Genomic DNA, 72,089 nt, shown 5'->3' with positions numbered 1-72,089 from the left:
ACACAAACTTTCACACTAGTATTCAATGCACTTCGTTTGAAGCATTGTATGGCTATACACCTCCTCATTTGGCTATTGGCCCTATGCTAGACACCACAGTCCCTGCCGTGGAAGATGTAATCATGAAAAAGCAGCAACTTCAACAACTCCTCCTGGACAATTTGTTGAAAGCTCAAGAGAGAATGAAAATGTATGCAGATCAGAGAAGAACAGAAAGAGAGTTCCAGGTGGGTGATTTAGTGTTCCTCAAACTCCAACCCTACAGGCAGACTTCATTTGCTGTTGTTGAGAGGGTAGGACAGGTGGCCTACAAACTGGCTCTTCCAATCGAGTCCAAGGTCCATCCTGCTTTTCACGTATCACTTCTTAAGAAGAAAATTGGCAATAGAGTGGTGGTGCAGACCACTTTGCCTACTACTGGTGAAGATGGCCAATTTCTTGTTAAGCCTCTCCAAATATTGCAAAGGCAGATGGTTCGTACAGGTAGTGTGGCAGGAGTAAAGGTCTTAGTTCAATGGTCGAATCTTCCACCTGAAGAAGCAACTTGGGAGGACTATGCAGATTTGAAAGCCAAGTTTCCGGACTTCGACACCCATCCTTGAGGTCAAGGATGTTTTCCATGGGGCAAGGTGTAACAACTTCAGCTAACTTTCCAATAGCAGTTAGTAGTGGAAGGAGTATTAGTTAATATAGGAGATGCGGAAGGAGTGAATTGCAAATAATAAAGGGCCTGGATTAAAAGTAGATAAATGAAGTTCAACGTCTGAGATTAGTCGAGAGGTTATCATATACACGTTGAGGGAAAGAGTGGAGACGTGAAAAGAAACTGGTATCCTACAATTCTCAACTTCTTCTTTGCCTCTTCTCTCTTCTTTTCAACTCCGTTCTAATCCAGTCTTCTTCTTCTTTCGTTTCAGATTTAGATCAAGGAACTTCATCTAGGCTATATTTATTTAGTTCTGTAATTTAGCTCAGTGTATTGTTAGATTGTTAGTTTCAATTTCAGATAATCGAAAATTGTTCCACAAACATTGACTGTGTTCTAGTTTAGTTACTTTTCTATTGAATTTCGAGTTAAATTCATAACAGTCTTCCATCGTATCTGAAGCTATCCCACCAACCCTTGACTCTGTCTATGAAGCCCTAAATTCCTAACAACCAAGTTTCAAACTGAAAGTAACTTTTCTTTCTGTCCCAAGATCCCCCCTTCGAGCAATAAGAGTGTGATCAGAGATAATCCACTGCAGAGGTGTCTGTTACAAACTGTTGAAGGCTTGAAGTAACCATCCCATTCTCCAGAAATTAAAATTCTATCAATTCTTGAAGAAGCTTCCTAATTGTCCCCTTTGAACCAAGTGTAATAATTGCAGGTCTATAGGACTCATGTCTTTAATTAAGTCTTAGAATTCTTTGTTTCCCCTTGTTCTTCTAGTGCATTTCCTTTTTTCAGAACTGAAACTGCACACATTAAAATCCCCACAAGCTGCCCATAGCCCTTCCATTAGCCCCTGACAAACCCTATTTCCTCCCAAATAAGTGTCCTTCAATATAACAATTCTGGTGATTATGTCCTTGTCGGAGGACTCTCCAATGTCCCATGAGCTTTACATGGATGGTCGATCGAAGCTTTGGAGAAGAGAGTCGTTAGTTGTCTTATTGAAGTCGTAAGTTTGACAAACACTTGCTGAGGTGCTATGTTAGTTTGTCAAACACTTCACGTGCTTCCTTGGGCCCATGTGTTGTAGTTGTATTGAATGAGACCCCATGTGTTTTTTGTCTCTCAAATCCCTATTTTGGTGGGATTCCTGTGAAAACAGACTTACACCACAGTCAGTCCCCTTCTTTGTCTTCTGGTTAAACACATGGATTGGGTAATATCCAGCTCCGTCTTCTCTAGCCACACCACATTCCATAACCACTAACATTTTTGCCCACTTTAACTGGTTTCTAATCCCCGTGTCCTCTTCTGTGGCTACCCAAATCCCACATATTTGGCCAATTTTATAGAAAACCTGTGAGATCAGAGGTTAATGAGAACCCCAACTTCTCTGACCCATGCATCTTCACAATCATGGAGTTTGATGGAGTCCGAAGCCAAAAGGGCAAAAAAAATTGAGCGAAATTTCCAAATTAAAAGGGCAACAAAAGTAAGGTTCAAAACAAAAGGGCAACATTGAGACAGAAGTGGGATGCCATTAAATTTATGGAGTAAGGCACAGCTTGACATGCACCTTACAAGGCGCAAGCCGACATGATACTTGTAAGTCGCATGCCGGCTTGCGCCTTGTAAGGGGCATGTCAAACTGCACCTTACTTCTTAACATGAGTAAAAAGTTATGGTTGTTTGAGTGAAACTTCCCCATTTAAGGCATTCCATCCGTTTTAGGAAAGGGTATTTTGGTCTTTTCCTTTCCCCCCACTTCTCTTAGCATGTTCTCTTGACCCAAATTAAGGGTTTAATCGGATTCTAAATTCTCCCATTCATGTTCAAAACACTTAGGGGTCGTTTGATAGTGTGTATTAGGAAAATTAATGCATGTATTAACCTTGTGTATTACTAGTACCTTGTTTGGTACTCTATTTCAACCTATGTGTAACTAATGCTTGCATTAGCTATACACTCTTTTGTGTAGTAAGTGTGCATTGCTAATGCCATGGATTTCTAGGTATTATTAGCAATGCAATGATTTTAATGCATGCATTAACATAATAAAAGAACCTATTACCCCTCAAAACCTTCTTTACATCTTTTCCACCATAAAATTGGAGGATATCTATGTAAATAAATTTTTTTAATGCAATAAATACTATTTTAATGCATCAAACCAAATAATGCATTAAAATAATCTATGTATAATTAATGCAAGCATAACTAATATATGCATTACTAATGCAAGCATTAGTAATACACTTTATTTAGCATTATTCTTAGACACTCTACCAAACGATCCCTTACGGTTTAGTCCAAGACTAATAATAATAAAATGAATGACAAATACATGACCAAAGAAATTGGAAAAAAATTATGATAAAGTGAAATATCAATTGTTTAGTGTCACTTCTTCATAAGAGGCTCATTGACATGGAAAAGTTTGTCTTAGAACTTCGATGACGACACTAAAGCACACATAAAGCGAGACGAAGCGCTCAACATGTTTTGAGCCTCGCTTTAGGGCTTAAAGCGTGCCTTTGGTAACACTGGACTTGAGAGGATGCTCATAAAATCTTCCATGCTCATTCTGTTTTCTTGCACTAAAATGTTCAACATCTCTTTATGTGGTTTCCATCTCCTAGATGCTTATGTGAGTGTGAAGCAAATCCACTCCATCCAGCTCCAAATGTCCATTTTGTAATGTCAAATGATTTGAAACCAACATTGAAGTAGGTCCTATTCTTATCCTTGATGGCAGGACATATATTCTCTTCAATACTGGTTTGGAAGAAAAGAAGAAGTGGGGGGGGGTGGGGGTGGACAACTAAATTAGAAAGAATTAGCTAGTGGAGAGAAAGAAAGAGCTGGATGATTCCGGCAAGCTGCCACCAGAATGGAGTCAGAAAAAGAGTGTTTTTGGGGGAAAATTTAGTATTTTCTTTTTTTTTATCAGAGTCCAATATGTCCAAGGAAAATCAAGTTCATGCTAAAACAGATGATGTCATAAATCACAAACAATGCAAAAATTTCAGGATCCTTCTAATGGAAGATGAGACATCCGACCTTAAAGTAAATTTTGTATTTTGAAACCTGGACACCCAGTGCTCAAATCAACGTTAACATTTCAGTGCGCTCGCAATACATAGAGAAACACATCCCAGTTCTCATTTACAGAAATTAAAAGAAAACTCAAGCATGCAATGGGAAATGATCGTCATGGGATCTCTTCTGAAGCTGAAAAAACCATCAGACGATTTCCATCTTAGCAACTGACCACCTCAATCCCTTGCGACTCCATTTACTCTATTGAGTGTTCTTTGTAATTTCCCCCTCCATTAATTGATGGGTTTCTCCCCTGTTGTAATAAATGCACCTGCTGAATTTATCTTTCTACAAGTAAATTCCTCCACCATTAATGCCAGATTCCCCCACCCATCATTGAAGTGATCTTCTGGTATAATGATGACTGATCTAGTCTGGCCCTTAACTGAAATAACTCATAGAAATGGACCATGCTGATTGTTCTTTAAGGAACAGTAAGTATTGGTTGAAAAATCTCTGCCTCTCCATGATTTGAAGCTTTTTCCTCCGATTGTAGAAGCTTCTTTCAATCTCCTACATAGACAAATCAAAGCCCCTTTGCTTAGTATCTTCCTTCTCATTGAGTGTTTGGTGCTCACCATGTTTCCGAAGCTAAGATGGTTTCTGTAATGTCATAAGATTAGCCTCCTGATAGAGCCTGTTCTCTGTAGCATAGTGGATTAGGTGACGGGAGAGAGGAAAACTTGATGGAAAAAATGAAGATTCCAATAGTATAGTGTCACCATAGAGGATAGAAAAGAAAGAAATGAGACTCCGATGGCAGAATACCACCGGAGGGAAGATCTCAGAAGCCCAGAAGGAGCCTCCTAAGTTTATCTTGGGAAGAGTGCTGAGCTTTTTGCAGAGAGGTCACTTTTGTTAATTTCCAAAACCAAAAATATCTACAGGATCAGTCATCTACTGTCAGTTTATGTACACCAATACTTGGGTTGCACCTGATAGCTGATGGTGTTAACTAGTGAGTAGTTCGGTTTTCAAGGCAAATGGGTTTCTCTTCATGTTAGAGAGTAGAGTACTCTGGCCTTTTATGAAGAAGCACACTAGTGTTAAAGTTGGAAATGGTCACAAGACTTCCTTTAGGATGGACAATTGGTTGAGATCAGATAGCTTAATGTGTTTGTTCCTTGATTTAGCTGTGATGGCAGTACAACATGAGGTGAGTGTGGTGACACATGGACACAACAAGGCTGGAACATTCATTTCAGGAGGAACTTCAATGACTGGGAAATTGATTCAGTCATTGAGTTCTTCAGAATGTTGGAGGAATTTAAAGGTACTAGTGAAGAAAAAGACAGACCTTCGTGGAAGTTAGATAGCAAAGGTAGATTCAAGGTGAACTTTGCTTACAAGTTTTTGAACCAAAGAAATCTACAGAGACAACATTGGCTATGGAAGCATATATGAAAGATCAAAATCCCCTTCAAAGTTGTCTGTTTTACTTGGTTATTGGCAAGAGAGGCTGTTTTGACACAAAAGAACCTCAAGAAGAGAAAATTATCTTTGTGTTCTAGATGTTACCTTTGTGGTGAATAGGTTGAGACAGTTAGCCATCTGTTTCTACAGTGCAGGACAACTACACAGTTGTGGAGAATTTTTGTTAGCCTTAGGGGTATTAGTTGGGTTATGCCTAACAAAATAACTCATTTGCTACATAGTTGGGAGAAAGCAGGAGGAGCTGCTGACAAAGACAGATGGAGGATTGTCCCGACTTGTATCTGGTGGACAATATGGAAGGAAAGAAATTCAAGATGTTTTGAGAGCAAAAATTGTGATCTACAGATGATCAAACTAAATTCCATTAGACTTTTTTGTTTCTGGTGTAAAAAAATATACTTAAGGGGACACTGACTCAATTATAGACATCCTAGGATCTTGTTAGAACTTGAGTCAACTATGTCTTTTTGATTTTGCTGTAAATAAGGTTTCAGTGCAACCCATGTACTAACTTGTTAATAACACAAATGTTACCTTCTCAAAAAAAAATTTGCCAAATTCCCCCGAGAATGAAGAGAGGGGATGAGATAGTCAAGTCAAAAGGTGTTGAATTAGTAACACTGACTGAGACATCTGACTTTCCCTTGCCAGGAATGTCTAATATCTACATTGAGGTAAAGGAGCACCCCGTGGAGATACTGGACAATGAAAATGAGAAAACAGAGGTGAGTAGTAGACAGTTGCCTAAATCTTTGGCGATGATACATTCATTCCCGAGTACAACAGTTCACCTAGCAGCAGCCAGAGTAAAACAACAAGGATGGTGTGCTACCATCCCAAATGAGGGAGCCTCTTACAGATGAACCACCTATACATGGATATAATGATGACAGACTTTAGCATGTACAAGAAAGACCATGTTATACGGGTCTAAGTCCATCCAGACAAGACTTAGAGATAGAATCTAGTTGTTCTGACAAGCATCTTAATGAGAGCACTAAGTCTTCCAACACAAATCTAGATGTTCCATGTCAAAATGGGAACACACTTGGCTGAAAATGCGGCTTCAACTGGTCATTCACTATTTTGGCTGTAACCCTGGGGTGTCACTTGGTAAACATAACAGTCGACCTTTTCCAAAAGGGATGGCTGGCCATGATAAATGAAATATGGGAGGGAGTAAAATGGTATCTTTTTTATATTTAGCTCCTTATTCTTTGGATCAGACATGTAGAATGTATTTTGTGTGGTCTGTGTATTGTACCTGCATGATTTGATTTTCTTGTTTTTTTTCATGTGAAAATTGATTGTTGAAGCTTTGGGCATTCAACATTAATCTTTCTTTTTTATCCCTCTTCTAATTCGTTTTTTGGTTAGAATTTTATCTTGCAATATAAATTAAAATTACGTCAAAGTAGAAAAGAAAGTATAATATGTTGACATGGTTGTTTGTATAAAGAAGTTGTACTGACATATTTTATAATTTATGTGCTTCAGGGTCTGCGCAAGTATTCTTTTGAGCATTATTCCACTGTACGTCCGGAATATGTCATGGCAACTTTAGATAGGCACCCAGATGATACTTTATAAGAGTTTTCAGAAGGTTTGTTCTCCATTTGTATTGACAAATGATCTGATGGTAAGCTTTTCAGTACTTCTCTCACTTCAGAAAGCATATCTTTAGGTTCTTTGATATTTGGTAAGTTATGGTTAGGTTCCATTTATTCCATCCAGAGATACTGGAGGGACTTGGCCTAACTACTTTTACAAAAATGGTTATACCATAAGCTGGCAAAAAAAAATCATAAGTAACATGTTATAACCACAGACTCGAAAGAAATTTATTAAATAACAGAGAAATTTACGTTGTTGTATTTGGTCCTAAGCTTTGCATCTACCAATTTTCGATATGTGGAAAGGGGGCTTTTAGCACTCGTAGGCATTTTTAGTGTTAATGTCAGTAACTATTGTTAGAGGTCCCCCTACTTAGCTCATTGATGGCACACGCCATTTTAAACTTAGAAGGTGAAACTGCTATAATCTCTACACCATAGGGATTCAATAGTTGCATAATAGATGTTCTCTTGGCAAACTCAGCTAGTAAAAGTCGTTTCCAACCATCTCCTATTCCTTCTTTCTCTAAATTATTATAAATCATCTAATTAATTAATAATAAATAGTAAAGAATTTTTTTTAACAACTTTATATTAGCTTAAATGAAATTGGCTAATAAATTGTATGACGATAAAAACTAATCAGAACATCATTACCTTCCACTTAAATGAGTATATAATTTAATACATACATTGTATGAAGTATTATTTATTATTCCATTGTTATTATTATGTCGTGTATTAACTATCATATATATATATATAATATAATATGTTACTCATGTTTTTATTTCTGTACCCTTTTTGCATGTAATTTTCCTATTATGTTTGTATTTTTACAGTTTAATTTGTTTCATGTTTTGTTTTCCTATTCGTTTGAAATGAATGGCAGTTTCAAAATCTTCCGTCGATATATATATATATATATATATATATAATATGTTACTCATGTTTTTATTTCTGTACCCTTTTTGCATGTAATTTTCCTATTATATTTATATTTTTACAGTTTAATTGGTTTCATGTTTTGTTTTCCTATTCGTTTGAAATGAATGGCAGTTTCAAAATCTTCCATCGACTTTGGTGCTCTATTTTTGCGCCATATGCATGAAATTTAAGATTTAACAAGAAAAGAAAAAAAAATCAAATTTAGGTAGAACAAAATGTCTATAAGATTGTTGTATTAGAGCATCTCGTGTTTCCAACACACGAGACTTTAGAAATATCATATATCATGGCCCAAGCTCTCTAGTTCCCAGAACTTGTTCATACATACATATATACATACTACTTCTTTTGGTAGATTTTTGTTCAATATTTTGTAGGTATCAAAATATCATGGATGTTTGTTGCAATAATTCTTATGTTGCAAAAATTCTTGAGCCTTGATTTTCTGTGATTGAGGAATTCATATTTGATTTGTCTTTGAATTAGCTTTTTTGTCAAGGAATCAACTTTATTAAAGAAAGACATTGGAACAAATAAGGGGCATGACCTTCTATTTACCTTTTAATTTTAATTTTAAAAGGAAAGAAAAGATGTTGAAGGTTACACTAAGTTTTCGCTAATGTTGTTTCTTTTGTTTCAGGGTGTTTATTCTACTTTAGATGGTGAATGGCCACATGTTAATGGTGCAAGACAGATAATTTCGCATGTTTTACTCATCGTAGGATACGGTTTCGAAAACGGCGAGTTGTTCTTTATCATAAAGAACTCTTGGGGTTGCTTGGGGCGTCACATGTTGCGGCCTGTCTTTTGAATGAGTTTCGATTCCCAGTTACTTTTTGAACAATTCCCCTTGACAAATTAGGAACGGTAGTTATATTTGTAAAGAAATAATTCCCCCGATAATGAACATGTTACTCGAAAATCAAACATTGAAGTTATATTTGTAAAGAAACAATTCCCCCAACAATGATCAGGTTACTCGGAAATAGTTACATTTATAAAGACTTTATCTCCGATCATGCAACTGGCTTGTAGATGTGTTTTATTTTCACGATATTACAATTTATGATCTCTTCAAGAATTGGTTCTTTACTATTTTGTCCAATGTTTTTTCATTGGTATAGTATAGTGGATGTATGGTATGAGAACAAATGAATATTTGAGGCTAGGATATTTTCTTTAGTACTTCTACAAAAAATAATTATGTAATATTTTATTCTTATATATACTAGTTTTGGTTACGTACGTTGCACGTATGTTGCTATTAGTTGGTATCAAAATTTTCTATACAATTTTAACTGATATGATAGATGATAAAATAGATATTAAAGTATATAAAAATACAAGTTTCTAAGGATAATGAATATTATCTTATATTTTAATCTCCTTACACTTGCATTCAAAATGGATTTAATATTTGCAAAGTTGAAATATAAATTAAGGTAATTTTGATACTATTTATAATAGTTAATTTTATATTAAACATGCATACATGTTACTCTATGATGTATAAGAATACAATATTTCTTTAAAATATATTTTTTTATAGAACATTCCACACAATTTTTATATTAGATTTAAGATATATTTGTCTGCCTATAATAATTAACATGTTTGTCCACCTGAAAAAGATAATGCAAAAGAAAAAAAAACTCCTAATTGTTTTTAAATGCAAACCAATTTAATTAGTATTATATGTGGTATTAAGTGGTTATTTGACCTTTTGTCTTAGAGATATTGCTACGTGGAATTTACATCAACATTTATGGAGTGAAGAATTTATTAAGTCATTAAGGCAGTAAATATTTATAAAAATGGTGAAAAAAATGTAAAAATATGATATTATGAAAATGTAACTTTCCATTTAAGGTCTTTCCACTTGTAATATGATACATGATTTATCATATAATGATTAATTAAATGATTTCTAATATTATAATTTAGTGTAGGGGCAAAATGGTAATTCAATTTTGCATTTTAAAGCTTTCTATTTTTTATAATACTAGTCTCTAGACACGTGCATTGCACGTGTGTTTGGGTCGGGACATTTCGATTAATTAACTAATTAATTGAAACGTTTTGGCCATTTTATTTTATTTAATTAATTAAATAAATAATTAAAGCAAACTTTAGTTAAAAGACATTTCTCCCTCATCGGTGGTGGAAAGAAAAATAGAAGAGTTTAAATAGATAAACACTTCTATTAATTGTTAAAAGGGTTGGAAAGAGGGAACCCCCTCGCGCCGTCGTCGCTCGGCTTTGGCTTCGTCTTCAGAAAATGATCGAGAGATTATTTTTGGACAAAGTTTTTCTTAATCATTTATTTAATTAATTAAATAAAATTAAATGGCCAAAACATTTCACTTAATTAGTTAATTAACCGAAACGTCTTGATCTGACTCGGATTCGCGTGACCCGTTTTATTTAAATTACTTTCTCATTTTATTTGAATTTTACGCCGTTGGAGATGACTGTTCTAAAAGACTTCCAGGAACAACCATGACCGTTTGAAAGGTTGCAAACTTTCTGAAATGGTCGTGTGGTTTCTGAAAGGTTGCAACCTTTCGGAACCATTTCCTGTTGTCTATAAATACATGTTATTCTTCAGATTTTTTACCTACGAAAAATTCTAATTTCTTCTTCTTCTTCTGCACAAAGTTTCTTCGTGTACTTTACTGCCGTTGAGTGGCTCGCTGACACCAGCATTTTGGGTATCAATACACTGGTGATTGAGATTATTCTATCCTGGGAGGACATATTCCAAATCAAACCTCGGATACTAGAGGGGAATAATTTCCTTAAGGGGACACTGTGCATTTAGTGGACTTGATCTTCTTCCTATTCTGTTTTTCCAGATTTTGGTATGTTTTACAGATTTTAGTCTGTGAATTAATTTATGGTCTTCTGTTATTATGTTCTTCGCTGGTTTATTAAACTTTGGTAACTTCGCATTTCTGTAAAGTTTGCAGGAATCAGTAAGATTATTTAAACACAGATTACTAACAATCTTAAGGAAATTATTTTATTTGTTAATCTGTGTTTCTGTTGGAGACAAAAACCTTTGTGGTTTTATACTCCTATTATGTTTGCAATTTAAGTTATTGCTTACTAAGTCTGTATCGATTTTTGTTTATCAGAAATGGCAAACAACAATGTTATAGTGGCTGTTGCTGCACCAATCCGAATTACTGTACCACCAGCAGAGAAATCAAAAAATTCTCTGGTGCGAATTTCAAAGGATGACAACAACGGGTATTTTTCTAGCTTACCACTGTTGGTCTGCAGTGCCTGCTACTGATATGTCAGACAGAAAAAAGTTCATGATTATTGAAGCATGGACACAGGCAGACTTCCTATGTAAGGGCTATATTCTGAGTGTTTTAGAGGATGACTTTTATAATGTCTATAGTGCAATGACAACTTTGAAAGAATTGTGGAATGCACTTGATAGGAAATATAAGATAGAAGATGCATGCTGGAAAAGTTTGTGGTCGCAATGTTTTTAGACTAAAAAATGTCAGATAGTAAAACTGTTGGATCATAAGTGCAGGAACTTTAACTTATTTTCCATGATATGATTGCTGAGGATATGGTTTAAATGAAGTTTTTCAAGTGGCTGTAATGATCGAGAAGTTGCCTCCTTCGTGGAACGACTTCAAGAATTATCTAAAGCACAAACGTAAGGAAATGAAGCTTGAAGATCTTGTGATTCGGCTCAAGATTGAGGAAGATAACAAGACCACTGAAAAGAAGTCTCGTAAGAGTTCGACAATAATTGGAGTTAATATTGCTGAAGAAGCTCCTGCCAAAGGCAAGAAGATAAAAAAGTCCAACGGACAGAAGTCAAAACAGACCAAGAAGAAATTCAAGGGCAACTGTTACAACTGTGGTAAGGCTAGTCACAAGTCTTCTGACTGTCGTGCTCCAAGAAAGGACAAAGACAAAGACAAAGACAAAGACAAAGACAAAAGTCAAGCAAACATCATGGAAAAGATGGAAGATGCAAATGACCTCTGTGCAATGATCTCTGAGTGCAACTTAGTTGGAAATCCCAAGGAGTGATTTCTCGACTCAGGTGCCACTCGACATATTTGCTCTACGAAAGAAGCCTTTGCAACGTACACTTCTGCTGAGTTCGATAAAGATTTGTTCATGGGGAACACAGCAACAATAAGGATTGCAGGAACTGGAAAAGATATGTTGAAAATGACATCCGAGAAGGTGTTGACTTTGAACAACGTTCTGTATGTTCCTACTATTAGGAAGAATTTAGTTTCTGCTGCACTGCTCGTTAAGAACGGGTTTAAGTGTGTCCTAGTTAGTGACAAAGCTGTAATAAGTAAGAATGAGATGTTCTTAGGAAAGGGCTACCTCACTGAGGGCCTCTTCAAACTGAATGTAATGGTTGTTGACAGTACTAATAAGAATTCTGCTTCTGTTTACTTATTGGAGTCAAATGATTTATGGCATGCTCGTTTGGGACATGTAAATTACAAAGCTTTGCGAAAATTGGTTACTTTAGAAGTATTGCCTGATTTCAAATGCGATAAATCAAAATGCGAAATTTGTGTAGAAAGTAAGTTTGTTAAACATCCTTATAAGTCTGTTGAAAGAAATTCAAAACCTTTAGAATTAATTCACACAGATATATGCGATATGAAGTCGACACCATCTCGTGGTGGGAAAAAGTAATTTATAACTTTTATTGACGATTGCACTCGATTTTGTTATGTATATTTGCTTAATAGTAAGGATGAAGCAATTGATGCATTTAAGCAATACAAAAATGAAGTGGAGAATCAATTGAATCTAAAGATAAAAATGGTTCGGAGTGATAGGGGTGGAGAATACGAATCTCCTTTTGCAGAGATATGTTTGGAATATGGCATTATTCATCAAACTACTGCACTCTATACACCACAATCAAATGGTTTGACGGAACGGAAGAATATAACATTAAAGGAAATGATGAATGTCTTGATAATTAGTTCTGGTTCACCGTGAAACCTTTGGGGGAAGCTATCCTTACGGCTAATAAGATACTCAATAGGGTACCCCATAGCAAAACGCAATCAATTCCATATGAGTTGTGGAAAGGAAGGAAACCCAACTTAAAATATTTCAAAGTGTGAGGGTGTCTAGCCAACGTAGAGGTTCATTTACCCAAGAGGGTGAAAATTGGACCCAAAACAGTGGATTGTGTATTTATTGGATATATTGTGAACAATAAGGCTTGCTGGTTTTTGGTTCACAAATTTGATAATCCTGAAATTCATGTTAATACGATAATTGAGTCAGATAACCCTGAGTTCTTTGAACACATTTATCCGTATAAAACTGAATATGAGTCAACTAGTGAAAGACCTAAACGACCATGTTGACACCCAATTTTGGCCTAACATTTTCAAAATTCGTAACTTTTAAGTTTTATTTATTTAATAGGTCAAAATAATTTTTTTATAATTTTAAATAAATTTGTCGATAACTATCCTTATTTATCAAAATTTAGGATTTTTTATCAGTTAATTTTAAAATTGTATTTTTTTACATGTCATTAGTTACGTTCATTTTATATATATATATATATATATATATATTTATTTTATTTGTTACATCTCTTAATATTCATTTTGATATTTTGCACAGCCTAGAAATTCATTCAAATAAGGATAAAATTTGCATACACATATATTTTATCAACCAACAATTTTGGGCCACAATCTCAAGCCCATAATTTGAGCCCATTGTATAACAATTTTCTATTTAAGTTTTGATTAGGTCAAAAATGAAGGTGTTGGAAAATATTTTAGAAGGAGGAACTTTTTCTAAAGGGAAGAACCCTAATCTTTCTCTCCTCCTATATGCTCTCATAGCCGCCAGCTAAGTCCATCTTCCTCATTTTTTTTCTCATTTTTCGGTGAGTTTCACCATCAGAAAATAAAAACCACCATTAGCTTCTCCTTCTCCGATTAAGCTCATCGTTAGAGTAGCCAAACATTGAAAACACAAACAACCACCACTAAATCAGTCACTACACCACCAACAGTAACAAATAGCCTCCAAAAACCCGGCTGAAACCAGTATGCAAGTCACCTCTGTTCCTTACCTTTTCCATCGGAAAACACCACCAAACTAGACCACTACTCACCACCTCTCTTCTCTCCGACCAAAACCTAGCTGGAACAGCTGCTCAAACAGAGTAACCACCGACCCAAACTCGCCTGAAACAAATCGAAACCCCACCACCAAAATCACCAGAACAGCAACCAAAGCGACCTCCACACACCTTCAGATCCACCACCAAATAACCTCTATCGCGAAACGAAGCCATTAACGGTGAACTCGAAGCTAAGCCATTTCCAGCGTGAGCTCTAAGCTCCAGCAACACAAGAAACAACCACTACAACCAAACGAACCCAACATCCAGTGGTTTTTGAAAGGTTGCAACCTTTCAGAACCAGTTCCTCTTGTCTATAAATACATGTTATTCTTCAGATTTTTTACTTACGAAAAATTCTGATTTCTTCTTCTGCACAAAATTTCTTCGTGTACTTTACTGCCGTTGAGTGGTTTGCTGACACCAACATTTTAGGTATCAATACACTGATGATTGAGATCATTCTATCCTGGGAGGACATATTCCAAATCAAACCTCGGATACTAGAGGGGAATAATTTCCTTAAGGGGACACTATGCATTCAATTGGCTTGATCTTCTTCCTATTCTGTTTATCCAAATTTTGGTATGTTTACATATTTTAGTTTGTGAATTAATTTCTGTTCTTCTGTTCTTTATTGGTTCATTAAACTTTGGTAACTTCATGTTTCTGCAAAGTTTGCTGGAATCAGTAAGATTATTTAAACATAGATTGCTAACATCCCATACAAGTAGTTCATACAAAATATTAAAAATACATGGTAATGAATAATAGAATAAAGTGAAAAAATACAAGCTGAAATAGATGAATAGTCAACTTATTCAAACTTATTCTAGATGGTTAAATATTATTTGAAACTACAAAATTCTAACATCTAAATTTAGCTATGTAGGTAAAATGTTTAATGAATTATATTTTGAGCAACATTTAATGTATTCATATATTACATGATACTCTTCCATAAGTAATGTTCTTGATGCGTATTCCACTTTATTGTTTTGATTACCGATTTCAACGGTTAGAGTAGTTTCATTCATCCACTTATAAATATAATTAGGAAAACATTAATAAACATGAATCACCAAAATATTATATATGAATACCTATTTTTTTCATTTATCCTTTTTTTTTAACCAATTTCAGCAAATTTAAGGTATCAAAAATTAAAGTTTCAAATAACTTCAAGCTAAGAAAAGACTCAAAGATAATGGTAAAGACATGACATTTAAGAGGACCAAAAGTCAATCTCTAACACTTCTATGTCAATACATCGGTTTGATTTTAACTCTTAAACATGAATATAAGAAACATTGATAATTTATAAAATTTAAACTTATAAAATAAAATATTATATAAACAAGAATAATATATTTTTACGAACACATTTACAGAAAATAATAAAGATGAAAAATGAACTTACTCGTTAAATTTGTATGTTTCCTCTACTGCTTTTCCTAATGGAGAGAGTTGTACATATTTTTGATTTATGAATTCATTTTATAAGTTGATCATTGAGCATGATTTAATGGATTAGATAAGATCATTCATTATCAATTAAGTTGGGTAACTAAAGAAAATCAAAAGTTTTAGTGTTGGTGACGAAAAGCCTTAAACTATGATAAAATGTTCTTTCCAACTTCTAAATAATAGCTTTGTATAGCCATTATTTACCATTTAATATGTGTCTATGAAATCATATACCTCTTCTAATATTTATTATATACAGATAATTGAGAAAAAAATGAATATTAGTGCATACCCTACATTTAAGACGTCCATAATTGAAGTATTGAACCACGATTATCAATACTTTTCACATTCCCTTTCAGGCTTATAAAATGAGGTTGCAGGAATATTAGTGCATATCCTACATTTAAGACGTCCATAATTGAAGTAATGAACCACGATTATCAATACTTTTCACATTCCCTTTCAGTCTTATAATATGAGGTTGTAGAAAGTGAAAAGTTCTTTCACATTAAATAGTATGCTGACACTAAGCAATATAAATTTAATAATAGTATGCTATGATAATATTTAATTAATTAAATATTTTATAACATCATAATTTAGTGTTAGGATAAAATGGTAATTCAACTTTACACTTTGGAGCTTTCCACTTTTAATAATATATGATGATGATTACATAAATGTTTAATTGTAAACCATAATTAGATGAAAAATATATGATATATGCATGTAAATTCATTATTAGATATATCATATAATTGAAAATATATATGTATATAATTGCAATTGATTGTCTCAATATCTTTGATGTATTTGCAATTGCAGAGTCAAATAAGCTCTTCATAAATCGCAGAATACTTTTTCACCATCATTCAACATGCCATGTAACCCTTCAACAGTTCAACAAAAACAATTTTTGTATAGCAATGGTCAAGATTAGAGCCTCAGAAATGAATAATAATTTGATGCACCAAAAAACTTGTATAGCCACTTACACAATGTTACAACTATACACAACTTGAAATCCCAAAATTGAAAATTGGGGTAGCATTACCGCGTATTTTTACCAAAATTACAAGCCAAGTAGGCAACACAACTGAAATAATCAGCACATCCGAAGCAATAAGACCTATCATGATCTGACATCCTTCAGCAGTCCGCCCTTCTCAAGTTCATCAACAAGGTCTCTCAATGTTGGAACCTTCCCGGCAAGAGTCCCGTAGAGTCTGGAATACCGAACTCTGGTTCCTTCTGCTGTCTTTGCAAGAGTAAGAACGCTTAGAGACTCCGGGAGCTGTGTGAATAATTGTTTCATCTCATCCAAGCTCAAATTTTCAAGAATAGGTGGTCTGGGAACGACTTGGACAATCTCACCCCCCTTTAGGTTCTTGAACTTGTGCGATCTGCTTTAACGACTAGTTCAGAGTTTGAGTTAGCTCCACATTTGACGATAAATGGGCTTGTTGAACCTGTGTTGAACTGAAGAACATTCCACTGTGTCACGTCAGTTTCACTCCCTAATCTCACCTTCGCAGGAGGCCGAGAAGCATGTACATTTTCATGATGCCGGTCATCCTCTTCAGGAATTAACTGTCAAATTGTTAGCAAAAATAAAATACATTAGTTGAAAGGAGAAAAAGTATCCTAGCTGAATGACCCTCTCATAAATGGATAGAACTGGAAATATATCTGCAAATAAAGTTGGACTAAAATTTGTAATCTGAAATTATAACGCCCGTTTCAGTTCAGCAATTTATCTTCTGCTATGTAGCTCAAACTCTTCAAAACTATCAGCAGATTCTCCAAAATTAGTGATTTTTTGGAGAACTCAACAAGGGTGCAGCATCAAAAGTGAAGAATCCGTGCAACTTAGATCTTCTGTGCTTTGCTATCGCACTTGCAGTTGGTAATAGCATCCACTCAAATATTAAAAGCTAGACACAAATTTCTTTCTAAGACAGTATTTTCTCGAGTCAATAAAATGTTATCACATATACACACAACCTCTGCAGGTAAATATCGCCAAACAAGCCTTCCTCAGCTAATTGAAGATCTGCACATCTACAGTACTCGTGAAAAATTGATGCTAAAACATTGTATAATACCCAACATTTGGACTCCTATGTTCAGGATGACAAACAGAAAGACGAGATAGTTAACAACCAGCAGCGATAAAAGTAACTAGCTAGGTACCTCAACAGCATGTCGTGCTTCATCAATATGCCTCTGAGCACGGGGATGATCAATGTCAAGCAAGGAAGGCATTCGTTCTGCAAGTTCATCTAGAGAAGCTAGCATAGGTTTCTTCTTACTCTTACTGAAGGTGTTCACAGAGGATTACCTCCTGTTAAAATTAATTCATCAGATTGGTCCTGCCTTTTGATTCACTAGCACAGTTAACAAAACAAACGATCCAGAGAACAGTGACTGGGAAATTAATAAAACACCTTGACTAGTTTCAAAATGCCATCGAGGGAAACCAAGGATGCAAGTAGGACATCTTCGCCTGCAGTAGAAGGATTTCGAACCGGTGAGCTCCCATCTTCTAATGTCAACATTGTCATATCACTTCTTATTTGTTTATGAGAGAAAATAACTGAGTCATACTAGCCTTCTAACTATCTAAATTCAAATAAAATGATATATGCAAGAAAAATGAGTTCATACGACAAGCTGTGGGCGATTCAGTAACCTAGGCATAAGGATATTGTGGATAATCATCCTCAACCCAACTTCTTAACACCTCCTGGAATCATTTAGAAGTTCAGCATATCATATCATATCATCTATTACTAAAGGTGGGAACAAAAAAAGTTTAAAGTTGGGTTACAAAAATGCTCTTTGCTATATTTTTTTTAATATTAAAATATGTCTTTCATTAATTTTTAAAATTAAAATAATAGACTTCCAAGCAAAGCACGTGCAGTGGACTATTTATTGGTCATTCTCTTTTCCTCATTAACATAGTAAATATATATTTATTCTTTGTCTTTATTAATTTTGTTAGATATATTACGTCCATTTCTTAAATCTAGAGCAAGAGCTCTTTGCTATATCACATACTATTATATGCTATATTATCATAATTAGTTTTACATTGTTCAATATTTCTTATTTTGCACAAAAATAACCAAAATTAAATGAAAAGAATTAGTTAACACTCTTATATTTGCATAGAACAACATATACAAAAAAATAATGTAATTAATTAATAATTATCAACGTTAGATTAGGCCTATAGAAATTTGTATGACAGTAAAGAATAAACGTGTGGAGCACATTTCCAGAACTAGTACACATAAAGTGAGGTTCTTGCTTTACAGTTTATCAAGCAATTGTTGTTCACTTAAATTATTAATTAACTCTACAATAGAAAGAAAATGGCATGATACTATGCCTTTTTTCTTCATCAAAAGAGATCCAAAGTAGATGATCTTCGGCTATGTTGGTTCATCGGTAGCTAGGGGCAATTATTCAGTATTACTTGGAGATAACGTATATTAACAAAAGTAACAATTCAATCTACTAACACACTTTTGTGAACAACAGATTCTAAAGCTGAACGCAACTTTGCCACATGGATAGAGTCTTCTGCCACTTCAGTTGACAGTGTATCTGCAATGTCCTGATAAAGAATTGAATAAGAACAGGATCAAGACAAAAGAGACCCTAATTGGATCCAATCAATCTTTCTTGTGTAAAATTGTATAAACACTACGATAAACTGTAAGCAATTAAAACAAACTAATTGACAAAACTGCAAAGTAAGTTTCTTTCTTCTTTTTTTTGAGGGGTAGGGGGAATAAATAAGTTTCGGCTACTCTCCCCCCAAACCACCCCTAAATTGATAGATAGAGAACATAGCTGCCCGTGTAACAAATAGCAAAACCTGGTCAGAGATTTAAGATGTGGCTTTGTACATGCAAGCTCAATTGCACTACTTTCTAAAATATTAAAATATAGCTTTGAAAGGAGTGTCCCTGAGTTAAAAGTCTTCAGCTGCCCACGCCAAAGCTATGTTGTTTCTATGATAAGTGAGAATAACCTGACAAGACACCCATGAATGAGCAAAACTTGCTCACCTGGAGCCCATTCAAACAAAATTTTAGATTTTTGGTATAGTGGATATGACTCTAGATATTTCCTATGTCTTACTTGTGGGACTAAATCCTGGTGTTTGTATTTTGAGACAGGAACTTCTAACCGGACTTCTTCCACCTTTGGCAACCATAGAAATGTAATCCCCAACAAAAAAAATGCAAGTACCAACAGGTCAAAGGAAAAGTGGAAAGAGAGAAGAAGTTTTGGTGGCCCCTCTGACTTTTATTTTGTAACAAGGGGTGAAAGAGAAAGAACAAAAGGAAGAACTTATTACTTTTCCCAACATATTTAAAGTTCGAAAGTTGCCATTGTTTCTAAGAGATGCAAGGAGTCTGTTAAATTAGGTCTTAGGCCTAACTCACACCCCAAAAGCTAGCTCAAAGGGAGGAGGATTGCCCAAGCCATATAAGGAGTCCACCCATCTCATTAACCACCGATGTGGGACTTTTGTCATTCTTTAACACCCCACCTCACGCCCAGTGCTTAGCATCTGGTGCGTGGGCAATTTTGATTTTGGGGGCCCCAACATTGGGTGAGACGGGCCCTGCTCTGATACCATGTTAAATTAGGTCTTAGACCTAACTGACACTCCAAAAGCTAGCTCAAAGGGAGGAGGATTGCCCAAGCCATATAAGGAGTCCACCCATCTCATTAACCACCGATGTGGGACTTTTGTCATTCTTTAACAGAGTCTCAGATCAAAATTAGCTCTAAAGGAGAGTTATCACGTATCGCCAGCCCCCTTCGAAAAGGAGGAGAAAATACAGAAAACATACGTAAACAATCATTTTACAATCACCCAAACAACAAAAGTGACAACCACAAGTAAACTCAAACACATATGTTCTTAGAAGCATAATCCAAATCACCTAGAAAACTTATATTGCATATGTTGTAGTTCTTTTTTTTTTTTTTGAAAGGTAAAAGAAAAAAAAATACTACAACATATGGACATATGTTGTAGTATTGCTGATAAGTGTTCCTTAAATTTAAAGGCCCGTCTTAACAACAGGTCAGACATCAAAGTTAGCACACTGCTTCAAGATTTTGATTCACATGACAAACAACATAAATGTTATAATTTTAAAGAAAAATGTAAAAAGCAAGTGTAGGTCAATTCTTCGAAAAGAATTCAAAAGCTTGTGTGTCAGTTCTTCAAAGAAAACTCAAAAGCTGCATGGGGAGATGAATATGTAGCATTAATGCTAATAGCAATAAAAGTAATAACCCTAACATCCCTAAAAGATAAACAACTATGTGTATTGTGAACAAATTATGATACTTAGACATGGATAAACAAGTGAAAAATATAATAATGAAATGCAAAAGAAGTGGAGCAGCAAATAGAAACATGTCACTTTAAGATTAAGATATAATGCACAACTCTGGTATACAGTCTAAATTTCCCAAGGAAAAGTTTTTGATTGAAAGGGTTACCCCAAATCCTACCCTCCCCAGGCCTCACTTGTGGGATTACACTTGGTATGTAGTTGAATAGTATATAGTGGAGGGAGTAAAATGCAAAGATCACATGGAAGTACTTTCAAGTGCTGGAGTTGGGAATTAGGCCTGCGTAAAAATCGGGTCAAACCATTAACCCGAACTGATTTTCGGTTTATTGGGCTAACGGGTCGGGATATTGGGTAATTGGTTCGGGGCTCGGTTCAGTAATTTTTTTTATTGGATTAACGGTTCGGGGGTCGGGTTGGGAAGGAAAAATCTCGGGGTACCCGATACCCCGATAAGACCCGCTATTTTTTTCCCTAATTTCTAATTTCACAATTCTCATTTCTCAGTTAGGGACTTAGCCACTTAGGGTTTTTAATTTTTAGGACTTGAAAACTTTTCTCGACTTCTCGCCGCTCCTCTCGTTTCTCCAAATTCCAAACTCCAAAGTTTTTACAATTTCCAAACTCAGGCGAGGTGACGACTTGACTCCAGTCACTCAGGCGTTCGGCGAGGCGAAGACTACTCTAGTCACTCAGGCGAGGACGCAACTCGCAAGGTAATGACTAACGATGACACCTCAAGCCTGCAATTTTTTTATTCGTTCCATTTATCATCATGTATGTCTATTTTCATGATTCAAACAAAGGAACAGAATATTGACTTGTTAGTCGAGCTTCAGTTACTCGTTTGTTGTCTAGTCGGATTGAGATATGAATTCAGTGCATTTGTGTACTATATTCTAGTCTAATGGATGATTTTCGCAATGGTGGAGTTCATTTGTAGCAGCCTATTCTGCATTGGTGTTAAAATTTCCTCCTTTAAATGTCATTTGTTGGTTGTCTAATAGGTAAACAAGCTCAAATTTCAGAAGTTAGAAGCTCGATTGCTCGAGACTAGACTTCGAGTCTTACTCTTCTCAGTTCTCACGACTTCTGCACAGACCTACTCGGCTCTCCAGTCTTAGGTTCTCAATCGCTCACTGCTCACGCCTCACAAGTAAGTCTCAAAATTTTAAATTCACTTAATTTCAAGATTTCACTATGAAGTGTGATGTTTGGCATTACTGTTTTATTTGAACTGACATTTGGTTTGTTTGGCACTTTGGCTCATTTGCTTGTAATTGTCTTTAGTTGTTGCTTTGTGTGATACTGTGATGTGCCTATTGTTATGACTCATGTGTGTGAAATCTGATTCTACTTAGCCAACTGATTGTACTTTGTAGTTCTTGCTTTAATAAAACTAATTACTCTTTGTTTAGTTCCTTCAAGGCTTCAACAGTTCATTGCTTCATCGACCTCTTATAAAAAATAGTTCAATAAACGATTATTTTATATCTTTTCATAGTTTTTGGTGAAAGTATCATGGCTGAAAATATAATAATTGATAAGGTTATTGGTGAAAGTGGAGCTTCTAGTTCAAATGCAATAGGTCAAAGTCAAATTGTTGAGTCCCAAGTAAAGAAAGGAAGGAAAAAAAAATCTCGTGCGTGGGATCATTTTTCTCGTAAAACTGATTCTGATGGAAGTGAAAAGGGTGTTTGCAACTACTGTAAGAGAGTATTTTGCTGACACAAAAGAACATGGTATGACGTCAATGCTTACTCATGTAGCCAAATGCCCAAAGATGCCTTATAATATTGATATTAAACAATCAAGATTAGCATTTTAACCAATGATAGGGGGTAACAAGGGTGATGTAGTTGTTGTTCCATGGAAATTTGACCAGGAAGAGTGTAGAAAGGCCTTGTGTCGTATGGTAATTATTGATGAACTTCCTTTCAGATTTGTTGAAAAGGAAGGTTTTAAACAATTTATGAAAGTAGCACAACCTTGTTTCCACATTCCTTCCCGTACCACCGTGACTCGTGATTGTTTTGATCTTTTTGATGAAGAAAAATATAAGTTGATGGCTGTTTTTAAGGAAACACAACAAAGGGTGTCTTTAACCACGGATACTTGGACTTCCATTCAAAGAATCAATTGTATGGTCATTAATGCTCATTGGTTTGATAAAAATTGGACTTTGCATAAACGAATTATCAATTTTTGTCCAATCTCTAGTCATAGAGGTGAAGATCTTGGAAAGTCTATTAGTAAGTGCTTACATGAGTGGGAATTATATCGAATTTTCACTGTTACAGTTGATAATGTTGGTTCAAAAAGTGTGGCAATAACTGAGTTGTCTAAGCAATTAACTAAATGGGGGACCAACCTAATGGGTGGTAGTCACATTCATATAAGGTGTATGGCTCATATTGTAAATCTTATTGTTCAAGACAGTACAAAAGAAGCAAACGTGTGTATTGAACGGGTTAGGCAAGCGTGAGATACATCAGGCAATCTCCTGCTTGGTGGAAAAAGTTCCAAGAATGTTGTGAAGATGAAAATCTTGCTAAAAAGTCTTTATGCTTAGATGTTCCTACAAGGTGGAATTCCACCTACATGATGTTTAAATCAGGTTATTGAATATGAAGGTGCAAATGTAGAGTACGCCGATCGTGATATTGGCTTGGCACTACATCTTTAAGTTTGTTGATATTGTGGATAAAAATTCTACAGGTACACTTTTGAGTAGTGATTGGGAGGGCGTAAAGAGAATTATAAAATTTCTTGAAATGTTTTTTAATCTTACTTTGAAGATATCTGGATCACGATATGTTACATCAAATTTTCATATTCTTGAAATTTGTCAAGTTGGTGTTTACTTGAATCAATTGATATCAAATAAAGATCGTGTTTTGGCTAAAGTGGCAAAAAATATGAAGGAGAAATTTGACAAATATTGGGGTGATACTGAAAAAATGAATAAGATGGTTTTCATACCATGTGTTTGGATCCTCGTCACAAATTTAGCACTCTTAGCTTTGCACTTAAGAAGATGTTTGGAGAAAAGGGGGCTGCTGTAGAAATTGGTGTGCGAACGTACATGGAATCTTTATTTAATGAGTATACAATGCCTATTTCAAATGATAAAAATGGCCAATGTTCTTCAATTGAGGTGGATACTTCTGATTCAAGGTCTCTAGGAGGCTTAGGAATTTTTTTTGAGGAATTACAAAAACATACATCTAAAAAGGGAGGAGCAAGTTCAAAGTCAGAATTAGTTAAATATCTTGATGAATAAAATGAAGTTGGAAAATCAGATTTTGATGTATTGCTTTGGTGGAAAGTTAACTCACCTAGATTTCCACTTCTTTCTGAGATGGCTCGAGATGTGTTGGCTATTCCCGTTTCAAGTGTGGCGTCTGAATGTGCTTTTAGTACTGGAGGGCGCATACTTGATTCATTTAGGAGTTCATTAACTCCTAAATTGGTACAAGCTCTAGTGTGCCTTCAAGATTGGCTTCGGAGTGAGCCGCAACCCATAAGTATTGAGGAAAATTTAGATTTTCTTGAGCAACATGAAGAAGGTAAGAAAAGAACCCCATTGATGTAAAATTGTGAATAGTTTATTTAATATTTTTATTGTTTAAGCCTTGACTTGTTATCGTATTTCTCTTTAGATTTGGCTAAACTTGGAAAAGAACTTTGCATTGATGACATGTAAAATTGGAGGTTTCCTTCACTAACTCTACTAAAGGAGAAGGAAGGTAGATGTCTTACTATTGAGGTGAATTTTTATATATATGTGTTATCTATGTCTAATTTATGATTGAATTCTCTTTTCTGATGACTAATGAGTGTGTTAAATTATGGTTAATACAAATACTTGTGCAAAACAAGCTCCCTGTAGAACTTGGTGTTCTTCATCAATTTATCTTGACTTTTCTTTCATTTTTAGCCATCAAAACATCTAATACTTTCTCTGTTTCTTTGTCAATCAGATTTCATCATGCCTTGACTTCATGGTTCTAATGCTCGATCACCTGTTTGGAATCACTATGAAAAGCTTGAAGAAAAAGAAGATGGATCGTGGACAATAAAATGTGTTCATTGTGGCCGTGTTACTTATTACCATTCACACAAAACTGGGACTACCTCCTTAAGGAAGCATGTTAAGCGCTGTTTGGAAAACAGGAACCAGAATCGTCAACTTTCAAGGATTGATGACTAGTTATTATTTTGTTTACTTGAACGTGAACTTTTATTACTATGTTTGGACTTAATTTTCATGTTGTGTGACTGCTATTTTGAATTTTTGAAATTATGTTTGTGCCTGTGTGGGTTGTGGCAAACTGGCAGTGACTTTATGTTGTGTTGCATTTTGACTTCTGCAATGTTGCTGACTTGCAGCTTGTAGTGCTGCTGTTTTATTCCATTATTTTAATATGATATTTCATATTTGTGTTGAGAAGTTTATTCAAGTGTTGTTGTGTTGAGAGTTTGGTGTTGCTGGCTCCCGGATATGAGTTGCTGGTTTGCTGTTGTGTTGATTGTTGAGTGTTTGGTGTTGTTGAATTGTTGTGTTGTGTTGAGAGTTGGGTGACGGCAACTGGCAAGGGCCTTATGGGTGTTGTTGTTGTGTTAACTGTTGAGAATTTGGAAAATATGGTGAGTTGGTAATTGGTATTGCTAAGAATTGATATACAAAATAGGTCGTAACTATACATGATTTCATTTATATATAATACTTTTATTACCGTATTTGGTTTTAATATTCTTTTAACTTTTTAAAGTTGTAGTACTACTTTGCAGTTTGCGCCTTGGTGACAACCTTTAAAAAGAAATGTTTTGCCTCTGTTTCGTTCTTGTTTCCAGTTTCTGTTTGCAAATTGCAGTCTATAGTAAATAATTACATGGAGTTGATTAGTTTAATTATATTGTCTTCAATTCTTCATGTGATTTTTGATTTTAAAAATTGTGTGATATGTTAACGGTTAACCCGATAACCAAACCGATAAGGATCGATAACCGATTAACTGATAACTTAATGGTTTTTTAACGGTTTAGCTAGTCTACAAATCGATAACCGATAAGCAAAACCGATAATGTTCAAAACCGAACCGAACCGACCGATATGCAGCCCAATTGGGAATTGTTAACTCTCTTTGCATATTCAGATAAGAGCTGACCAAGTGCATCAGTGCTAGGGGGCATTGCAGAACCTTGACCAGTAGACAGAAGCTCAAGCTGACCTGTTGCTCCACCAACTGTGTCATCAGTGACAGACATAAAGTCGAAGTTCTCGGCAAGCCAATTCCTGATTTGGCGTTGAAGCTCGCCTGCCAGAGTATGTACAAAAAGAGCAGCAAGACCTCTATTTCCAACCGCAAAACTTTTAGCTTCCTCATTTATCTCCCTAAGTTTTCCACCAGTTACTTGCTACCTCAGTAAGTCCTATATGATTAAATTCCAAGTCACGTAAGCCACTACCAATTGAATGTTAAATATATATACATGTACGGATAAAAAGTTAAAGAGACAAGAGAGGGAAAAAATAATAACTAAGTAAATAATAACTGATAAGTTCTTATGTTTCTTGATGTTTTGATGATCTCCTTACAAGTGCAAGGACCTGGTCCTCTACAGTATGAATACTCGTCCAGTGGTCAAAGTGTTGTACAGCTGGAAAGCTGTCTGCGTCAGAAGGTTGGTGAAGCTGCAGAGTACTCCACCAATCAGAAGCGACGAGGTTGCTTGTTCATTGGATAATAACTTTTCATGTCTAAATATATCCAAGGAAAAACAACAAACTAATTCATTCATTCAAAATGAGAGAGCTAGCACGTATTCTCAAGAACTTACTAAGAGAAGTTTGCAAGGGACCTAGTCCCTGCAAGATTGCGATGTGAAAGGATGATAAGACAGCTGTCAGAAAAGCTGCCACTTCTGATGTGGTAGGTGTACGTCCTTCCATAGAGGCAGGCTCTCAGCCAATGGGCGGTCCCAAGGAGTTTATTTTGATATAGTCTCTTCCAACAAAACATAAACTTAAGACTTGGCAAACAAAAACTTGGATTTTCTCTGAAAATTCATAAGCTTTAAAAGAAGGCCATCTTCAAGAAAGAACAATACTCATGCTCAACAAAGGGACTTGATAGAGTGCTGAAGCGTCTTTGTTGAGTTTGAGTTTTGTCAGTTTTTGTAACTTGAAAATTCTCAAGAACATTTGCAAAGACTCACTTTCAAGAAGTATTCTCCGACAAGCACAACAAGGACCTAATCAAGCTGCAAGCATCAAAGTGTGTCTTAAGAGTTATACTTCCGTGCGTATATTGTAAATCTGTTCCTAGTCTATAAAGGATTCAGATATTTTTTTTTCTGTGTGGAAAGGTCTAAGTCGGTTACAGTTAACCGATTTAGTGAGCAGTGTTGTATCTGCTCAGTCAAAGTCTAAGTCATCTAGGAGCTAGTTGATTTAGTGGGCGGTGTGGTGTCCGCTTAGCAAAGTCTATATTAATCGGTTATGATTAGTATAGTGAGCAGTGTGGTATCTGCTCTGGCTCAACTAAGTGATAAGAGATATTGCTTAGTGTGGAGATTAGCAGGCTAATCTCTTTTTGTAAAATGGCTTTTACTTTTGCTTGAGAAGATTAGTGGAAGCAGTTTGAAAAGTCCTATTGAGACAGGTCGTGGTTTTACTCCCTTGAGCAAGGAGGTTTCCACGTAAAATTTGTGTGCCTGTTTTACATTGTGATATTTACTTTCTGCATTGTTATTCTACTGAGGGACCTGGTCCCTGGTCACTGGTGGACGCATACATTCTAACAATTGGTATCAGAGAGTGACTTTTCTATCTGGTTAACACCAAGAAAAGAAAAGATCATGAAGGAATGACTGCACCAATAAACAGGCAGAGAAGTCAGTCCCCTTCAAGGCCTCCTCTTTTTGATGGTCAGTTCTATAAACACCAGAGGATTCGAATGAAAGACTATCTAATGGCTGAGGACATTGAGCTATGGAACATTATTTGTGATGGTCCTCATGTGCTAACCATGGAGGTTAAAGATGGAGAGGTCACAAGAGTCATTCCCAAAACTCAACACCAATATAATGATTTTGACATAAGATTAGTCCAGAAAAACCACAAAGGTAGGAAGCTACTGATGTGTGGGATCAGTATGAATGAATACGATCTGATCTCATCGTGTGAATCAGCCAAGGAGATCTGGGATCGATTGAGAACAACATATGATGATATTGAGGAAACAAAGAAATCTAAGTTAGATCTCTTTACTACTCAGTATGAAAGCTTCACCATAAAAGAAGGTGAATCTATTCATGAAATGCATACTAGATTCTCTACCATCACCAATGAGCTCATGTTTCTTGATGAACCTATCCCGGTGTGCAAACAAGTCTCTAAGATACTGGAAATTCTTCCCAGATCTTGGACAAATGAATTTGTGTTTGTTGATGAGACAATGGATCCTGAAGAGCCGACTCTAAATGCACTATTTAAGCATCTTCAAGTTCATGAGATGCTAATCAAGAGAGAGTTTGCCTTATGCATAAAGCTGACCACAATGAGGTAAAAGACAAAGAGGGGGACCAGGTCCGTCCCAAGATAAGCAGAAGAGAAGCTTTTTCCAGGCGGTGAAGAAGGAACTGGCAGCACGGGAAAATTCCTCAATTGATTCAGATGCTTCTGAACACTCATATGATGCTTTCATGGAAAAGTCAGATGAGAAAGATGCTGATGAAAAGGTAACTCTATCAGATTTCAAGCAAAACTTGAATACCTTTTCTACTAGTAAATTGAGAAAGCTAGTTGTTGTATTACTTGATTTGATAAGTGAGCTGGCAACTAAGAAAGATCTCGTGAACAATAGCCTAGACATCTCTCAAGATGAAAAAATTGTTTTAGTTGCCCAAATATCTGATATTGAAAGTCAAATGGTCGTTCTAGAAGCTGAAAATCTAGAACTAAAGGAAAAGATAAAAGAGGCGACTACTACAGTTTTTAAAGGAAAGAATGAGGCCAACAACATGCAGCTGGAGCTTGAAAATAAGTTGCACACTGCTAAAATGAAGATGAAATTGGCTCTGGAGAGAAATCTTGTGCTGGAGAGGGCCCTGGTCTGTGTAAAAGAGGAACTGGAAAAATCCCTCAAATGGACCAATTCCTCAAAGATTCTTACAAATCTGATTGGTCAATGCAACAACAGTAGAAGAGGGCTGGGTTGTGAAAAGATAGATCCCCCCATAAAATCCTCCCAGAAAATATGTTTCTGATGTTGATGATCTGTTGTGTGTGCATTGTGGTCGAGATGGACATCTTAAGAGAGATTGTCCTGTGTTGAAAACGTATGGAGGAAGTTCGTCAAACTATTCCAAACAGTGGAATAGACTGAAGAAGGGACATGTTCTTGCTTATGGTCCCAAGTTGAAGAAAGCCAGTCTGCCTTACTGGACAAAAGATTTTCTTATCACTCCGTTATATGCTTACTGGGAACTCCGTCTCAAATGGGTTCCAAGGCTAACAAGTGATTTGCTATGCAAGTGAGAAGAGGTAGCATTAGTTAGTGTGGTTTATGAATAAGTGGATGCTCAAAACACATGACTGTGAAAATTACAAAACTTCCTCTCTCTCGGGGCACTTCAAGGTGGAGGTGTCTCATTTGGCGATGGCAAGAAAGGGTATATTCTTTGGAGGCAGACATGTTTGGGAAATCTATGGAACACACTATTGAGGATGTGTACTATGTCAATGGTTGAAGTAAAATCTTTCAAGTGTTTCATAGATTTGTGATGAATGAAATAAAGTTAAGTTCTTATAAAAAAGAATGTGTGGTCACAAACTTGCTTTCTCGGGCGATGATCTTAATAGAAAAGAGTTGCAAGAACTTGTAGATTGCTGATCTGATAACTGCTCGTTGTGATAGTCTCACTTGCCTTAGTGCTCAAAGTGAGAATGCTGAGGTAGGATATGAGAGACGTGCTCTTGTGAATGTTTATCTATTGCACAAACTTGTGTCAAGGGACCTGGTCCCCAGTCTACACAAAATGAAATTTGCAGACGACAAAGGTTGTGACGCTGGTATTAAAGAGAAGCAGATCAGAACATCCTTCAGGTGGAATAAGCAGGCTTTTAATCTTCCAAAAAAAAAAAAAACTTCCGGCTGAAGTGGTAAATACTACATGATGTGTGACCAAAAGGATGATATTGAGAAGTTTGATCTCAATATTGATGAAAGAATAGTTGCAGTATATTCTTCCTCCAGCAAGGCTTATCGGGTGTATAAAAAGGTGGTCATGTGATTTTGTTTATGAGTCTGGAAGAGTTGAGAAGTAGATTCTAAAATGGAAGGGTTGCTTCAGATTCAAAGAGACGGTTTTAATAGTGAGCTTGCTGAAGAACATCATCTTCATGAATGCAACAATCTTAAGGAAGCTGATGCAGATGATGAACTTGATGAGGGACCCAGTCCTGTAGACAGTGCTGAACAAATGATGCAGTTCAAACTGATAATGTGAATTCTGAAGGTGAGAATGAAGAAGTTGATCAAGCTCAGTTTGAAAGAAGCAAAGTATGACACACGGTTCCCCAGGTTGTCCAAGTTCCTTTCAACAATGGTTTCAAAAGAGGTAAAATTGACAAAACCCTCATTTTGAAAAGATCACGAAGCCCATTTAGATCGGAGAACCTTTCATCAACATCACGAACATCAACAATGTAACTTGCAAGTTGATTCTCAAGAATACTCATATTGGATTCATCAAAGTCATCTGGACATAATTCAGCCATTCTCATTACTTTTTTTATGTCAAAACTTGAAAATGAGTTAATTGGATTCAAGCAAGCAATTCCATGGAGCAAATCGGTAGTCACCTCATCAAAACGATCATTAAATTCTTGAAGTTGCCAATCAATGATATTGCACAACACTTCAACACGATAATGATGTAAGATTGTGTAGTTAGCAAGTTTCCGCCGGAATCTTAAAGAGCTAACATATGGCTCCTCAAAGTTACCTATCAAAACATCATGTTTGATACAAAATGTAGATACCTTGGCAATAAGAGAATCTCATTCATCATCTCTTAAGACTTGCAACCTTCTCTTTGCTACTTCAACAAGTAGCATGGCATTTGCAATAACTTGCTTCTTTTTTGTAAGCATTTATTAAGCTCATTTGTGATTGCTACGACATCTCTCATCAAATGCAACATAAACGCAATCTCAAATGTTTAACAAGCTTTAAGATGTCCCATTGCCTTGGCTCTTTCATCCATACTCCTTGCATCAAGAGAAGTGATTCAAGAACCTCAAGAATAGAGCCAAACATAATAATACAGTTGTTAAAGGATTTATAATGCGATCCCCAACGAGTATCACAAGCTCTTGAAAGACCAAGTTGTTGATTCAAGCCCCTACCGGTTGTAAGTTCACCCATATCTAATGCCACTTGAATTGTTGATTTTTGAGAATCTCGTAAATTATCCATACGCTTAAAAGAAAATCTCAATACATTAAAAATATTTGAGATCAATACTACAAGTTTTCCCACTTTAACACACTTTTTAGCGACCCCAACAAGAGTTAGTTGAAGTTGATGAGCAAAGCAATGGATTAAATGAGCCGATTTACTTTCTCGTCTAATCAACATTTTAAGGCCATTAATCTCACCTTGCATATTACTTGCCCCATCGGTACATTGTCCACACACACTTGATCGACTCAAAGAATGTTGAGCAAGTAAATTAAAAAATGCCTCCTTTAAAGATGAAGCACTAGTATCTTCAACGTGAACAATGTCAATAAGTCGCTCCATTACAAATCTCATTCTATCAATATAACGAAATACGATAGCCATTTGCTCCTTGCGTGACACATCAAAGGATTCATCAACTAGTAAAGCAAAGTAGTCACCATTTAATTCCTCAAGAATAGCTTTAACGGTCTCTATCTTACATGCACTCACAATATCTTTTTGAATCATTGGAGAAGTCATTTGACCATTTACAGGAGCATGTTTCAAAACATAATCACCAATTTTATCACATTTTTTTGCATACCATGAGAGAATTTCAAGAAAGTTACCCCTACTAAGTGATGATTTAGATTCATCATTACCTCGAAATGCAAATCCCCGGCTTATTAGAAGTCTTACTACATCAACCGACGCACTTAAGCGCATATAATATCCATGCTTGAGTTGATTAGATTGCCTCTCAAATGCAAATTGAATAGACCACCGTTGTAGTAAATCTTGACATTTGTTTTTTGACTGATTATGTATGTTATTCGGTAGACCAATATGTTTGTCAAGACCACCCTTTTTGTTCCAACTCTTAAATCCTATAGTTGAAAATGTCTCCCCTCCTCTTTGATTAGTGTTATGATCTTTAAAAAGATAGCAATACGAACAATAGGCTGCATCTTTACTAACACTATACTCCAACTAATCATGATATATATCATCAAACCATTCATGATTAAAACGACGCATTGATCCAAAAATATATGTTTGAGGATACTCTTGCACCACCAAACGCGGTTGACAAGGACCATTCAAAAGGTATGCTCTTCTAATAACATCACGGTGGTTTGGATGATAGTTCAATATTGATGTTCTTTCACCAGGATCAAACTTTAAAGAACTCAAATCAAATTCTTGAGAAGAATGTAACGACACTTCTGAATTATTAGTATTTTCTTTTTGATTAGATTGACTATGACTTTGAGAGGCTAAAGTTGATTTCGGTACTTGTGTAAAATACTTCTTCACTGAATATTGAGTCTGGATCGTAAAATAAAAATTTAGTCAGAATTTACAAAAATTAAATATGCAATAAGGACCAAAATAAAATTATAGACAATGAACAAAAGTTTGAATCTCATAAATAAAAGTTAATATCCACTGAACAAATATTGAATGTCGAGTTTTGGGCTAAATTCATCCCTTAACTATGGCCTAAATATAAGGTACATCCTTGTATTATCTCATTGCACAAAAACCATCCTTATACTATTTAGAAAGTTGCAAGATTCCTCCTTCCATCCATTTCTGTCAAAAATCTCACGGCACAAAAACAAATATGCCAAGCACGTGGCTTTACTCTTAAATAAGGCTTCAAAATCTTGCAGTTTCTTTTGATAAGAACATCAAAGAATACCAAATTCACCCCAACACCAAAAAATGTTAAGTGTTATTAGTCCAAGTTTAAGGCACCATTCCCAGGAGGTATAAAATAGTTAATCAATACTTCAACTTACTCTTAACTTTAAATAGGAAATTATATATATTTAGAGAGAGGTGAATTCAGAATTTAGTCAACACAATATTAAAATTTTTATGATACCAATGCAAATGAGAATGGTGCCTCTCCTGGATACCAAACTTTAGAAAAAGGCAAAGATAATCCTACTTTGGTTTTATTTTAATCTATCTAGCAACCAAATTCTTCTTAATGTATTGTTAAATGAGTGCAACATTGTATCTATTCAAACCCAAAATCAGAAAAGAAAATAAGAAAGTTGGCAAATCTTTCTGACATTTCATCAAACACGTAATGGACATCTTAAAATCAACAAATAAGCCCAAACAAATAAAATTATAACTTTCATAATCAGTGAATATAATTGAAATTTTCATATGAAAAATAAAAAATTGTTAAGAGAAGTGAATATCCGAGTTCAATCAGCTAAATAAAATAGCACATCAACAAATACCAGAATCAAAGCATAGAATTCTGGAAAAAAAACAAACATAAAAAGAAAAAAGAAAACTTACAGAGGTTGCCATCACAAATGGAGCATGAAGGGGCGAATGAAACTAATCCATGGAGGACCACCACTCCTCCACCAGCGGCAGCAAGCAGCAACAGCAACAGGCGGCAGCAAGTCAACAACAGGCGAGACTGTAGCAGCGGCCAGCGAGCAGTAGCAAAACCTGAAGGTTGAAGTTGAACGAGAAAGAATAGGGAAAATATAATATTGCAATCCCCCTAGAAAAGAGGGATTTTTTTATTTGTTGACTTTTCCATTAGAGATTTTAAATATAATTTTTTTAATTAGTTATGACTTTAAAAACGGGGTCGTTTGGTCTATCTATATTTAATTAAAAAAAACGCTTAAAACTGATGCCTGCAAAATCGCTAAAAATTACAACAACAAAAAATGTTGTTGCCTGGAATCGATCCCGCGACCCAAAGCTCACTTAAGCGAAATCTTGAACCTCCTCAACCGTTGGGCTACTCCTTTGATATATATTTAGGTGGTTCAATTTTAAATATATACACGTACATAAAAAAATCGATCTTATATATATAGTGTAATTTTTTTATCGATGAGAGTTGGATGACCCCTCTGGAAACACTGTACATCCGCCCCTGCTCACTCCCAAGTGTGTATTTTAGAAACAGGGATGCCAATCCAAGTAATCAAGCAAAAAATCCTATTAACTCCTCTGTTTTAATCCCTGAAAAGGGAGAAGAACTAACAGTTAATGTGACTAAGTCTGATACTTTTGCTCCTCTTTCCATTGAATTCGCTAATAAATTTAACTCTTTATCTTTGTTGGAGGAGAAACAGTTGGTAGAGATGGACTCTGAGTCTCACTCAAACACCGTCTCTCACATGCAAATTCTTCCATCGACAGGTGTCAGGAAAAAGTGGCCTATTGCCCACAATGCCATCTTTCATGGTAACTCCCCCAAATCTATGGGTAAATTCGAAAGTGGTAAAAAGAAAATCACTGGTAATATCAACTATTCTACAGCTGTAACCATGGTAATTTTGACAACAATTCTCATTTTTCTCGACAATTGGCGAACCCCAAGATACAATTAGACAATTGTACCTTCATGCAATCTCCCCCCCCCCCCCCCCCATATTTCACCCTATCTTGCTCCCTCCAATTCCATGCATAACATATCTCAAGATATATCTCATCAATCATTAGAGCAAACTCTTAAGTCTCCCTCCCAGTTCAAATGAGCTCCATATTACTGCTTCCTCTAAACAAAACGAAAAAGAACAAACTTTTGCTACTCACAAAGAATATGAACGACAGCTCCAACAATCCACCATTCCCACCGATGCCAAACCCCCTGGTGGTCTATGCTACCGAGGCTCTCCCCCCAAACCAACCCCCCTCTCTTGGATAGAGCTAGGTCTCCAGGTCTAAGTTGTCTTCTTTACGATAGACCTTAATGATTAGGAGGTCATGATAATTCTCCAGAATCCAAATTTTCTCTCCTAACTAGTCTCGGAGGGCATGAAGCTGGCAATGGACAATTACCTAAACCACCTATTGATCAACAATATCATGAACCCCGTGGCACCGGCAGTTGCACCAATGTTGCATCACAACATGCAACAACATTGGGGTCTTCCAACCCACTTCAATCCCCTCATCAATCCAATGACAAACCCAAAACCTCTCTTTCTTCGCTCTAGTGGAACTTACCCAAAACAACCCTCTGTTCTTTCCCTAGATATCACAACCTCCTCCAGAAATGACTCCTCCTCAAATCCCAACTCCATCAGAAACCCCCCAGGTGAACCTAGAAAGAGCTCTTACCACGGACTCGTTCACCGAAATATCAAACCTAAAAGAAGTAGCCCTTATGTTGTTTCCAGTGTACGTGGTCGTTCAAGTATTAAAGTGGCTCTTTTTTAAGAGCCGGGTATCGTACCCACAAAGACTTATGATTAGAACAACTCAATTTTCCAATACTTCCAGCTAAGCACAAGTGTTATCAAGATTACATGATTGATTGATTTAATAATTTAAAATTTAAACAAAATTTAAATAAACATGATTCAATTTCGAAGGTTTCAAACAATGATTGGGTGAAGTCCAGGGTTACAACTTTTATCAGGATTCATGCAATTTATCTTGTTAAACGGATATTCATCAACTATCGAATTAATGATCGCAGGGTTAAATATATGATTATGGTCTCCCGACCTCTAATCGCCTACGATAAATGACAACCTAACTACATCGTTGAGCGGGGATAGGTTGGACCAATTACCGAGCATTTTAATTTCTTCATGTATAATGACCAAGCAAGGTTTCTAGGTATATCCCTATCCTAGATACAAATTAATTCTAATTCTTAAGAGAAAATCATGCTCCTCATGCCCCACGTTCTATCCTCTTATTCCTCTTCCGAGTTCAATTCGGACAGTATGTTTATTTCAATGGTGATCAGGCACGAAATACGAAAAACAAAAACATAAGAAAGTTTCTTAATGGCAATCCGTATAAACTCAATAAGTTACAATCATCTTGTAGCCATAACCCTAGAACTAGGGAAATTAGCTACTCATTATAGTAATTTCGATCAAGCAACAATTTAATATCATAAATAGATCGAAATAGAAGAGTTCAAGAAAGAACCCTAAAAATTGATGAAATAGCTCTCCAAATCGTCGTTCTTGAAAACCCATAATGCACATCTGATTATTAAGATGTAATTTATATGCGTGAAGATTTAATCATTAAGATTGTTAGTTTTCAATATCCGAATATGTATAAATTTTTTTTGTTAAAAAAAATAGAAATTAAGCACTATATCAATAAAAGGTATAATCCAAACTCAAGATAACTTCTTCCAAAAAATCGTTTCAAGAATAAGATTATAACCCGCCCAAAAAAAAAACTATTTATTTGTTTTCTCAAACATTTTTTTCTCAAGAAACAATGATAACATCTTCCAAAGAAGTTTTGACAACAAATGAATTGTGACAAGAAGAGTTCTTCATAAATATCAATTCACCCAAGAATATTGTATATATTAAAAATATTAAATAAATACTTGCAAAAGATTATGAAACCTTACTTATTCAAAAGAAAAAAAATGGTATTTGGTTGGAAAGGAGAGGAAGAAACTTGAAACTTGTCTAGAAGAGAAGCAAGGAAGAAGATATTTTTTTGATGAAAGAACGCTTATTATTTTAATAGAGGCTGAATGGTATTCAGACTTCGTTATAGATCTGATTCATTCAGTTAACTGTAGTTACTTAAGGTCGAGTAGTAGATGGGTAAGGCCCACAGTTCTAATAGGTTTTCACATAAGCTTTCCACGGCAAAGCAAGTCTACAAGCCACTGCAGTGAGGTTATAAGTCTGATTTCTTTCTCGTATTGAGATCTTACATGTTATACGCACCCCTGCAAGGTTACTTTAGATAGTGGTATTCTCTATATAAGACTCATTAAGACGCATTAATTTTTTCTTTTAAAAAAAAAAAGAAACAAATGGACTTAATAGGCTAAATCGCAATCATTCAAATTTAGACTTAAAAACCAAACACATTTAATGGGTTGAATTTGAATGATTAAGATTCAGACCTTCATTAAGTGCAAACAAATGAGGCAGACTCTGTCACAAATCTGATTCATTTGGATTTTTTCAGACCCATTAAAAGATTTTTTAGTTGAAAAAACAAACGCACTTAATGGCCTAATGTTTGAACCATTCAAATTCAGACATCCATTAAGTGCAAACAAATTAGGCCTTAATAGTATATAATGCCTACCAATATATAATGTTTGTACTTGTGCTACTCTTGCACTTTCCTTTTGAGTACAGATTGTGATCCAGAATCATCTACCCAAGCTCATATTTAACGCAGCTACAAGACTTCAGATCTAAGGGTGAGCTATTACTATTCATGCTGCCACAGGTCATCTGATAATCGATGACTACTTTCCTCGGACATTGTTATTTACTTATCTAGTTTAGTGACTATTCTTTGACACTATAGTTAGAATCTTGTCAATGACTTTCGAATTTTAGAGATGTAATAGTTTAAATTTCCACACTTCTAATCTATTATAGTTGCAACTATTATTTCTTCCTTTAACGGTTTAGATAATATGATTAATTAACTAGTTATAACATGTTTTAGTTAGTAAGATATGGTTAGCCCACCAAAAGTTAGTGTGAGTACCGATGGATGCAGAGGGCGTGCTCAAACAAACCAGTTTGAAATCTTCAATGGAGAAATGTGGTATAACATTATACTCAAGAGGCCATGGATTCATGCCATGAAAAATGTGTCTTTCACATACCATCAAGTAATGAAATTTCCAAGGTCAAATTGCTACACTAATACCGATGGATGCCACCCCTTTTCCTTTTTACCAACAATATACTACATACAAACATTATTACACTAATACTCAAGTTATGTGTCATAATGTGAACTTTTGAATACCAACTATTACAAAATTAGCTGTTAAAGGAAAATAGAGGGTCTTTTCAGGGGAAGAAATAAACCTTGATAATGAGGAATGAAATACATAGGATAGCATAATTTGATACAACATTTTTAATAGTCATGTTAGAGATAGAGAAAATTGTACCATAAAATTCTTAACAAAATAAGCTGCATATATCTCTAACAGCTTAATTTACCCTTACAGATGTTAACAAGAGAAAAATCAGCTGTGCTAATACATACTTTCTCAACTACATCCTTGCTTTTAAAAATAATCAGTATTAATGGCCTCCTCATAGCAACTCTATGTCGGCTTTTCTGAACATTGCAGCAAATCGAAACTGGTGACAAAATCACTCTTCTGATCCTTTGAGCTCAACCATAATATTCATTTGTCCTCTACAACAGTACTCAAACTTTAGAAATCTTAATTTTATTTTCTTCATTCACAGAGACAGGTGTTTAAAGATATTCAACATGACTACTGAAAGTGGCCCTTTTATTTTTTTAGTTAATGTCAGCATTGTGGTGTGAGGTTTAACAATGACCTCAACCTGTATATTAACAATATGACAACATGTTCTCTCTCAAACACCTAATATCTAAATCAAAAATATTCTTCTTAATTTTGATTCTGGAGTTCATTGATCCACCACTATACACTTGGGTTGGGTGACGACAACAATCATCATAGTTCCCCAAGAATGGACAGATTCATTTCCACAGCATAATGGAATGAAGAGTTTAGATACATCAAGTAGTCTGCACTTCTCAGGATTGCCTCCAGGCAGAATGCTAAGGGGTAAATATAGATCGTACTTCAAATTTAAAAGTAGGTGGTTAGACATTGAAGGTTTTAAAGAGAATAAAAGAATGATGGGACTCCTTTATGGTGGCAGGTAAGGCTGATTTTACTCTTAAAGAAACTGAATTCTTTAAAGCAAAGAAGGTCAAGTGTGATACCAACAACTTTGGCAGTTTAGACAGAAGAAATCAAGAGTTACGAACGAAATGCTTCAGTAGGATAAAATACAGGAACAACTTACAAAAGAGGATTTGATCAGAAATGTTAAATGTATTGATGGAAATTGAAGATGTAAATAAATGTGAGGAGTTAGTATGGAGACAGATCTAGGAATCTTCAGCTGAAATAAGGTGACAAAGACACTAAGTGGTCGTTGTAGAGTGTATAAGAATAATGCAAAATATAGTGTATTAGTTATGCTTGCATTAGTGATGATGAGATTTTTTATGCAATGTTTGGTTTGGTGTACTAAAAATATTATACATTGCATAACTTTTTTTTAAAAAAATATTTGTTTACAAAAATACCCTCCACAAATATAGTTTTAAGGATGTAAAATTTTTTTTGAGGGACAATTGTGTCTTTAATAATGCTAATGCATGCATTAGGATTCATTGCATTACTAAAGCTTAGAAATCCATGGTATTAGTAATACACTCTTCAATACACAATAGAGTGTATTACTAATACAAGCATCAATTATGAATAGGTTAGAAAAGCGTACCAAAGTACTAGTAATACACCAAGCTAATGCAAGCATTATTTTCTCCAATACACTCTACCAAACGACCCTTAAGTTATTCCAAACAATGACTAATGCTATCACAGATACAATATGATTGATAAGTTGGATATTAATGGAGAAACAGAGGAAGATCCAGAGGCCATCAGAAGACGACGTTCTATCAGAACTTGTAGACTGAGAATGAAAAATAGAGACCAAGATTCAACATGAACGAATGCATGTCCAAACAATCAGTAAAGAGGAAAGACAGCTAATTAGAAGGTCCTTTCGAGGAATAAAAAGTAGCAGAGACCATTAAAATCTGTGCAAATGATAAAGCCTGGGCTTTTGCAGTTACATTAGTTTCTATCGAATATGCTGCCCAATCAAAACATCATGAAGGCAGTGAAGTACTTTCACAGACAAGGTACTTTTGAAATGAGCATAAACACCAAGTTGTATATCGAAAAAAACGTATGATTGTGTGAATTTGGGATTTCCTAATCAATGTTCTAAATGATATGGAATTCAGTAGGAAATGCCTTAAATGGATGTTCTTCTGTATCAGCACGGTCAGATACTCAATTTTGATTAATCGTTTTCTTGTGGGCTTCAGATGAGGATGTTGAGATGGATGTGCGGGCATACAAAAAGATTAAGAATGAGGTTATTCGGGAGAAGGTAGGAGTTTGTAGCAGACAAGATGAGGGAAGTGAGACTGAGATGATTTGGGCATGTGTAAAGGAGGTGTGCGACGACCTAGTGAGGAGGTGCGGGAGACTGGTTGTAGGAGGTACCCAGAGAGGTATGAGGTAGGCTGAAGAAGTATTGGGGAGAGGTGATTACATAGAATATGGTGCAACTTCATATTACCAAGGACATGGACTCTAAATAGGAAGTCGTGTATTAGGGTAGAAGGTTAGTAGGGGTGAAGTGTTGTCTTGTTGTGCATAGGTTTAGACTTGTTAGTGCCTGTCGTAGTGCTAGTCGTACCCTTGTAGATCTTGCCATATGTCGTGTATTGTGTTTGGATTATCACACTATTTTGTTGTTGTTATTGTTCCTTTCCGGTAGACCTTACACTGCTTTTTCTTATTAACGGCTATGCTTTCTTCATTGTTTTCTACTTATTTTACTTGGGTTTGATACACTTGAGCCGAGGGTCTTTTGGAAACAACCTTTCTACCTCCTCGAGGTAGTGGTAAGGTTTGCGTACACTCTACCCTCCAAGACCCCACTTAGTGTGATTTCACTGGGTATATGTTGTTGGTTTTCTTGTGAGTTTCTTTCCTTCACAAATAGGCCTTAAGGTAGATGATCCTCTTATCTCTCTTTCTGGTTGTACTGATTATGGAAGGATTTAACAGAATGCAAAGGATAGATAGCCAAGTCATAGTGGATGGATAAGAGGCTTTAAAGTGGCTAGCATTGGGTTCAACAATACGGAAATACCCTACTTTTTACATCATGATAATACACTAGTTTTTTATTCTATTGTGGAGTACGTAAGGCATTTAACGTTCACTATTAACTATATTTGAAGACTTACTCTGGCCAAAAAGTAAAATGGAGGAAGAGTATTATGGTCTCTGTGAATCAAATGCCCAATATTTCAATACTTCCTAGCATACAAGAATGTCAAGTTGGAAGCTGACTAACTAGAAACTTAAGGCATTTAGGTGAGAAGAAAATTGGCAAGGGGTGATAGCAAGATGGGAAAGAACATTGGCAAGATTATGATAGTCACTATTCCTGTTACCAGCTAGTGTAGAGAAAAGATTAGATGCCCTATGAAGAAACTCTCTCTGTCATATGGAGCTCTATTACTATTGGCCAGAAAAAAAGATTGGTGATCAAGAATATGAGACAGCTAATAGCAGCCTTTTGATGAAATGGCTATTGAGCTACAATAATAGAAGAACAAGCACTAGTCAGAGAAGTTATCACTAATCTAGGGGAAGAACATTTTGAGGCAAGGGGTAGCAGAAGGGGATTCTGATAATGTGGGATAAAAGGGAGTGGGCAGGGCAACTGGTGGAGGTGGTTGGTCAATTGATCTCTTGTTATTTTTTAATTTTTTTGGTATAAAACAGGATCTAACCTGGTACATCACTGTTGTGTATGCAGATTGCAACAGGGTGACAAGAAGAGAGTTGTGGAGTGAGCTAGCAGTTACTAGAAGCAGATGTGAGGGAACATGGGTGGTGTGTGGGGACTTTAATGTCACCAGGTTTGTAGCAGAGAGAGTAAATTGTCATAGAATCTCAGGGGCAATGTTTGAATTCTCTAAGAGCATAAACTTGGAGCTGGTAGATCCTCCTTCATTTGGAGGACCATTTACATGAAGGAGGGGGAAAATCACAACAGTGCATCTAGGATTGACAGGTTCCTCTATTCAGCAGATTGGGAAGGACAACTTTCTTCAAGTCAAGCAAATTTTTGTGCAATGAAACTAGGGAGACAAATAACCATCTTTTCTTGCATTGCAAATTCACTGCCCAATAGTGGAATATGTTTTTCAGTCTAACAAAGACTGTATGGACAATGCATGAGCATACAACAGACCTGATGAGCTGTAGGATTTGAAGAGGGGGAAGCAAGAGCCAGAATGGCGGAGGATAATACATTCATGCATTTGGTGGACAATATGGAAAGAGAGGAATGAAAGATGTTTCAAAAATAAGATTAAGTCCATCCATGAAGTCAAATGGAATAGCTTAGTGACTTTACTGTCTAGTGTAAAGAAAATTGCATTGAGGAAATAGAAGTGTTGAACGATCTCCTAGGAGCACTGTAAAGCTAGATCTTACTACATTGTAACTTTTTTTGAGGGTGGCCAGCAGTCCCTAATTGCTGAGGAATACAAGAGTACTAGTTATCAAAAAAAAAAAAAAAAAAGAGAAGTTATCACTATTCTCCATATGGGGTGGGAGTATAGAGGAATGTCAAAAATTTGTAGCCCTCTTTCATCACATATTGATATTAAAGTGGGTAATGGTAGGAGGGTATCCTTTGGAATGACAACTGATTAAGGCATGGTCTCTTGAAAGAACAGTTCCCCTTACATACTCAACAATGTACAAAAGCTAGAGACTACTTTGGGCTCCTACAAAGAACTTGGCTGGAACTTCAACTTTTGAAGAAGGTAATGACTAGAACACAGGCCGGGGTGCAGAATTTTTGACAGCACTAGAGCATTTTTAAGGTTTAAACAACTATGAAGATAAAGTAAAATTTGTGTTTCAGGATGTCCCTCTATGCCTCTCTTACCTCAGATAAAGGATGAAAGGAGGACAAACTATCAAAAGTTACATGTTTCTCTTGACTAGTAGCCAAAGAATCATGCTTGCCACATGAGAATTGTAGAAAAGGCGCTTCCGCCTTTTGTTCCAGATGATACTTGTGTGGAGGTAAACTAGAGATTGTAAGGGTGTGCTCGGTATGGACGAAAATATTTGCCAATTATCCAATGTTTGGTTGGTGAATATTTTTGGATGGTATTTTTTCTAGGAAAACAAGTTCCTTAAAATTGAGGAAAATGACTTCCCTAGTGGAAGTAAGGAAAATAAGTTCCACAAGTAGCATTCCACATAGGTTGTGTCCACCCCACCCTCCAACACACCTCATCGTCACCCCCACTCTCTGTAACCCCATCCTCACCACCCCACCCTCACCACCCCACCCCCACCACCCATAGTGTTCGTTTAGATTATATATAAATATTTTTAGTATATTTTTTGCTTACGTACCGAACACAAGAAAATAAGTAAGAACCTCACTTATTTTCCTAGAAGCTTTTTCCTTCACACCGAACATACCCTATATCATCTTGTCCCTACATCTCCCTAATATGGATATTTGGTCTGTGTTAGGGGGCTGAGTAAGTAAAGGAGACAAAACAAGTTGGTAGAATCTCACTCTTGTGGTGAACTGTTTGGAGATAGAGGGGTGCAATATGCTTTCAAGACAGTCATCTCTCTGCTGAATATCAAGATTAAGCCAAACATGTTTCACATTTTTATGTAAAAAGGGAATTGTAAATGAAGTTGAATCATTGGAAGATCTCATAGGGACTAATGATTTTTACTATGTAATACCCTCTATATATTGCAGAACCTTTGAGCTAAAGCAATAACATACCTTTTCAACAAGGAAAAGAAAAGAAATGGAGATACTGTGCAGGGTTTGTGGCACAGACAGCCTAGTTTGCTACACTACCATGACTGCTTTGAGACTAAAAATGGAAAATGTCAAGTAATTTCCAGTTAGGAAAAAAGTATATATCATATAGATTAAGGGTCAGTCATGCTAGAACGCTTAAACATACAAGTTGATTCGTGAAGTATTTCAGAGGATACTTTAGGTTCTCTTTTACTTATACATTCATGATGGTACCCATTCTCTCAGGACAAGTACATCACTAAGACTCTTAAGAGTCAATCAACACCTTTAAGAGTTGTCAACAATAGGTACCTACTGCATGTAGAGCATCATGCCCAGTTGCTCACACTTGACCAGGGTTGATAGAAGGTGCTCTTTCAAAATATAATGAAGATAGTAGACCCACTTACCTAGACAAGACAACAAAAGAAAATCTTCAAGCCAAAATTAGGTTGACAAGCAATATTGCCCTATCACAAAGATATCAGATAAAGAAACTTCAGTTAAACGAGAACAAATATTGTCCTGATTGAGATAACCATTCAAATATCAATGTCATATACATCGTCTGATTTCTATACTACTTGTCATTAAACAAGAATCATCAGTTGAATAGAAAATGAAACTGATATCAATTTCTAGTTTTTGTCACTCCGTAATTTTTTGAAAAGTCATTGTGCATCAATAGATCTCCATCAATTAAAAGTAAACAAGCAGCAATATGCTTGACAAGAGCATGAAAAAGAATCTAAGATATTTTCAAGGAACTGAATAAACCTCTTTGCTCTGCAGCCATTGTCTCCACTGTAGGGATTTCTCTTCAGCTTCTACTTTTCATGTATAAATCATACATCTCGGGCATCTTTTCCCTGAAAGGAAGTACACATTTCTTTTGAAAATCTGATTCAGAAAATGACACAGCAGTGTAAAGACATAGACTCCCTTTTAGCAGCTGGTTTTCTTTAAGAAATTTCAAGATTTCATTCCTTGGCAGGATCCTCTTCTCCAAGCTAAACTTTAAAAGCGGTGCACGAGAAGCCAGATAATTAGGTTCATACCCCAACTCGTTCATGAAAAACTTCAATGTAGTCCTTATCTTAGCCTCTGATGAGGCCAAACAGTAAGGAAGCTTTTGCACCATTCGGCAGATATCAGAATCAGACCATCCAAAACTGCGAAAAATATCTAATTTCCTTTCTAATTTAGATTCGTCAAGGAACACAAGTACTTCAACGCCATGAAGAAACATCCCTGAACTGAGAGGCATATGAAAATCCTTTACTAGTCGATGTACTGCTTTCTCAAACCACTCAGGACTATTGAGCAGAAACCTAGGATGCCTGTGAAAAGCCTTGAGAATATGAGGCGTTGAAAAGCCAAAAGTTTGCAACAATGATATATTGGGTGGCATAACTTTAGGAAGATTGTAGGAAAGCAACCTAGGCTCTTTTATAAGAATCATAGCTACATGATGATGAGTAGGCAATAAATCTCTTAGATAAACAAGATTAGGCTGTATAATAGTATCTAAACCTCTTGTCAAAAAATTGCTTCTTGTCATAAATGTAGCAAGTTGAGATACAGATAAGCCAAGTCCTTGTAAAACCTTAATCTTGGGTTTGAGGTTTTCATCAACACGACAAAACAACAATTGAGGAGAAGAAGAAACAAGGGTTTTGATCTGTGATTTGTTCATACCCATTTCATCAAGGAGATCAAATAACAAATGCGGGTCATAGTGTCTGTGTTTCGAACGAGATAGCTTGGCGCTTGTAGAAATGGCTTCTTTTGTTGAGAAGTCAAGTGAGTTTACCAGGAACTCCGCCAATACAGTAGCAGGTGCCGCCGCTGCTGCAACTGTGGAATAAAGGCAGGAAAATAGATGCTTTTGTGCGCCATTGCAACTAATTCTAAACATCAAAACAATCGATCTTGTTATTTGTCGGCGGTATTCTTACTTCCCCTCCGCAGTAGAATGTAGATGACACTTTAGATTAGGGCCGGGGGCGTGTTCAGTTCAGTTCAGTTCAGTTCAGTTTGTAAAATTGATTTTCCGTTTGCGGTTTGGTGAAAAATGTTACTACCGACTGAAATGAGTTTGGGGTTCAATATAGAGTCCGTCTCGAAATCGGCTAATATTTATGATTGGTGTAATTACGAGGGTAGCAATTCAATTATATAATCTAGTAATTATATTGCTGTGTTTTTTGTTTGTCAGTACTTACAAATTATTGTTTGGTTATACCATTGTAATCATAATATTATATTAAATTTTAAGAATAAAAATTAATTATCTAAAATTAAAAATTTATATTAGACCAATAAGAGACCTTTTAAATGATATTGAATTAAATATTTAAGATATATATTATCTTTTAAAAATACATTAATCAGCAAATATATGTTCTTAACTAATATTATGAAAAATATAATTGATTTATGTTTTTCAAATTAGTATATATTAAGTAAATTAATAATAAAAACTAAAGTACAAGATCTCTATGACCATCATAAAATACATATTTACAAAAAGATTAATACTATAAATATATTGTTATAAATTATAAAAAATATTTGACAAAAAGATAATATATCAAGTCTAACAAAAAAAGTAATGACTTGCAATATGAAATATCAAGTTGATACTACTAAAACAAATGAAATAAATATAACATAAGATCTAAATCCCAAAAGAAATTTAGTACTACTCTTACGTCATTTCAAACATAACGTACATAAATGTGATTTAAAGAAATGAAAATGTAAATCTATAATTTTATTTAACAATTAATTTTCCCTCAATTTCAAAATTAGAATATTAACAAAATCATGCTAATGAAAAAAAATAAAGATAGAATAAATAAATAAAATATATAGTACGAAAAATCTCATGAAATAACGAGAAGTAAAGGTTGAGAATGAGAAGGAAATGAAACATAAACAATATAAAATTAAAAAATATATTTTAAGAATAATAAAAATAAAAAAGAATTTAAAATAATAGAACTAAAAAAAATAAAAACAAAAAGAAGAAATTAAAAAGTAATCAACTTGTACCATGTAATTACCAACAATTCACAACTCCTCCGTGAGAATTGGAGAGTGTAATTATCTCTTCCAATTACACTCAATTACTTGCTGCTGACGAAGTAGCTACATGTCTAATCAAACAGTGTAATTACACTCAATTACACCAAATCTAATTACCAAGGTGATTCTCTAAACATGCCCTATAAATGTGGTTTCTAGTGATTGGATTCTATTTAATTGGGTGTATTCTAAGTAAAAATGTATTTCTAATTTGTTTTTGTATTCCAAAATATATTATATTCAAAATTCAATTTGGATCACATCATCTAAATTGTATTCTAAATAATTTTGTATTTCAATCATCCAATACACAAATTCATGATCATTCAACCATTCAATATTTGTATTCAAAACAAATTGTATTCTAAGAAAAAAATATATTTCTAAACTGAATTGTATTCGAAAGTGTATTGTGTTCAATATACGATATGAATCACATCATGTAAATTGTAGGGGTGTGCAAAAATCGGACCGATCGATAAATCGAACCGAAAAAAATATTATTGGGTTATTGATATTGGGTTAACGAATTTTAATAGTTTTATAAAAAGAAATTATTGGATTATCGATTTGATTTTGATTTTCAGTATTGGGTTATTAGGTAAATCGATACCCATTAAGATGATAGTAATTTACTACTTTACCCTTCATAAATATTAAATATTAATAATTTAACATAACTAGACACTATATGAGTACTCTACACTACAATCTACACATTTCACAACATTTCTAATTCTCATCAGAAATTTGATATTATGTTTTGATTGTAACATGTTGTAACACCCCTAAATATTAACCAAGAGTCGCATGTCGATTTACAATTGCTTAATTAATACAATATGTTTTACTCTCATTTTGGGAACTTGAAGTGTTGTGATAATTGCTAATTTGCTTAACATAAATTGTGATCGTAATTTAAGGTATTATATTGGGATATTTTCGTAATATTCTAATTAGAATTATGTATAACTTTAAAAGGAGGTGAAGGATATATATATATATAGGTGTATATGTATGCTTTTTTGGGCAGCACACAAATTTTGGGCAGCACATTTGAAGGACAGCTGCCCAAGTGATAGACATCACTTGTTTGACTATATATTTTCACACATCCTTTAATAAATTCATTTTTCTCAAGTCTTAGAACCTTAGAAACATATCTAAACAGGATTGTTCTTCAAAATCACAAGAGAAAAACTTGTCCCTTTTGGCTGGAATTCGAGACACACACTTCTTTTTGGTAAGTGACGAAATCTGTTTCTGAGCTGGATAGTGTTTGGTATTTTATGCATATCTCTTTCTCTAGAACTTACTTTACAGTGAATAAATATGATTTGGAAAGCTAATTTGTAGACCTACAACTCTTATGTTTATGTAAAACTCTGATTTAGCTGTTATGGATTTGAAATATGGGACGCAACATAGGACAAGTTCTGTCCAGATTTTGAAATTACAAATCATGTATGAACAACTGTTAGTGTTTTGAATATATCTTATTGTACAAAATATATTTTGCGGTGCTTCTTGTTTGTTTGCAACCCTAAGAGATGTATCCACATCTTTCATGAGGTTATAAAGTCTAGTTTTGCCGTTTTCCTTTTCAAATCTAAGTTGCGACATGAGGTACTAGGCTGGCCAGAATCACTGTTTTGGGAGCATAGTCGTATTTGTACAAGCTAAGCTTACTTGTGATGATAATCCTATTTTACATCAACATTATTGAGCTGCTAGGAATTAAAGAAGTTATTTAATTGTATTTTTAAGGTTGTATATACTCGTGAACTAGTCGAGGACCTTAAAACGTTGGATGGTCTACGGTCTGAACTCACGAAGTTGTGTTGGACTGTTTCTTTGCTAAAGCATTGAGGTTTGTGTATAAACTTTTACTTGTACTCTTTTAACTGCTGGTATATCTGAAAATTGATCTTGGTACCTTGGTTACCTCTTGTCACTTTGCATTGTCGTGTTGGTATCATTTAAGACGTTAAAGACACTTGTGTAACTCACCCACTCGTACATATTGTTTGATCAGTTGGCACTCTTGTTGGGACCTTGTCCTTCTTGTGGCTGTGACTTTGTCACTATTGGCATGCTTCTTGATTCGGATCATTTGCCATCTTGACTCTAGATTTTTAGTTCGTCTTAGGAATGGAAGTTGTCCATTTTAAGTACGAACTAGAAAGCCATTTTTAATATGGTTCTTGGTTCTCTTGATTATTGGACTTTGACGCTTCTTGATACAGGGCGTCGTCCCTTCTTGATACCTGTTTGTGTCTGGTGTGACGACATGATGTATATATTGGGCGAGCCTTGTTATTGAATCTCTTGGAAATTGGTGCTATGAGCGTTCTTTGACATTTGGATCTTTAAATATCGAACTTGATACTCTTTATATATTGTTTACTTGATTTATTTATTAAGTTCTATTATGTTGCCCATGATTTGAGAAAGGTAGTTTGGTGAATCTGATGACTCCGAACCTATAGTTTTGCACTACTAAGCTATATGCTTAGCGATAGTTATTTCTGTCGTAGGGGCATGAAGCGGGCCATTGGAGATGGAGATTTGAGAGCTTTAAGGAAGATCACATTTTCATATAGGCATCTATATTTTGTATAAACCTTGGAACTTGTACATGATCTATGTGTTGTATGTTTACATGAAATTTTGAGGACTAATTTGATCATGTCACCATTGGTTGTAATATAAGTATGACTCTATGTCTTGTTCTTTTGGGGTGTGTAAGCCCAAATCTTGTAATATATTAAATTTACCACTAATTTTGAATGATTGTGTGAAGCATGAATGACCTAGTTTGGGTACTCGAAAGTTGATAATATTCTTTTTATGTCATTTTTACTAGTGTTAGGACAATATATGCATAAAAATCTCGTGAGTTATTGGCTTATATTATAAGGGTCACTACACATGTAATTGTAACATTTGTACTACATCTGCTCTTATTGAAACAATTTATCATTATCTTTCTTTTATGGCAAGGATGATAATATTATTAGTGGTTAAACTGGCATTGGAGGCATGCTCCAATTAGAGTACGTTATCTCGTTTCTGGCCATCATTTGGCCATTTACCAATACATTGTTCATAGGGATCCTTCTTATACTACCTATACCTATTACATCAGATTCCAAAATACTAGATACGTATGCTGGGGGGTAGTGGCTCGAGCTTTTCAATTAGTTCAAAAGTGGGAGCTTTTGCACCTTCCTTTGCCAACATGTCCGCCGTGTGGTCTTTACTTCTGACCAATACTCCCCTTTTGCTTTAGAAAGCAAAAAAAGGCTATTTTGCATTTCGAGCTTTCTTATTCGATTGAGCATAGAGGCCTACATACTTTCATTTCTTCTTATGAAAAAAAGCTGAGAATTCTTTATGTGTCTAGGTCGATAGAGGTTCGGCTTCCTTCTCTCCCACCTTTTAGCCTTCTGGACCTCTGGAAAAAAAAAAAAAAAAACTGAAATGTCCAGCTTCATAAGCAAGTACCTGCAAGCAGAGATTATATTGTTAAACATACGCGTAATCTCAACAATCATCCTTACGGCTTGTTCGCAATCAGTGTCAATTTCCAAGGGTAGTAGGTTGTCCGTTTCGGCGATCCTAAGCCCATGGAGGATCGCAAGCAGCTCATCTTGTACTATTGACATGAGGGAGCATGCTTTTGAGTAGCCTTTCAGCCATTTCCTATTGTGGTCCCTGAATAGGCCGCCTAGCCCACCCCTTCCAGCATCGGCATGTGTTGCACCATCAGTGTTTAGCTTGAAGGAGTTTATGGTTGGGGGACACCATTTGATGCAATTGGGGACTCTTCCCGGTTTGGGGTGGTTGGTTTTACTCCCTATAAAGTGGTACTCCATTGCTTGATTGATGATGTTATCAGTCATGACATGCTCCCTTTTATTGTTAAAATGGTTGTTATTCCTGCTTTTCCAAAGGCCCCAAAGGCAAAAGGGGATGATCATACCCAAGTGGTCCACTTATTGAAGCTCTTGTGCTTTATGGCTTGCCAAGTTTCCAACCAGTTGTCAGGTGAAGGTTGAGTTAAAATTGGCCAACGTGAGGCTGTAGTTTGCCATTTTATGACAAAAGGAAGTGGCCATATGGAAATGGAAGAAGATGTGGTTGATATCTTCTTCGTCATTATCACAATTATTGCAGGTCGGGTTAACATTAAGCCTAATGTTGTGAAGGTATTTAGCAGTAGGAAGACGCCTATGGTTTATGAGCCAGATGAAAGTCTTAATCTTATTAGCGACTTCCAGTTTCCACATCCAAGAAAGGTCATTGTTAGAACCTTGACCAATATCTCGGCCAGTGGGTGAGTTGATGAGGTCGTAAGCACTTCTACTTGAGAACCTCCTATTGTTGGTCAAGTTCTAAATTCGAATATCATCATTGGTGGTGGAGTTTGGGATGAGATTATCCTTTACAAAGCTGAGAATGTTATCCGGAAGGCTTATGAAGAGGTCGTTGAGGTTCCAAGCACCATTATGAATGAAGAAGGCGATAGTAGTGCTTTGGTCTTGTCTACTCAAGGGTCCAACAACATGATGCCTAATGGCTCCCAACCCAGGAATCCAATTATCTTCAAAGAAGTTTACTTTCCTGCCATTGTTGACAATCCAGCTAGATCTTTATTTACAATACTCCCAGCCACTCATGATACTCTTCAAGGTCCTAGTAGTGATGTTTCTAGTAAGGGCATTGTTCCTGTTGTGGCAGTGCTTGTAGTAGAGTACCTTCATCCAAAGGGTGATGGACTCTTATATAGCCTTCATGCTAGGCTTGTAAGATAGGTTTTGTTCTTAATCTCATTTTTTTGGATTCCCAACCCTCCTTCTTCCTTTCTTTTGGTGATGGTGTCCCAGCCTACAAGGTGGGTTTTCTTTTTAGACGCAGTGGTGCCCTAAACAAAGTTCCTCTAGATACGATTGATGGCATTCAAAGTTCTGGTTGGGAGCTGGATATATTGCATTACATGGGAGGGGATACTGCCAAGGGAGGTTTTTGCCAGCACAGTTCTGTTAATTAGGTTGAGAAAATTAGTCTTCCAACCCTGCAACTTAGCATTCATGTTGTCAATGATGAATTGGAAGTCACTATGTTGGGTCTGGAGTGAATGATGGGGAAGCCAAAGTATTTTCCAAAGGAGTTGTTGGCTTTGATGTTGAGCATATTAGAGCATTCATTTTTGGAGTCAGGAGTACAATTTTGGGAGAAAACAACCTTGGAATTACTGAGACTAAGCTTTTGCCAAGAGGCTTTGCAGAAGGTCTCCAAAATAGTATTAATGACAAGGCAACTCTCAAGGTTGGCTCTAGAGAAGAGATTCAAGTCGTCTACGAAGAAGATGTGAGAGATTTTTGGCCCAGAAGTAGATATGCCTATGGATTTCCAAGCATTCAGAGTTCTGGTTGGGAGCTGGATGTAATGAATTACATGGGAGGGGATACTGCCAAGGGAGATTTTTTCAGCACAGTTCTGTCAGTTAGGTTGAGAAAATTAGTCTTCCAACCCTGCAACTTAGCATTCATGTTGTCAATGATGAATTGGAAGTCACTATGCTGGGTCTGGAGTGAAAGATGGGGAAGCCAAGGTATTTTCCAAAGGAGTTGTTGGCTTTGATGTTGAGCAGATTAGAGCATTCATTTTTGGAGTCAGGAGTACAATTTTGGGAGAAAACAACCTTGGAATTATTGAGACTAAGCTTTTGCCCAGAGTCTTTGTAGAAGGTCTCCAAAATAGTATTAATGACAAGGCAACTCTCAGGGTTGGCTCTAGAGAAGAGATTCAAGTCGTCTGTGAAGAAATAGTGGGAGATTTTTGGCCCAGAAGTGGATATGCCTATGGATTTCCAAAGATTGGCTCGTACAATATCATCTATCATCTTAGAAAGTCTTTCCATGCAAATGAGGAAGATATAAGGAGAGATGGGGTCCTCTTGTCTGATTCCCCTCGAGGGGGTGAAGTAGTCACTAACGGCTCCATTGACAATGACAACAATGGATGAGGAGGAGATGCACGACATGATGAGATTGGTGAGCTTGGGGAGGGGTGAAGTTAAAGAAGACAAGAGAGTCTCTAATAAAGGACCACTTAAGCCTGTCAAAAGCCTTTTCTAGGTCAATCTTTAGAATCATGCTGCTCTGTTTTCCTTTCATTTTCCTAAAGTGACTAACAAACTCCTGCACAATAATGGCATTGTCACTAGCTCTTCTACAAGATAGAAAGCTAGTTTGACTAGGGCCAATGATATGGTGGAGGTGAGCCTTCATTCTTTTTGCAATGATCTTATTGACAACCTTGTAAGGAGTGTTGCACAGACCAATAGGTCTGTAGTTTTTCATCATACAAGCATTGATACACTTTGGGATGAGGCACAAGAGGGTGGTGTTCATGACATGATCCATAGTGCTGGATTCAAAAGTATTAGTATAGAAGGAGATTGCACTATCCTTTACTGACTCCCAGTATTTCTGAAAGAACATGGGATTGAGTCCATCAGGCCAGGGGCCTTAAGGGGTTTGAAGGAGTTTATGGCAACCATGATTTCATTAATTGTAAGGGTGGCATCTAGAGCCTCCCTCATGGGGTATGTGATGCAGTTGGCCTCAAGATGGTTGTAGGGCTTTGGGAGGGTGGTTGTAAGGAGTTTAATGGAGTAAAGATGGGTGAAGAAACTGGTGACATGGACCATAATTTCTTTCGGGCTCCTAAATTCATACCAGTATTATCCTTGAGGAGAAGGATGAAGGTCATTCTCCTTCTGTTAATAGTGGAAATGTGGAAGAAGTTAGTGTTGGCATCACCCTGAGTGAGCCAGTCTATTCTAGACTTAGTTCTCCAGAAAAACTTCCTCCTTCTATAAGATGGTGTTATATTCGAAGAGTAGGGTGGATTCTAGATCGTTGAGGAAAGGGTTGTGGGGGTAATGGTGGGATCTTTGGATCCCATTGATTCTAGCTACAATCCTCCTCATCTTAGAGAATATGTTTCCAAAGACGTTTCTATTCCATTTGGTAGCGATGTCCTTGAAAGTGGTAATGGCTCGGGGAAGCTCACTATGAGGGGTGAAACTTTTTTTGACCACACCACATGGGCTCAAGCCTACAGGGCATGATTCCGTTGTTGGGCCTATTTTTTTCTAGCTGGACTTTTAGAGGGCAATGGTCTGAGTGGTTTCTGGGGAGATAGGTCACGGTGGAGTCGGGGTAGTAGAGTACCTAGGGGCCGTTAGCCAAGCACCTATCCAGCCTTTCCATGATAAGCTCCTTTATATTTATGTATCTCTTATTGGTCCAGGTGTACCTACTCCCTTTATACCCTAGGTCTATCATGTTACACTGGTTAAGGCACTGCCAAAGGATATCGACGCAGTTATTATTGATGGATCTGCCTTCTAGCTTATCTCTTGCCAGGAGAACTTCATTGAAGTCTCCGCCGATAAACCAGGGTCCAAAGTGAGTCTGGAAGATTCTGCGGAGGCTATCCCAGAGGATGGAACGGGAGCTAAAGTTGTTACTGGTATACAAAGCAGAAAAAAGCCAAGTGTAATTTCCGGAGAGTACCTTAACCATGACAATGACAGTCATGTTGTCCAGTTTAAGGACATCATCCTTCCACATGATAACAAATTCCTCCAGAAAGGTCTTTAGTAGCTGCTTGGATAAAAGAGTCGTAACCTAGCTCAGAGGTAATCTTTGTGTGGTCCTTCATTTTAGTCGCAAGGAGGACCATAATTGATGGTTTATGCATTTTGATCAGAGCCCTGCATTGTTTCCTGAAAGTGACACTATTTGCCTCCAAGCATTCCAAATAATGAAATTCATTGGCGTGTTGGGTGGGGGTGGTGTGTTCAGAAGTGGTTCCTTCCCTTTCACTATCTTGGAAGAAAGTTCCTCGTCTATCTGAGGGTCCAGAGAAGCTTTTGGTGGGGTTTTCCCTTTACGGTTTGTCACTTTCATAGCCAACTTTATTATATTATAGGGAGAGAGAAATAAGATAGCTTTGTTGTAGGGCTCTTTGAATTCTTTGAGTATTGACTTGTCCAACATTAAGGACTCAACGTCTTGATCCCTAGTGGCGCGAATCCATTCATCTAAGTCTAGGGTTCTTTGTTTTATGATCTCTATTGATAAATGAATTTTGTCCCCTGGTTTCCTACCCAGCCTGGGTTTGGCTGAATTTGATCCATTTCTGGTGTTGGCAATATGAATAAACCTTAGGTTCAACACTTTCGAAATGGATCCATTTCTGGTGTTGGCAATATGAATAAACCTTAGGTCCAACACCAGAAATTTGATCCATTTCTGGTGTTGGCAATATGAATAAACCTTAGGTTCAACATTTCTGGTGTTGGCCAAGGGATAAACCTTAGGTTCAGCACTTCCGACTTGGAGCTTGGAAGTGGGAAGAAGGGTATCTATTGTTGAAGTTGACTGAAGAGGAGGTTTCTTTCCAATGTCGACATTTGGTTGGGGTTGCTGAACAGAGACGTTTGCAACAGCGCTTGCGTCCATAGTTGTTGCCCAAACTGGCTGATTGCCTGGTTCATGCCCTCGCCGATTATTTGCGCGAGGTATCGGGGATCCTCCATAACAATGGATATCTGCTGCAGACCGATAAACACTGTTAGGATTAGTGACCGTCCTTGTAGTGCCATCTCTTGCCATGATTCTGGATGTGATTTTCGAGAACTGGCACCGAGACAAAGATCAAGTGGTTGGGACATGGGTGATTCATCTTCCACTACCTTTCCACTGGTTGTGGTAGTGGGGTGGCCATGGTGCTTAATACCGAAAAAGGGTGGGCTGGTGGTATAATTAATTGATGCGGCGATGGGTGTCAAATCCATAGGGAAAGTGTGATGATTATTTTCTAATGACTGTGAGAGGAAAACTCCCACCTTTTTCTTTGAGGGATCTACATTATTGCAAGCTGTGGGAATGAGGGTGGCCAAGGGGAGATATTTCGTAGTATCCGGCGCATTTACTAGGGAGTTCAGCTTTCTATTAGCATTTACTCCTTTGTTTGGGGTATGTGGTGCCATAGAGTTCCCCATAAGAGCACGGAACCTTCTATATCTTTTTCTCTCTCGTTAGTAATGTTCTTGACATGGGTGTTTGCCCTGTTTCGATCTGGTCATAAGATTTGTGTCCTTTTACATTCTACTGGGGGTGGGAGGGTGAGTTTTAGGTTAGGGGACTTACCTATCAGCTCCCTGTGATCTCGTACCTGAGGTTTGGCCGCAGGCTCCACGCCGTTAGGTGTTTGGTGTGTCGCCTTTATCCCTTTTCTCTTAGGGAAGATTACGGTCTTCCAGCCTTTCGCCTTTGGGGTGCTTGTGGTTTCCTCACTTTGGTGCGGTGCGTTGTTATGGAGTGTATTGGTGGTAGTGCATTTTGTGGTGGCGTGACCAATTCTCCCACAACCAGTACAGAGTGTGCCTTCCCCTTCATATATAACCTCTTGATTGTGGTTCCCTATCATCACTGAAGTTTTGATCAGAATCCCCATCAGAACTTCCATGCATATTCGCGCATACCTTCCTCTTAGTGTGGCGGATGTACAAGCATCAATTTTGTGCAATGCGCCTAACTTTTTGCCTATTTTTTCCAGGATGCTCCTTTCATAAAATTCGGTAGGCAACTGGATAGTCTTATCCAAATTGCGGAGTGTGTGATTATTGACTCCAATGGTGCAAAGTTTGGTTCCTAATATTTAACCGCAAGAAGTTACCCAAGCTAAACCATAGCCCTTCATGGATTGCCTTGTCCATGTTATGTTGTTGGTTGAAATTGGCAATATAGAAGTCCCAACCCAGATCGATTAGGACAAGGTTTTCTGTGGGTTTCTAAAGTTCCGTTAGTTTGTTTTTGAGGTATTGGTGGGATATCTTCTTGCCCATAAGCTTAACAATAACTGAGTTCCTCTATGGGCAGTAAATTCTTTCTTTCTCCTCCAGAGTCAGTTGGATGGTTTCATCAGTGGATCAATTGTCATCTGTGGGTTTCCCACAACTGCGTAGTAGGATTGGTTTAGGTCTGGATGCTTATCCAGGAGTATCTCCTTAAACGATTGCTTGTTAATGATATCCTCCTCCATTGCAACTGCTTCGTCAGGTGGTTCCGGGGGATCCGATGATCTCAAGGGTGAGGTTACTCTGATGGGTGGGGATTGGTTGGCCATCCGATGAGAGAAAAAACTAAGAGTACTAATAGCTTTAGATTTATTATCTTTCTTGTTTAACTATATCAAAAATATTTATAATTGATTTGTTTGTTTCAATATATCACGTCAAATTGTTAGAGAAGTAAGAAGTCATATATTTATTTTATGAGCATTTTCTTATTGGATAAATCGAAAATTGAATGGTTAACAACTAAAAACCGATAAAAATATCTTGTTGATTTATTATCGGTTATACGTATTTAAAAATAAAAAACAATAATATATAAAAGCGAACCGAACCGAACCAATGACACCCTAGTAAATTGTATTATGAATATATGTGTATTGTAATCCAAAACAAATTATATCCTAAATAAAAACATATCTAAAATGAATTTGTATTCTAAATTTTATTATATTCAACATTTTTTATCGCAACATCACATTTGTATTTCAAATAATTTGTATTCTAATTATCATGCATATAAATTCCCAATTATTTATGCAGGTTGAACAATGATGAATGACTGCTCCAATTTTCTATTCAAAAATTGCTTCACAGATCTATAAATGATTTTAAAATTCTCAGCAAAAAAATGATGAACAAATTAGTTTTTAGATTCCAAGAATGATTAACAATGGTGCATTAAATTTGACAAGGAAGAAGGAGAATCAAGTGCCTATTTTAGACTCATGTATGTAATGGAAGTTTTGAGCGAGTAATTTCAGCATGTTTACCTAATTTGAAAGATTCTCTCATGATTTATTGGTATTTGTATTTTATAAAAATGAAACATGCGAAAAAATACAGAAATTAGTTCCATAGCAAATTAAAATATAGTTATTTATTGTAAATAGTGAAAGTATAACTAAAGAGTCCTATTTAATGCTTAAAGTTTGTTGTTTTTGCAAATTTCTCTTATTTTTTTCTTTAGCACAATTTTGTTCGTATTCTATAATTCTAATTTTTAAATTGAAGTAGAATTCATTGTTGAATAAGGTTATATATTTACATCTTTATTTTCTTAAATCATATTTTTTTATGTTATGTTGAAATTTGACATAAGAGTATTATATTAAAAAAAAAAAAATTTAGAACTTATGTTATATTTTCAATTTCATTTGTTTTAATATTATTGACTTGATAGTTCACATTGTAAGTCATTTATTTTTTCAATTAGTCTTGATAGATTATTTTTGTCAAATATTTTCATAATTTATGATATTATATTTATAATATTAATATTTTTGTCAAACATTGTAACACCTCACAATTTTATTCTTAGAATCCGAATCGGTTGTCGTAAGTGTATCAACTTAGGTCAGGTGATATACTACTTGTTAATATATATTAAGGTTCATTCCTAAGTATAATAAGTGATTTGTATGTGAGTTAAAGTCATAATGAATATGTAGCATAAAATCGAGTTGAGAGGTTCTCTAACGATTAAGTTTTTTTTTTTACGTAAGTTCATTCAATGATCAACTACAATCAATCATACCTCCAAAAATATGAAGAGTTTTGTGGATTAATACCAACCATATGAAAGACCTTGAAGTCTTCTTTCAACCTGTTTTGACCATTCGTCAGTCCAAGTTATGTGCTAAAAGTTATGTCATTTTTCGGGCACTATATAGTCTGCGCGAAGTGGATGTCCGCTGCGCGGCAGGGATAGTGTGTCTGTTAAGGTTGCACGAAGTGTTGTGTGAACTAAGCTTCAACTGCGCGACCACAAACGTTACTTCAGAATTCTTTTAGTTTTCTCTTCTTTTCACGTTGTAAAAGGAATATTTTTGTCTTTTTCTCATCTCATTACCCCAACCTACGACTATTAACCTTCCCCAAAATATAAAGTCAATTAGTTTGCATTACTTCAACAGTCTCATTCTCAAAATTTATACACTCAAGAACTTCGAGAAACATCAAGGCTAGGATTCATTGTAACACCTTGAACTTTGGTTAGTTTTTAAGTTTTGGGTCAACTTCAAACGACCATAACTTTCAGTACATGATGAGTTAGGTGGCCCATGAGGTATCAAATCGAAGGTCTTTGAGTCCTCTTTCCAACGTCACTGAGTTTGCTAAATTCCAAGTTTGGATGAAGGAATTATGCCCGTTTGAGTGCAACCTCTCTAGATAGGGTCTTTTCATCCGTTTTAAGGAGGGGCATTTTGATCTTTTCCCTACCCCACTAGGCCTATACATTTTTCAGCCATTTAGGGGTCTAAGCTGATTGAGATCAATTTTTCATTCATTCTAAAACGTTTAAGAAATTTAGGGCAAAGTTCAAGAGGAGAAAAGAGAAAGTTTTAAGAGTTCTTCAAGAATTTGGGGAAATCGCTAAGAACTTAGTTCTTTCAAGGTATGTAAGCTTTCATAGTGTTGGGTTTATTCACCCTCATGCCAATCATGAGTTTACATTTATGAATTGGTCCATGAGATTGTGTATGTTGAGATTCTTGATGATGTTCTTGAGGCTTTGTGCTTCATTCTTTAACAATAGAGTTTTGTTGAGTTCTTGAGGTGAGAGTCTTGCGAATGAGTGTTGTTGTTGAGGGATTTTGAGTAGATTTTTGATTAATTGTGTTGGTTTTATGAATCTAAGGGAGTTCGGAAGAACTCAATCGATTCTAGATGAGTTAGGACCAAAAATTGAGAAGAAAAGTTCATCAAATAATTTTGGGTTAGGGCTGGGAAGGCGCACCACCGTAGCGTTAGGGGGGCTGGTGCCTGCAGTGCGCCCCAAACCAGCCCCATTTAATTGAGCGCTGGTGCGGCGCGCCACTGATGTGCCAAGGGCGTCAGTCCCTTTTCACCACCGTTCTTCATCCCGTATGCGTTTCTTTGAATCGTGTCTCCGCTCTCTTCTTATTACCACCTATGTAAGTCTTCACTAATCATTGAGAGATCCTAAATATCCTAATCATAAATCTTGAATTCACATTCCAAATTCAAGGTAGAGTTAAGAGGAAAGTTTGAGAAAGTCCTTTTGAGTCATTTGAGAAGTCTTCTGCAAGTATTTATAACTTGTTTTAAGACTTGAGTAAATGAGTATGAGGATGAGGAGAGTTGAGTTTTATATTTCAAAATGAGTATAAGGGAACTAAGTATCCCCAAGTATGTAACATTTTTACATTTAAAATAAGAGAAACCTTGATTTCTAAATGAGTTTACGAGGAGCTTTTTGAGCATTATCTCTTTTAAGAGAACCTTTTGAGAAATTATCTCAAATTGAGGAAGAGTTATATATATTATCGGGAGTAGTATTGAGCACTGATATGGCGCTGAGTTCAAACAACTCAAAATCCTCATAAACCATGTATGCCAACATGGGTAAATGATCATATTTTTTTACATGATTCCTTATTGCTTTTAAGCATAGCTTAGTGGATCCACTTAGTTGAGGATGTTATATACCGTGGCAAAGTATAGAACAATTTTGGCAGCGTGGGGCGAAATATTGTATCATCACATAGCTCAAAGTGATGGTTGTCAATTAGAGAATCTCTCAAATAAAAGTAAAGAGCTTATTATTGTATTTTTTTATATACATTTGAGTTATTATCTACTATTTTAAAAGCTTTATAAATCTTGCACCTTTTATTGTTTCTTTCATGTTTAGTTGAGTTGAGTTGAGGTGAGGTGAGGTGAGGTGAGTATGTTTTCCCTTTCTGTCAGTTCAGCTATATATAGCTATGTTGAGTATTCCCCTTACATGCTCGTACATTCAATTTTCTGACGTCATTTGGCTAGCATCATTTCATGATAAAGATACAGTTATTCAGGATCATCAACCGGTGCTTCGTTGATCTCATCGCATTCCAACTAGATTTGGTGAGCCTCCTTGCTTTTCGAAGGGCTTCACATTATGGTTTTGTTTTGTTAGGACGTCGTGGGTCTTGTCTCAACTTCCATCATAATATTTAGAGGCTTCATAATAGTAGTATTTTGAGGAGACTTTTCCATTTTCCTTGTTAATGTTTTAAGACTTGAGTTGTCTTCTTATGGCTAGTTGAATATTTTTAAATATTCTGAGTTATTTATTTTGAGACAATTGAGTTATTTTTTGCATTTGAGTTCCTATGTTGTTGATTAAGTCTTCCGTTGAGTGTTGAGTCAGGCCAATGCTTCGCTTGGGGGCCAGCGATGGTTCTAGAGTGCCGGCCACGTCTAGGGTGTAGACTCAGGGCGTGACATTCATCTTCCAAGGTTTTTCCTTAGAATTCGTCATTAAGGTATGTAAGGTTATCATTGTGATGGACTGAGTTTGCCCTCACGCCCTACATCTACTTTTTATTAATAAAGAATAATCAAGTATTACATTCTTAGTTTTGATAATTTTTGAGATGAGTTTCGTTGTCAACAACTGAATTTTATTTCATGATTATTGAGTTGTTATATTTTGCATTGAGATTCTTGAGTTGATTGTTCATGTCTATTTTTTCATCATGAACCCTATTGTTGAGTTATTACTGAGTTATTATTGGAATCCTTTTAAGTAAGCATTTTTACCTGATTTTTGAGAAAGAAATGATGAGTTTTGAGAAAGAGTCTTAAAGATGATTTGATTAAAAGTATAAGGGAACTAAGTATATCCAAATGTATCACTTTTTACATTGAGAAAAGAGAATTTTTAATTTTGAAGAGAGTTAATGAGTTCAGAGATATTTTAGAGCAGATACATCTTTTAAGAGGATATTTTGAGAAATTACCTCAAATTGAGAAATAGTATTATTTATACATTTGAGCATGAGTATATATTGGGAGTAGTATTGAGCACCGATATGCGGATAGATTCAGACAACTCGCATTCCTCATAAACCATGTAGCCAACATGGGTAAATGATCGTACTTTTGAGATGACTCCTTATTTCTTCCGAGTAGAGCTTTAGTGATCCACTTAGTTTATGTGTTCTATACCCCGACAAGGTATAAGACAGTTCTGGCAGCGTGGGTGAGACGTTGAATCATCACGTAGATCATAGTGATGGTTGTCGGTTGGAGAATCTCTCAAATAAGAGTTAAAAAGTAATTTAATGTATTTTTATATATATCCTTTAGTTGACATCTTTTAGCTATGAAGCTTTAAATATTTCATCTCTTAATATTGCTTGATATTGAGTTGAGTTGAGTATTCTTTCAATTTCATCAGTTTAGTTATTTATTCATTCAGCTTTATTACATACTCGTACATTCAATGTACTGATGTCATCTAACCTGTATCTTTTATGATACAGATATAGGTGTTTAGATCATCAACAAGCACTTCGTTGAGCTTACTTTACACTCTCAGTTAGTTTTTGTGAGCCTCCTTGCATTCCGGAGGTCTCCACTTTTATCTTTTAGTTAGTTACTTTGAGGTTTCATGGGTCTTGTCCCAACATCCATCTTGAACAATACAAGATTCGTAAATAGTTAGTTTTAAGTATGTTTTCAGTATTCATTTGTTAAACTGTTTCAACTATTATTGTTTCCAGAGTATTTTGAGACAGTTGAGTATTTTGAGATTAAATAGTTTAATTCTTCTTTGAAGCTTAATTCTTGTTGAGTTAGTCTTCCGCTAAGTAGTCATTCAGGCCAAAGGTTCGCTTGAGGATCAAGAATGATTCTGGAGTGCCGGTCACGTCTAAGGTCTAGGCTCAAATCATGACAAACATGTATTATATGATGTTCATAGAAATCTTGTACTTTTAGTTTTTATTATTAATTAAATTAAAATATACTAATTTAAAAAATATAATTCAATTATCTTTTTATAATATTAGTTAAGAACCCATGTTTGTTGATTAATATATTTCCAAAAGATAATATTTATTCAATATCATTTATAAAGTCTCTTATTTTGTCTAATATAAATTTTTAATTTTTATTCTTAAAACTTAATATAACCTTATGATTGCAATTGTGCAACCAAACAATACATTTATAATTACCAAACAGTTAAACTTTTGGTCCTGATTTTATTTCATTAGAATCGATAACTTTTCTAGTGGAGGGAGATAGATTTAAAGTATGTAATGAAATACCTATTTTGTTTAATATAGAAGAAGATCCAAGAACATTTTAAGAAGCTATGTCTTCTAGAGACGTTGCCTTTTTGAAAGAGGCTATTAATGATGAAATTGATTCAATAATGGCCAATAATACTTTTATTTTAGTTGGTTTGCCTCATGGATTCAAACTTATAGGTTGTAAGTGGGTATTTAAGAGTAAATATAATATAGACAGTACTATACAAACTTTCAAAGCAAGGTTAGTTGCAAAAGGCTTTACTCAAAAAGAAAGTATTGACTATTTTGATACATATGCTCCGGTAGCAAGAATAACATCTATTAGAGTATTTTTATCCTTGGCATTTATATATGATTTGTACGTACATCAAATGGATGTTAAAACTGCATTTCTAAATGGAAGTTTAAATGAAGAATCTATATGAAACAACCTGAATGATTTGTTCTTCCTGGTAATGAACATAAAGTTTGTAAGCTAATAAATTTCTTCTATGGTTTGAAACAAGCACCAAAACAATGCATGAAAAAATTGATGGTTTGATATTATCAAATGGATTTGTACATAATACTATTGATAAATGCATTTACTCCAAATTTACAAAAGATTATAGAGTTGTCATTTGTCTTTATGTAGATGACATATTGATATTTGGTACAAACATGCTTGGAATCTCTGAAACTAAGAAGTATCTAACTTCAATCTTTAAAATGAAAGATTTGAATGAAGTAGATACTATCTTAGGTATCAAAGTCAAGAGAAATAATAAGAAAGTGACTTATCAAAAGCCTACTATATTGATAAGATTATTGACAAGTTTAATCATTTGGGCATAGATGAATCTGTCACGCCCCGAGCCTACACCCTGGGAGGGACTGGCACTCGAGAACCATTCCTGGCCCCAAGCGAACCCTTAGCCTGACTTACTTACTCAACGGAAGACTTAAAAGCATTAATACAAGAATTCAATGCATCTACTCAACTGCTTAATAGAATAAATTAGAACATTTAAAAGTCAAACATTCAACTTGGCCAAAGTGGAAACTCAAGTATCAACATAAGAAATAATAATGTAAAGACAAATGAACTACTAACTGTCTATGAAGCCTCTAAAACAAGGAGGGATGTGGGGACAAGACCCCCGATCATCCTAACAACTGAAATACTAAAAAATATTGATAAAAGGAGTCCTTCAGATATCAATGAAGCTCACTAACCGACTTTGAGTGCTTAACTGGATCAACGAGGCGCTGGATGCTGATCCTGGTTACCTGTGTCTGCATCATAAAATGATGCAGGCCAACTGACATCAGTACATTGAATGTACCAGTATGCAAGGGAAATCGTAAACATAACATAAGCTTGAAAGGAATATAAAAGAAACATTTACCTTGGCTTTACTTAACTAATGAATAACTTCACTCAAATGCAAAGTAAACAACAATAATGGTGCAGTTATACAAAACATTTAAAACAGTAGTAGCAACTCAATTTGTTAAAGAAATGTAATAACAACTCAGTTTAATTGTAAAGTAATATAATATTGTGGGAGTTTCTCTAACCGACAACCACCACTATGAGCCTAAGTGGTGATACAACCTCTTGCCTATGCTGCGAGAACTGTCTTATACTTTGTCGTCATATAGAATGCCTTAACTAAGTGGATCCACTAGTTTATGCTAAAAAGCACTTAAGGAATCATCTATATAGTATGATCCTTACTACCCATGATGGCTACATGATTTATGGAGACTTGAGTTATTATGAACTTGCATCCCCATAACGGTGTTCAATACTACTTCCAAAAATATACTTAGCTCATATGTTTTAAAACAAAACTTCTTTCTTTGGTTTGAGATAATTACCCTAGCTTAAAAGCTCTCTTGGAATCAATATTCCCTTTCTTGCTCAAATGTGAAAACATTTTTAACTCTTATGAATACTTAGTTCCCGTATAATCTTTGAAGAAATGAGCTTTTACCCTTACTGTTTTCTCAACTCAGAGCTTAAGTCTTAAAACAAAGTTAAAATGTTTGTAAAAGACTTTTGGAAAACTTTATGACTTTCTCTTAATTTGACTCTTAATTTCCTTGACTTGACTCTTAACTTTCCTTGACTTGAATTATGAATTCAAGGATTGTGATTTGTGATAGGAATGATCTCATGATGTTTAGGAATGTTTTTAGATAGTTAAACATGAGAAAAGATCAAGAAATCACTGTCTGGAAACTAGTCCGCGACACGGATATATTTGGTTGCGAAAATAATTTTTGAGGCAGATCGGTCTGCGCGTGACGCGAGGAAGAATTATGTGAAACTGGAAGGCAGGTCCGCGACGTGGACTGGGAAACTAGATTTGCCCGACTTTTTCCTTCTTCGTTTTCCCAACCCCAAATCGCCTAAACTCGGTTCTTTCCCCCCAAATTCTCTTTAGATTCATATACCCAGCAAATGTATCTAAGAACCTAACTCAAAACAACTCTATAATTCGACGTAAAGATCTCAGAAACTTCTCAATCTCAGCCCAATTCAAGAACGACATCAAATTCAAGAATACAAATCAAGAACATCAAAATTTCAACCTTTTTAGGACGAATTCACGATGAGATAAACATGTTTGGCACGTGGGTGAACGGACCCAACGTTATGAAAGCCTCACATACCTCGTAGTGATCACCCTTGACGAAATTCACAAGCGATTCTTGAAGAACTTGACGATTCTTGCTCCTTCTCCTCTTTTCTCCTCTTATTTTCTCTTCTCTCAAAACCCTAACTTAGTTTTCAAAAGCGTAAACTAACCAAGTTCAATTTAGACCCCTATGTAATTACCAAAAACGAATTAATTTAGTTGGGTATGGTAAAGACCAAAATACCGTTCCAAAATCCGGTTTAGACTTTTCTTATTTGAACAGCCTAACTTCAAATGGGCATATCTCACACATACGAACTCGGAATCACACAAACTTGGCTGTGTTGGAAAGATAATTCTAAGATCATTCCTACGGTATCTTGAAGCACACGTAACTCATCCTGGGCTAGGAGTTTTGGTCATTTTAAGTTGACCAAAAACCCAACTTAACATAACTTAACAAATTTCCAGATTTTTCATTCTTTCCTAAAATGACTATTTCCCATTCTAACTCTTTCTAGTTATTTCAGTCAGCGATATGTTACAATATCTCCCCCTTAGGAACATTCATCCTCGAATGAGATCACTCTTACTAGGCTAAGGGTGTAACATCTAACATTCAGCTCAAACACCCAACAAGCAATGCAAATACAACATGCCAACTTATAAATTAAAGAGTACTAAGAAGAGAATTAGTACCTTGATTATGGAATTTCTCCGGTTTCAAAGAGATGTGGATACCTTTTCTTCATATCTTTTTCAGCTTCCCAATTAGCTTCCTCAACAAACTGGTTCCTCCAAAGAACTTTGACTGCTGCTACTTTCTTAGTCCTCAACTTGCAAACTGGCGATCTAGAATCTGATCCTAAATCTCCTCATAAGATAAGTTATCCTTGATACCAATATCTTCAGTTGGTATGATAAGTGAAGGATCTCCCATGCACTTCTTCAACATGGAAATATGAAATATCGGATGAACCGCTGCTAACTCTTGTGGTAGCTTCAACTCATAAGCTACATTACCAACCCTATTGGATATTCCGTAAGGGTCAATATACCGAGGACTAAATTTCCCCTTCTTGCCAAATCTCATAACCCCTTTCATGGGTGGAACTTTCAAGTAAACCCAATCATCTACTTCGAACTATAACTCCCTTCTCCTAACATCAGTGTAGGATTTCTGATGACTCTGCGCTATTTTCAACCTTTCTTGAATCACTTTCACTTTCTCCATAGATTGATGAACTAAGTCTGGTCCTATTAACCCAACTTTACCAACTTCAAACCATCTAATATGAGATCTGCATCTTCTCTCATAAAGAGCTTCATAATGAGCCATTAGAGTGGTAACTATTGTTGTAAGCATATTCAATAAGAGGTGGGTGATCATCCCAATTACCTTTGAAATCAATCACACAAGCCCTCAACATATCCTCTAAGGTGTGAATAGTGCGCTCTGCTTGCCCATCTGTCTGAGGATGAAAGGCAGTACTTAAGTTCACCTTTGAACCCAAGCCTTTTTGGAATGACTTCCAAAATTGTGCAGTAAATTGTGCACATCTGTCTGAAATAATGGAGATCGGAACCCCATGAAGTCTTACCATCTCTTGAATTTACAACTTATCATAATCTTCTGCTGAATGGTTAGTCTTTACCAGTAAAAAGTGGATTGACTTTGTCATTCTATGGACAATCACCCAAATAGAATCATGCTGCCTGCTAGACCTTGGAAAACCTGTGATGAAGTCCATGTTTATCATCTCCCACTTCTATTCCAGAAGTTCTATATTTTAAGCCAAACCACTGGGCCTTTTGTGCTCTACTTTAACTTGTTGGCAATTTGGACACTTAGCAACAAACTCTGCAATGCTCTTCTTCATACTACTCCACCAATAAACATTTCTCAAATCGCGATACATCTTTGTGGAACCTAGATATATGGAGTATCTGGAGCTATGAGTTTCCTCCATGATCCTCTCTTGGAGTTCATCCACCCTTGGTACACACAATCTACCTTGATACCTCAATACGTCATCTCCCCCTTGTCCAAAAGCTAATACTTTTTGCTTATGAACATTTGCCTTCAATTCAAGCAAAGTACGATCTTGGTCTTGCTTTTCTTTTACTTCTGACACTAATGATGATTCAGCCCCATTCATCACCACTACTCCTCCTTCTGTGGAATCCATTAGTCGGACTCCCAAGCGTGCAAATTTGTAAACACCTCTTGCTATCTCATTCCTACCTTCCTCAAAATGAGCGGTACTACCCATAGACAACCTGCTCAAGGCATCAGCAACAACATTAGCCTTACCTGGGTGATAAAGAATACTCATGTCATAATACTTGAGTAATTCTAACCACTTCTTTTGTTTGAGATTAAGCTCCATTTGAGTAAACACATACTGAAGACTTTTGTGATCGGTGAACACATCCACATGAACTCCATAAAGATAATGACGCCATATTTTCAAAGCAAATACTACGGCATCCAACTCTAGATCATAGGTTGGGTAGTTTCTCTCATAAATCTTTAACTGTCTAGAGGCATAAGCTATAACTTTGCCATTCTGCATTAACACACAACCCAAACCAACTCTAGATGCATCACAATATACGACAAAACCTTGAGTACCTTCTGATAAGGTGAACACTGGGGAAATAGTCAACCTCTTCTTCAATTCCTAAAAGCTTTTCTCACAAGCTTCCGACCATTGAAATTTCACTGTTTTCTGAGTTAACTTGGTCAAAGGGGGTGAAATAGATGAGAACCCCTCTATGAACCTTATATAATAGCCATCCAAACCCAAGAAACTCCTAATATCGATTGGAGATGTGGGTCTAGGTCAATTTTGTACTGCCTCTATTTTCTGAGTATCAACTTTAATTCCCTCTTCAGACACAATGTGGCATAAGAATGTCACAGACTCAATCCAAAACTCACACTTAGAGAACTTGGCATACAACTCTCTATCCTTCAGAGTTTGGAGAACTATTCTGAGATGACTAGTATGATCTTTCTCATTTCTCGAATAGATTAGTATGTCATCAATGAATACGATAATAAACATATCTAAATAAGGTTTGAATACTCTATTGATAAGGTCCATGAATGTTGCAGGCACATTGGTCAAACAAAAGGACATAACAAAGAACTCATAATGACCATAACGGGCTCTAAATGTTGTCTTCGAAATATCACATTCCCTTACTCTTAATTGATGGTAGCCTGATCTGAGGTCTATCTTAGAGAAACAAGTAGCAACCTGAAGTTGATCGAAAAGATCATCAATTCTCGAAAGATGATACTTATTCTTGATGGTAACCTTGTTCAACTGACGGTAATCGATACACATCCTACGGGAACCATCCTTCTTCCTCACAAACAAAACTGGAGCACCCCAAGGTGAGGCACTTGGTCAAATAAAACTCTTATCAAGGAGATCTTTCAACTGCTCTTTTAGCTCTTTCAATTCTGTTGGTGCCATTCTATAAGGAGGAATATATATATGACGAGTATCTAGAAGAATATCTATACCAAAGTTTATTTATCTCTCAGGAGGGACTCTAGGAATATCATCAGGAAAGACTTCTAGAAACTCTTTTACTACTGAAACTGATTGAATAAGAGGTATCACAACACTAGAGTTATTAACTCGGACTAAGTGATAGACGCAACCCTTGGAAACTAACTTTCTCGCCTTAAGGTACGAAATAAAATGACCCTTAGGCACTGCTGAACTACTAATCCATTCTATAACTGGCTCATTAGGAATTTGAAGCCTAACAACTCGAGTTCTATAATCAATGGAGGCATAACAGGCATGAAGCCGGTCCATATCGAGAATGACATTGAAATCTACCATGTCTAACTCAACTAAATCATCTATGGTGCTCTTATGGTTGATGGAAATGACACAATCACGATATACTCGCTCAGCTAGAATAAACTCCCCAACAGGTGTAGAAACACAAAAGGGTTCACAAAGTTTTTCAGGAAAAACATCAAAATTATTTGCAACATAAGGTGTTACAAAAGATAAACTTTCTCCTGGGTCTAGCAAAGCATAAACATCAAGAGTAAAGACTTTGATCATACCAGTGACAACATCTGGAGAATTTTCTTGCTCTTGACGACTAGTGATCGCAGAAAGGTGGTTTGCTCCTCCGCCAGTACCGGAAGTAGCTCATCTAGGTGCATCCCTGTCCGGTGGAGCAACTAATGAAGATTGGGCTCTATTGTCCTGATTTCCATTACCTTGTCGGTTCTTAGGGCATTTTTTCATGAAGTGACCCTCTTGTCTACACTTGAAACAACCTGTGGAGCCATTGGGACACTTACCTGGGTGGGTTCTACCACATTTAGCACATGCAGGAGCCCAATTACCTCATTGTGCCACACTGCCCTGAGATTGGGCAGGTCTAGCCCTAAAGTGCTGTGAATTCTGACTATTGTAGTCACCTTTGTTTTTGGGTGCAGGTGCACTAGTAAATGATGGAGCAGGTCCCTTTTGCTTTTGCTGAAAGGAAAAACGGTTCACATTACTTATTTGTTGGCCACTCATTTCATATCTTCGCTTTCTTATTTCTAAACTCTTCATTATCCCTCAACTTCTCTTCCTTAACCTATTGCACATAGACCATTAACCTTGATATATCCATGTCACCTATTAGCATTGCAGCCTTACATTCCTTACCCACAGACGAGACAGTCCAGCAACAAACAAACTCATTCTACTCCTCATATCCACAACCATCTCTGGAGCATAACAGGATAGTTGGGTGAACTTCAACCCATACTTATGAACGCTCACAAAATCTTGCTTAAGTGTGAGGAACTCTCGTACCTTAGCCTTCCTCAGTTCTCGGGGAAATAAACGCCTCATGAAGGCCTCCTCAAAACAAGCCCAACTTGCAGGTGGCGCTCCGTCAGCTCTACCCTTCTTCCACTGGTCAAACCAAGTCCTAGCAACATTTTTCAGTTGATATGCAGCTATTTCAACTCGCTCAGCATCGACAACACCCATGACCTCAACACCTTTTGCAGCTCCTCAATAAAATTTTCTGGATCCTCAATAGTGCTTGAACCAGTGAAACTTGAAGGATTTAACCTCAAGAACTCTCAAATTCTCGAACTATCAGCTTCTTCTTGTCAAGCCCTCATTTGTTGCCTAGCTTGGTTGGTCACAACTTGGCTTAACATCCTGATCGTTTTCCTGAACTCACCATTGGTAATTTCTCCTTAGGTTGCACTTCAGGTGCACTGGGTACCCCTTGCTCCTCAACATTACGCCTAGCAGGACAACCTATGACAGCTCTTTTTGGAGGCATGATTAACTGAAAACACACGCAAGCACGAATAAGAAAGAGACTTTATAGAGATGAACTCTATCACACGAAATGAGTGTGAAAGAAGTGAAATAATTTCCTAAGTGTTGCAACCTCCTAATTATAGATGTGGCGCACTTCACACCGATAACTAGGACTCTACAGACACGGCTTCATAGACTCCCTAGGACTCTACAACCTGGCTTTAATACCAAGTTTGTCACGCCTCGAGTCTACACCTTGGGCAGGACTGGCACTCGAGAACCATATGGCCCTAAGCGAACCCTTAGACTGGCTTACTTACTCAGAGAAACACTTAAAAGAATTAATACAAGGATTCAATGCATCTCTACTCAACTACTTAACAAAATAACTTAGATCGTTTAAAAGTAAAACATTCAACTTGGCCAAAGTGGAAACTCAAGTCTCAACATAAGAAATAACAATGTAAAGACAACTGAACTACTAACTGTCTATGAAGCCTCTAAAACAAGAACGGATGTGGGGACAAGACCCCCGATCATCCTAACAACTGAAATACTAAAAAATATTGATAAAAGGAGTCCTCCGGATATCAATGAGGCTCACCAACCGACTTTGAGTGCTTAACTGGATCAACGAGGCGCTGGATGTTGATCCTGGTTACCTGTGTCTGCATCATAAAATGATGCAGGCCAAATGGCATCAGTACATTGAATGTATGAGTATGCCAGGGGAATATTGAACATAACATAAGCTTGAAAGAAATCTGAAAGAAACACTTACCTTGGCTTTACTCAACTCATGAATAACTTAACTTAAATGCTAAGTAAACAACAATAATGGTGCAGTTATAGAAAGCATTTAAAACAGTAGTAGCAACTCAATTTGTTAAACAAATGCAATAACAACTCAGTTTAATTATAAAGTAATATAATATTGTGGGAGTTTCTCAAACCGACAACTACCACTATGAGCCTAAGTGGTGATACAACGCCTTGCCCACGCTATCAGAACTATCCTATACTTTGCCGTCATATAGAACGCCTTAACTAAGTGGATCCACTAGTCTATGCTAAAAAGCACTTAAGGAATCATCTAAAAAGTATGATCCTTTACTACCCATGATGGCTACATGGTTTATGGAGACTTGAGTTATTATGAACTCGCATACCCATATCAATGCTTAA

General features: G+C 36.1%; 1 protein-coding gene and 1 pseudogene across 7 annotated transcripts; both read right to left on the bottom strand.

Annotated features, from left to right (window-relative positions):
- Positions 1 to 16,508: 16,508 nt before the first annotated feature.
- On the bottom strand, positions 16,509 to 26,722 carry LOC125809386 (kinesin-like protein KIN-14B; annotated as a pseudogene).
- An 11,356-nt stretch (positions 26,723 to 38,078) lies between these two features.
- LOC125809241 (uncharacterized) lies at positions 38,079 to 45,592 on the bottom strand. Of its 7 annotated transcripts, none has more exons than XR_007441785.1 (3): positions 44,450 to 45,592; positions 43,989 to 44,082; positions 38,079 to 38,381 (listed from the first exon to the last, which is right to left on the bottom strand). XR_007441785.1 is itself a non-coding variant. In XM_049488903.1 (2 exons), exon 1 carries the CDS (start codon positions 45,588 to 45,590, stop codon positions 44,493 to 44,495), a length of 1,098 nt encoding a protein of 365 aa, XP_049344860.1. In that variant the 5' UTR covers positions 45,591 to 45,592; the 3' UTR covers positions 38,242 to 38,300; positions 44,450 to 44,492. The 7 variants fall into 7 exon arrangements, 3 of the variants coding, with proteins under 3 accessions (XP_049344860.1, XP_049344861.1, XP_049344859.1); XR_007441784.1 differs by having other exon boundaries at positions 38,282 to 38,300; XR_007441787.1 differs by having other exon boundaries at positions 38,286 to 38,300; positions 43,985 to 44,082.
- Positions 45,593 to 72,089: the final 26,497 nt, after the last annotated feature.

This window comes from Solanum verrucosum, unplaced genomic scaffold (assembly GCF_900185275.1).
Source record: "Solanum verrucosum unplaced genomic scaffold, falcon-dt-bn FXZP01000062.1, whole genome shotgun sequence".
In the NCBI taxonomy this organism is placed as follows: Eukaryota; Viridiplantae; Streptophyta; class Magnoliopsida; order Solanales; family Solanaceae; genus Solanum; species Solanum verrucosum.
The sequence above is the reverse complement of the archived record's forward strand: the minus strand, read 5'-3'. Positions and strand labels throughout refer to the sequence as shown.

Excerpts from the sequence above, each read along its gene's own strand:
- LOC125809241 (XM_049488903.1), bottom strand. The coding sequence starts at position 45,590 with ATGTTTAGAATTAGTTGCAATGGCGCACAAAAGCATCTATTTTCCTGC.